We start from the raw sequence: 72089 nt of genomic DNA, 5'->3' as shown, positions 1-72089 counted from the left end.
CGAGGTTGTAGCCTCCCCGACTCAGGGTTTTTCCTGAATGTTGCCGAGGGTGATCCCTGGCTTCGGATGGTTAAATTGGGTGTGTACTGGTTAGACGTGTTCCTTCCAGAACACCGTAGACGGAACTAGTCCCCATGACTACTGAAATCCGTTGGCTGTGGTTAAGTACAAACTCTGCAGAGTCAATTCCTTCCAAATCATCGTATCCATGATCAGTAATGTAGACTTTACATCCAAATCTATCTGTGTGAAAAACTTGCTCCGGTGAACAAGCTCAAGTGGTAAATTCAATTTCATTGTTATCCCTGTGGATGGACTAACATTATATTTGTCTCGTGCTTGTGATAATTTATGTCTCCGAACTATTGTATTGTTGTGTTACAACATAAGCCCTTTATGAGACGTCGCGCAGACGTCCGACTGTGGCGTGTACTCGTTTCTCACTTTCGATATAAGCCCTTTATGTGATGTCGCTCAGACGTCCGACTGCGGCATGCACTGTCTTTACTTTCTGTTATAAGCCCTTTATGTGGTGTCGCCCCGACGCCCGACTGCGGCATTATTATTCCGCATTTTCCGCTCGAGGAGTCTTTCAGACACTCGTTTGGCACCAGTATTATTATTCCGCATTTTCCGCTCGAGGAGTCTTTCAGACACTCGTTTGGCACCAGTATTTTTATTCCGCATTTTCCGCTCGAGGAGTCTTTCAGACACTCGTTTGGCACCTGTATTATTATTCCGCATTTTCCGCTCGAGGAGTCTTTCAGACACTCGTTTGGCACCCGCATTACTATTCTGCAGTTTCCGCTCGAGGCGTCATTCAGACCCTCGCTTGGCACCCAGTATTTATTATCTCTATGTCTGATCGCATTGGTTAACTTATTCATGTGCTTCATGTTTGCATTTGTTATACCTTATGTCCGAACTGTCTTGCGAGTACTTTCATAGTACTCACCTGGCTTGTTGATTTGGCCAGATGTTGACGAAGGCGATCTCTTGGATGAAGAGTTTGATAGCGCGTCCGACGCCTAGAGGAGTCCCAGTCAGTCCTGCGCGATCCCGGATATTGGTCACTTGTATCGTTTACGCTTCCGCCACCCGCAATAAGTCTTCTCGAGCCTCACTCCGACGCTCGAAGAGTTGTAGTATTCTGGAATCATATCACTCGCCTCGCAGTGATATTTCCACCACCGTTATTATCGGGAGTTAGTAGTTTGCCACCCTATCCGCCGTGTTGTTTTATCGGCGTGCATGTAATAAATTGTTGGGCAGCCTCTGCTCAACTTTGTATTATATTTAGTACTCCTGGTATTTTTCTTCTGTGACCAATGTATTGTCTATCAGTGAGAAGGAATTCTTCCTCGCTGGTCCGTAACAGGGATTGGTTTCTCAATAATTATTTTATTGAAAAACCGGTCGTGACAAGCTTGGTATCAGAGCCAGGCTGACTGTAGGAAGCCACTAGGTGCGATCGCTAATCGGTTATTAGCGTCTTTAGTGCTTCTTCAGCATTTTGCAATTGTAGCTATTTTCTGTTGGTCGTCATAAAATTTATGACATGACTACTCAGAATTTTTGCCTACTTTTGTAGATGGCTGGCAGCGGCTGTGAGAATCGAGTGTTCACCAACGTGCCCGAGGGGTTTGTCAAGCTCCTCGTCTCCATCACCAAGCTCGCGATCGGGCCAGCAGCTCGCCCGGAGTTCACACTCTATCAGCACAAGCTCAGTGACGACGTGTCTATGCACCAGGCTGTGGTGCAGTTCAAGGGAGGACGTTCAGCTGCACGCCATTTCCGTTTTACGGGAAGGGCCATGCCTACGGAGAGGCATGCCATGCAGATGGCTGCCCGTGAGGCGATAGCTCGCCTTCGGGACATCCTTCCTACGATGAAGACTCGTCGCTACCGCTACCTCCCGTGCCATGTGCCTTACACCAGCCACTATGCGTTCGCCTGCCATCGGGGAGAGCGAGATGGAGCCATCGAGATGGTTGTGGAGTATCTCAAGGCTCTGGAGGAGTCTTTCGACAACCTCGTAGATGATCTTGTGGCTGCCTGCATGGACTTAGTCCGGGGCGGTCCTGCCAGCAGGAAGGAGCTTCTCCACACGGCGCTGCCTCTGACATTCGTCTCGTCTTCAACCTCGTATGCACCGGCCGTTTTGGCCACTGCTCGCCGTCTGCCTACCACTGAGGAGTTCGACCGAGTCATCGCTCCTACTCCAGTCAGAGCCGCACCGCCTGCCGCACGCGCTCTACCGCCAGTCGCCCCCGCACCATCACCGCAGCGCAGCGTCGCACGCCAGGAACCAGCTAGTGAGGAGGAGGTTGATTCTCCTGGACCGCTGAGCCTTGCCATCGGCAAGGGGAAGGAGATCTTCACCATCTCCGACTGAGAGCACCGAGTAGCCGCGTGTTATGCCTGCTTGTATGTGTGTTGTTTTATCTGTACGCTAGTTTGTATTGGTGTGTTTGCTGCCTTCCGGAGTAGTACGCTAGTTTTTAATAACATGTCAGGATTGTGTACGCACAACCTGAGTGCTGTATCTTGTGTTTGCTTTCGCATGTAAGATTTGTGTTAAGCACTTCTTCTCCGTGAAAATCATTTGTGTTTCTTGAAAACCTTGAAGCCTTTTTTGATTATTGCCTCTGCAAGGGTTTTCCTAGGCTACACGGTTTTTCTCATGGGTTTTGCAAATGATACCCCAGACTGGAAAAATGTCTCGCCCTTGGACTCGCTCTATGCCCAATCAGCCAGAAGAGGTTTACGGAACACAGACCAGCAACAACTTCACTCAGGGTCAGTCCAGCCAACAGGACAGCGAAGCGGCACTATCTCAAGTATGCCGTCTCTTCGAGCAAAGCCAGCAACAGCACCAGGAGATGATGAACCATGTCATCAATATGGGAAACCACCGGGAACCCTATCAACCACATTCCAAGTTATCTGAGTTGCAGAAGACTCGCCCCTCAACTTTTGCGCACACCGACAGGCCACTGGAAGCCGATGATTGGCTTCGCGAGATTGAAAGGAAACTGATTATCGCTCAATGCTCAGATCATGAGAAGGTGCTTTATGCACCACACTACCTTACTGGAGCAGCCGCAGCATGGTGGGAAAACTTCCTACACATGCACCCCAGGGAACACAACATCACCTGGGAAGAATTCAAGGAAGGCTTCCGTGGGGCACACATTCCCAGGAGCATCCTAAAGATCAAGAAGAGAGAGTTTGATGACCTGAAGCAAAGAGGCATGACCGTCACAGAATACAACGGCCAGTTTACCCAACTGTCTCGTTATGCCTACGACGAGCACATGACAGAAAACAAGAAGATGGAAAAATTCCTGGACGGCCTGGCACCAGCATTAAGATGCCAACTGATTGTACACACCTTTCCGGATTTTAAGACGCTGGTGGACAAGGCCATCACCCTGGAGAATGAGCGCCGTAGTCTGGAAGATATCCGCAAGCGGAAGAGGGACAAGACGACTCTTGCCCGCAGCAACCGAGGCAAGACTGAGGTCCCAAGGACAGACACGAGGAGATCCACGACTACTGAGCCAAGACCCGTCGGACAATTTCATGCCAGAGACAAGGAGTTCACATACCGTCCAGGGGTCACCTGCTATGCTTGTGGTCAACAAGGGCATTATGCTAAACAGTGCCCGAAGCCAAGAGACTCGGCACCCAAGCCGAACAATGGTGGAAACAATCCAGCCCCCAAGCGCAACAACTTCAATCCCAGCAACAACCACAGGAAGGGTCACTTGAACCATGTGACCAGGGAAGAAGCGCAGAATGCCCCAGACATCGTGCTCGGTACGTTCCCTGTCAACACAGTACCTGCCACGGTTTTGTTTGATTCTGGAGCTTCCCATTCGTTCATTTCGAAGAGTTTTGTTTCGCAACATGGTTTTCCGATACTCCCCTTGGAAAAATCTATGATCATCAAGTCCCCCGGAAATAAGCAAATTGCTCAGGGTTACTGCCAAGGAGTGGTCATTGAGTTCGAAGGACTACCATTCCACGCGAATCTCATCGTGTTGGAAAGTAAAGGACTGGATGTCATTTTAGGAATGGACTGGTTAACCACCAACAAAGGATTCATCGACTGTTTCAATCGGACGGTGATTCTCACTCACCATCACGGCAAGACAATAAGAGTCCCCGCTCAAGAAAGGCCACGATCACAGAAACCAAAACTGAACAAGATGGACATCGCAGAATTAAGAAAAGTGCCAGTGGTATGCGAGTTCCCTGATGTGTTCCCGGAAGAACTACCAGGTATGCCACCAGACCGAGAGATCGAATTCAGCATTGAATTAGCACCTGGCACCGCTCCCATTTATAAGAAGCCGTATAGAATGGCACCCTCAGAATTGGTGGAGTTGAAGAAGCAGATAAAGGAATTACTGGACAAGGGGTTTATACGAGCCAGCTCCTCACCATGGGGTTCGCCCGTATTGTTCGCCAAGAAAAAGGATGGGACTTTAAGGCTGTGCATAGACTATCGAGCCCTCAATATGGTCACCATCAAAAACAAATACCCGATGCCACGGATAAATGATTTGTTTGACCAGCTCGCACAAGCTAAAGTATTTTCAAAGATTGATTTGAGATCAGGATACCATCAACTGAAGGTACGAACAGAAGATATCCCCAAGACAGCATTCACTTCCAGATATGGGTTATACGAGTTTACGGTGATGCCGTTTGGACTGACAAACGCCCCCGCATATTTCGTCCACCTCATGAACAAAGTATTCATGAAATTCATGGACAAATTTGTGGTGGTATTCATTGACGACATTCTGGTTTACTCAAGGACACCAGAAGAACATGCTGAGCACCTCAAAATGGTTTTGGGAGAATTGAGGAAGCATCAGTTGTACGCCAAGTTTAGCAAATGCGAATTTTGGCTAAGACAAGTTGGTTTCTTAGGCCATATACTGAACCAAGAAGGCGTAGCCGTAGACCCAGAAAAAGTCAAGGCCATACTGGACTGGAAGCCACCCGCCAATGTTACAGATGTGCGGAGTTTCCTAGGAATGGCCGGATATTACAGGAGATTTATTGAAGGATTCTCCACTGTGGCAAAGCCTATGACCCAACTACTCAAGAAAGACAAGAAATTCGTATGGACGGAAGCATGTGAGCAGAGCTTCCAAGAACTCAAGAAAAAGCTGACAACCGCACCAGTCTTAACTGTGCCAGACATACACAAGAGTTTTGAAGTATATTGTGACGCGTCCCGAAAAGGTCTCGGATGTGTACTAATGCAGGATGGCAAAGTTGTCGCATATGCCTCCAGACAACTGCGAAAGCATGAGGAAAATTACCCAACACATGACTTGGAACTAGCAGCAGTTATACATGCACTCAAGGAGTGGAGGCACTTTCTCTTGGGAAATCGCTGTGAAATATATACGGACCATAAGAGCCTCAAATATATCTTCACACAGCCAGAGCTGAATTTACGCCAACGACGCTGGTTGGAACTGGTCAAGGACTATGACGTCGGCATCCACTACCACCCAGGAAAAGCAAATGTAGTGGCCGATGCCCTTAGCCGAAACCCCAGCCCGGACAGTGACAGTCAGCAAAGTTTGAGGCCTGAGTTTCAGCGAGAGTTCACTCGGCTCAACATGATGTTAGTCTCTGAGGGCACCATATCGAACCTGGAGATACAACCCACCCTAGTGGAACAAATCAAGAAGGCTCAACAGGGACATCCCAGTATCGAAGGCATAAAGAAGAAAATGAACCGTAGTAAGACTTCAGAATTCGTCACGGACAGTGAAGGAACATTATGGTACCGGGACAGACTTTGCGTACCTAACATTGAGGGACTCAAGCAACAGATCTTGACGGAGAGCCACACCGCTCCATACTCGATACATCCTGGAGGAACCAAAATGTACAAGGACATTCAGGAAAGATTTTGGTGGCACGGTATGAAAAGAGATATAGCCACATTCGTTGCTTGTTGCGATTCATGTCAGCGCATCAAGGCCGAGCACCAAAAGCCAGCAGGGCTACTCCAGCCTAACAGGATACCAGAGTGGAAATGGGATGAAATCGGAATGGACTTCATTGTCGGATTACCCCGATCACAGCGTGGAAATGACGCCATATGGGTCATCACAGACCGACTAACCAAGGTTGCTCACTTCATTCCCGTGAAGACTACCTACTCCACACAAAGACTGGCAAAACTCTATCTCTCCCGTATAGTTTGCTTGCACGGAGTCCCAAAGACTATAATATCAGACCGAGGCACCCAATTCGTCTCCAAATTTTGGGATCACCTACAACAAGCTCTGGGCACGCAACTAACTTTCAGTACAGCATACCACCCTCAGACAGATGGACAAACAGAACGTGTAAACCAAATCCTAGAGGATATGCTAAGAGCCTGTGTGCTCACCTATGGATCCAGTTGGGAAGAGAGTTTGCCGTATGCCGAATTTGCGTACAACAACAGTTACCAAGCCAGCTTCCAAATGGCACCCTTTGAAGCATTGTACGGACGGAGGTGTCGTACCCCATTGAATTGGTCAGAAACAGGTGACAGCCGTATCTTCAGCCCAGATATGCTTAAGGAGGCCGAGGAAAAAGTTAAACAAATCAGGGACAGACTCAAGACAGCACAGAGCCGACAAAAGAGCTACTATGATCAGAAGCATCGTGAGGTCAGCTTTGAACCTGGTGATTCCGTATACCTCCGAGTATCTCCTATGAGGGGTCTGCAATGGTTCAAAATTAAGGGGAAGCTAGCCCCAAGATTTATTGGACCATTTTGTGTGAAGGCACGAAGAGGCACGGTAGCCTACCAACTAGACCTACCCAAGGAGCTATCAGACGTCCATGACATATTCCACGTCTCGCAGTTGAGGAAATGTGTGAGTAACCCGGAGAAACATGTACCTCATGAGGACATTGATGTGCAACCAGATCTCACCTACAGAGAAAGGCCAGTAAAGATTTTAGAAGAGTCTGAACGGAGGACCCGTCAGAAGACGACAAAATTTTTCAGGGTCCAGTGGAGCAACCACACTGAGGATGAAGCCACATGGGAAAGGGAAGATTTCCTCCGAGCAGAGTATCCATATCTATTTGAGGATCAGCAGAAATCTCGAGGACGAGATTTTTCCTAAGGGGGTAGGTGTTGTGACACCCAAGTTTTTATTTGGATTTTTCAAAAAAGATTTTTATTTGACTTGAGGGGAGTGATTTAAATTATTTTTTTCAAGAGAACTCTCACTCTCAAATATTTTTCTTTATGGCAAAAGTTTTGTTTGGATCCACCCAAGATCTTCCTTTGGTCTTGGAGGTTCTTGCTTTTCATTGGACTCAAGACAAAATGTTTTTCATTTGAGAAAAATAACCTTTGAAATATTTTTGAGAATGCACTATGGCTTTTGGAAAGTCCTTTGCCACTTTCAACTATTCCTTCTTGCCATGGCACAAGTGTAAATCCTCTCCCCTAACCCTTCCCTCACCTTTGGATCATGAATTGCATCAAATCCAGCAAGTTGAACCTCCTCATGTGATCTTTTCCATTCAAATTTCATTCAAATATTTTTCTGCCTTCTATTCTACCTCTTGGAGATTTACAAAGGAACTCCTTTTTCTGTTTTGATTTTTGGCCCCAAACTTCTTTCCCCTCCTAGTCCTTTGAACCCTCAACCTAGAACCATGAAGATCCACTGGTCTCCAGTTCAAATATTTCAAACTACATCAACTACAAGTTTGGACCAGATTTGCCAAATTTGGTGAAATTCATTCAAAACTTTCTCCAAAAATTCCAAGTAAATTCATGCAGCCCCTGGGTGCTTTGAGTGATCATCTCACCAAGTTACAGCTCCAGAAAAATTTACCTCTCTACCAAAACCTACTGTCGAACACCTGCAGTGCATGGTCTTTGTCAAATTCAGTAAGTTCAGAGATTCAGTCAAGTGGCTGCTGTCGTTTTCTTCAGAAACGGGCATCGATCTCGCCAGTGCCATCGCGTCGCCTTGCTCCTCGTCCTCGCCCACTTGTTCCTGCACCGCACGAGTGCCTGGCATCTTGCGGGCGTCGGCGACGAGCAGCAGAAGGTGCGCCGCCCCGTGACCGACGCCGGCGGCGGCTTTGCGGGCGCCAGCGGGAGACACGGCGCCGCCGACTCCACCCAGCACCGCCCAAACCACCGGAGCCCGCCGCGTGGCCGTCCACTCCCCCGAATGCGCTGCCGCTCTCGTCGTGAACCCCAGGGCGCGGAGTGCGCTCTCTGCCGCCGTTGATCCCGTGCGGTCACCTCACCGTGGGCAGACGCCATTACGCCAAGACCAGCTCCGTTTAGCTGCAAAACGAGTCCCGTAACATCCACTGATGCTGCTCGACCGCTCAAACCCTCTGCCAACCCACTGCTCCGCCGTAATCGCTCGCCGGAGATTCTCCGTTCACGGCCACCCCGTCGATCTGCCTATAAATAGGGGCCCCGAGCTTCAACTCGAGCACCCACCAGCCCTACACTTCCCCTAGAACACGCCCAGCCACTGGAAGAGCCGCGAGGGGGTCTCCTTCCTCGACTCCGGCCGCCGCGACCCGCCATGGGATCCAGCCCGATTCGCCCCCGTGTGAGCTCCACAACCCCCATTCTCTTGCCAGTAGCTTCTCCTTGCATCACCCGTTCTGACCCGCGCCTCAATTCGTACTTTGCAGCCCTCCACCGGAGTTCCCCAACCTCACCCGAACCGCCGTCCGCCGGAGATAGTGTCGCCGTCGACGTGGTGCTCCCCGTTGGACGAGTCCACCACCCACCGACGCGGAAGAAGACACTGAAGCTCTTGGTACCCTCCGTTTCTCCTAACTCGCCGTGGTTCGACGCCGGCGTCCACCGCCGTCTTCGGGCGCCGGCGAGCTTTCAAACCTAACATGCGGGCCCCGCGTGTCAGCCTCTGTTTTATTTCCCCGAACCGTTTTCTGTTGGCGCCTTCGGGCAAAATACGTTTTCTCCTTGCGCTTGCGCATTCCCAGCCGAAGCGTTTTCTGTTTTCTCAGTTAAAACCCTGGAACTTTTCTGTTTCATTATAGAAAGGTCCCTGGACAGAAACCTTTATAACTTTTTAATGAAAAGGTATTTTTGAGTGATTCTTTTTCTGTCAATCTCCAAATTTTGTCTAGTTTTTTATGGGATTTATTTGAAAAATATTTGGCAAAGTTTCTGTGCATGTGTTGGTTTTCACGTTAGTACCCCCGTTTGTGATTGCCGTAGGTTCCGGGAGAGGGGACGGAGCCGCGAACTTCGCCGAGCTAGACTCCGACTTCTCCGAACCAGGCAAGCATGTTTGAACATTTGATATGGTAGATGTTTTGCATGTTCATGTGAAAGTTTGAGTGTGGCATATGAGTGTCGGTAAATATCTCGTTGCTCGTAAGGCAACGACCCAGTTGTTCCGAAGTTGCGATGACCTCTGATGAGAGGTGGCCTAATCATGTGGTGACATGAAGGGCAGCAAGGTGGTACTGTTGTAGCATGCCAGCCTTGCGTCATCCGACTTTCTTCAACGTTAACGTGGTTGGAGCCACGTTATCGATCTTTTCCCGCATGTTCCAAAGTTGCGATGACCTCTGATGAGAGGTGGCCTAATCATGTGGTGACATGAAGGGCAGCAAGGTGGTACTGTTGTAGCATGCCAGCCTTGTGTCATCCGACTTTTCCGACGTTAACATGGTTGGAGCCGTGTTATCGTCCCTTCCCCTTTCCGTGCTACCACATGTCTCATTGCCAGGATACGGTTTAGTAAGTTGGTAACCTCTTTCCGTGTACACACCAAACAGAGAGGCCGGGATGATGGTACATTGGCCCAGGATTAAAGCCAGTCATTCGGTCAGGGGGCATGGGTGTTTCCGGTTGGGACCGAGAGGGGGGCACCCCCTTATAGCGCGCGTATAGAAATTTGATCCCATGCTACGCGAGGTTGTAGCCTCCCCGACTCAGGGTTTTTCCTGAATGTTGCCGAGGGTGATCCCTGGCTTCGGATGGTTAAATTGGGTGTGTACTGGTTAGACGTGTTCCTTCCAGAACACCGTAGACGGAACTAGTCCCCGTGACTACTGAAATCCGTTGGCTGTGGTTAAGTACAAACTCTGCAGAGTCAATTCCTTCCAAATCATCGTATCCATGATCAGTAATGTAGACTTTACATCCAAATCTATCTGTGTGAAAAACTTGCTCCGGTGAACAAGCTCAAGTGGTAAATTCAATTTCATTGTTATCCCTGTGGATGGACTAACATTATATTTGTCTCGTGCTTGTGATAATTTATGTCTCCGAACTATTGTATTGTTGTGTTACAACATAAGCCCTTTATGAGACGTCACGCAGACGTCCGACTGTGGCGTGTACTCGTTTCTCACTTTCGATATAAGCCCTTTATGTGATGTCGCTCAGACGTCCGACTGCGGCATGCACTGTCTTTACTTTCTGTTATAAGCCCTTTATGTGGTGTCGCCCCGACGCCCGACTGTGGCATTATTATTCCGCATTTTCCGCTCGAGGAGTCTTTCAGACACTCGTTTGGCACCAGTATTATTATTCCGCATTTTCCGCTCGAGGAGTCTTTCAGACACTCGTTTGGCACCAGTATTTTTATTCCGCATTTTCCGCTCGAGGAGTCTTTCAGACACTCGTTTGGCACCTGTATTATTATTCCGCATTTTCCGCTCGAGGAGTCTTTCAGACACTCGTTTGGCACCCGCATTACTATTCTGCAGTTTCCGCTCGAGGCGTCATTCAGACCCTCGCTTGGCACCCAGTATTTATTATCTCTACGTCTGATCGCACTGGTTAACTTATTCATGTGCTTCATGCTTGCATTTGTTATACCTTATGTCCGAACTGTCTTGCGAGTACTTTCATAGTACTCACCTGGCTTGTTGATTTGGCCAGATGTTGACGAAGGCGATCTCTTGGATGAAGAGTTTGATAGCGCGTCCGATGCCTAGAGGAGTCCCAGTCAGTCCTGCGCGATCCCGGATATTGGTCACTTGTATCGTTTACGCTTCCGCCACCCGCAATAAGTCTTCTCGAGCCTCACTCCGACGCTCGAAGAGTTGTAGTATTCTGGAATCATATCACTCGCCTCGCAGTGATATTTCCACCACCGTTATTATCGGGAGTTAGTAGTTTGCCACCCTATCCGCCGTGTTGTTTTATCGGCGTGCATGTAATAAATTGTTGGGCAGACTCTGCTCAACTTTGTATTATATTTCGTACTCCTGGTATTTTTCTTCTGTGACCAATGTATTGTCTATCAGTGAGAAGGAATTCTTCCTCGCTCGTCCGTAACAGGGATTGGTTTCTCAATAATTATTTTATTGAAAAACCGGTCGTGACAGCTTCTTCCTGTCTTCGTCCTTTAGATCCTTCTCTCGTCCCAGGACTGTGGTGTACTCAACATCTAGCCCAGCGACCCACTCATCATCTGAGTCTTCGAACATGCATCTGAAGCGAGAAAGGCATCCTTTCACCGTCGCGGAAGAGCGGGTGTAGATGATGTCGAACTCATCGCCGGTGATGGTTCTAACCTTGTACTCACCGCCGATCGTGGAGATTTGGGACGCCATGGATTTGGGAGGAGGGTTAGGATTAGTGGAACTGCCGTAATGTGAATGGACGGGACGACTAGGAGTGAACCGCCATAGTATTAAAGGACGTGCGGGGACGAGTAGGAGCGAACTGCCAGCGTGCGAACGGCAGGGTAGTGGCTTTCCATTCTCCCATGATACGGGCTTCAGAGAGCCCTTGGATCCGAGATCGAACGGTTGCATGGCGTGATTCTAGACCTATGGGTGAATATCCTATCCTGGAGGGTTATTCTGCAAATTTTCAGCAACTTAGCATGAGACTGTTTGATCTCAGATCCAAGGGCTGCCAGCAGCCCGTATCATGGTCGCGCCTACCACGACCGTCGCATCGCTCGCGCGGTCGCGCCCTTGGAGATTTAACACGGTGCGTTAGGCTATCTGATGTTGGCATGTCATACATAGTCATCACTTAGGCACTCATACTACAACAAGGTTGGCTATAAGGTTGGCTATAAGTGTATTTTTTTACTCCTCTTTATCTCTTTCTTCGTACTCCCTCTGTCCCATAATATAAGAACGTTTTTGACACTAGTGTAGTGCCGAAAACGTTCTTATATTATGGGACACAGGGAGTACTAGTATTTATTGCATTTGCCAAGGAGTGACCTCTTCCAATGAAATGGTGTTGCTAAGTTTGCTTCATTTAATTAGCTATAGACTCAAAATTGTCTTTTCACCTAGGTACACGCGCTTAGCACCGTTTCTTCCTTGGGTCACCAAACTAGTCTCTCTCTTCTTGATTAACTTGCCACATCAGACTTTATGCCTATGTGGCAAGCTAAAGCAGCTGTAGGAGCAAGTAAAAGTAAGTATAATAGTGCGCTTTACATGGCATTTTTGCATATGTGGAGGAAAGAGAGGCAAGGAAAAAGTGGAGAAGTGGGCTCTCATTCAAGAGCCAGCCTCTACTACATGGTGGAGCATTGGGAGAGGCACCTGTATGGAGGTGGTCAGGAATCAGGAGACTCACGCCAGTCGTAGCGCCGCTGTTAAAATGATAATGGCAAGTCAAATCACGGCCCCCACCTGTCCAGCAGTAACTCGCTGTCAAATCACACAACCCTACGTTTGCAGCAGCCTACTCCCTCGTCTTCTCGCGTCTCTGTCGAACCGACTAGGCGGAACTGCCCCGCCGCCTACCGTGCAGGAAAAGCCCCGCCCTCGACTTTTAAATAGTATACAGTATACTAATTTTGTATCCATGGATTGCGCCCGCTCCATGGAGCAAAGCGTCTAGAAAACGGCGGTACACATGTACGGAGTATACAGCACGCCCGTCGCGTTCGCGTCGCACCCCAGACGGTCGGTCGGTCTGGCACGCTGCTCTCCGAATGGAACGCGCGTCATATTGCATTTGCACACACATGTGGGACGGCAATTGAGAACCGACCATAGGCACACTCCCCAGCCCCGCAAGTCGGGTGACTTCATAGAAGAGGGAGACGAGCGATAGTACTAGAGAAGTGTTGTACTACCTTGGTGCATGGACGATCCCTGCAAGACACAGAAGATCAGTTCGTCCATGCATGTGACCAGACTCCAGCAGACACGCCTAGATTGGCTATCGTGCAGGCTGTGTTGTACATGGCTGTAGTTGTGGTGAGAAATCTAAAAAAAGGTTTCTTGTCATCTCGCAAAATTAGGTGTCATGTGCTTCGGATCACAGCGAGGGTTAAACACCGACAACTGACTTGGGCTAGTCATTGGGGGCACATGCACGAACAGTGACCACTCGGCTGCCATCTAGGTCAAGCCGGCTATGTTAATTAGGACATCTATCGACGGACCCCTTCTCTACGAGTTTATCTTTAATTTGAGCATTGTTCCTCGTCTAGTTTGTCCGTCGGGATTCATGTTGTCTCCTTTGGGCAGTGAGGTTATGATTTCTTGTCATGTGGCATTTTTTCGTGTTATATGTTATAATCTGGCGCTTCAGATCAAAATGACGACAAGTGCGCCTCCGGGCCACGTGCATGAAGACTTCTCGACAGTCATTGACGAGGTCAAGCCGGCTCCGGTAGACAAAAACAAACGCGATAAGGCGGCGATACTCCCGGAGGGAGTCGCGCCGGAGTACATAGAGCTGCTCCTCTGGGCCATGGAGCAAACAGATTCACCGAGTCCGATCGTGAGGGAGCGGTGGTGGGAGTATCGATCCGAGATGGAGCATCCACCAAAGATTGAAGGATCGAGCATCTACAGGGTGTCGTTTGTGAGGGTGTCCTGCCAGAGCGAGCCGGTGGTGTCTTCGTCGACCGAACCCAACTGCAAGAGGAGAAAAGCAGTTGGCCCGACGACGCTTCCCCGCCATCGTCTCCCTCGCCGTTCACATCGTCTCACGGGGCGGCTGTCTGCCGCCGAGGAATAGGAGGGGGCTGCCCCCCAGCCCAATAGTCGGGCAGGTTGTGAATTGTCAGGAGGAGCTTAGGGTTGTCAGTATTTGCAGGTTGTGAATTGTGTTTTGTGTTGTGTATTTTGAGAGTACTTTCAGATATGAATGTCTTTTGAATTTCATATTTGCAGTATTGAGCATATGAAGTATTTTATGAATTCTAGAGATCTATTTTTAGCACTTAAAAAAATGTAGTTTCATAGGAGTATAAAAGTGCAGACAATGTGATTCTCAGAGAAGAAACTGCAAGTTTCAGTTTCAGATAAGAAACTGCAAGTTCAGTTTCAGATAAGAAACTGCAACTTTCAGAGGCAGAGCATTTATATTAACACGGCCTTTTCAAACAGGGTTAACATCATGTTGGAAGTTTTATTCATGGTCGAAAATGGAACTACCAGCCAGTTAACATCATGCTGATCAACATTCATGCATAGCACATTTTCATATGATGCACAGTCAAAATGCCCACACAGTGTCGAGTGTGCGAAACACAGAGAAAACGAGGGACAAAGTTTTGGCAAGTGTTGGACGTGGTTTTGGGCTGCCTCATCTAGGCTTTCATTTTTAACATGCGCAGCCCACGACCTCGGATGGGAGGTCCATAGGCCTGTTTGTATTTTCTTAGGGCCGTCATGTATCGACCGGCCTATGGACCTCCCATCCGAGGTTTTATTTTTGGCAGCCCAATTTATGTATTTTTTTGAAGAAAACGCAGAGGTCTGTTCTATTTTTGTATATAAGAATAGGAACGCCAGGTCCAACTTATGTTTCCCTTCTAACCATATTATATATATTTAAATTATTTTATATGTTATTATATGTTATTTTTATTGTCATCATATATTTAACAGATACTTACATATGTAAGAAAACAATATCCCACATCTTATTAACTTATAAAAATAATTTCTTAACAAATAAAATCCTGGATTGTTTTGGCACGAAAATCCTAGTGATTGTGTACAAAAGCTTGGTAAGATTTAAGGACGAATGTAATAATATCACTTATTATTTAAATATATTTATAACAAAATGCTCAGCCCCTTTTTCTTTTTTGATAACATTGCTGGCCCAACCCAACATTATAATTAGAATCAGCCCAGCAAAATCGTGTATTTCGAGAAAGTGCAAATGGCCTGTAATTTTTTAGGAAATAAAATAAATGGGCCGCATGGACGCTACATTATTTGTTCACCTAGCCCAGCTAATGGTTGTAATTCAAAAAAAGATCAAATTGACTATAAATTCTACCGCGCAAAAAAAAGACTGTAAATTTTGAAAAAATGGGTTGAATACGTGCCACATTTTTGGAGGCTGAAATGTGGGCCAATAGGTCGAAGCCAACGCAAGTCGTTGTCAATTTAGTCAACAAATGATTCTGACATGTTAGCCGTTGGATTTACATCCAACGACCGGCATCCATCTTCAATCTCTCGTCTTCTTCCTCCAGCGCCGTCGGGACCACCTCCCGCCTCCTGCTGCTAGCAGCTCTGCTTAGCACGCTTCGCTATGAAGCGCTACTCCACCGTTGGCCAAGCCATCCCTCCACCCCTCCACACCTCTTGTTCTTCTCCACCGACTGCCGAACCACACCGCACTAGAACCAGTTAACCCTCGTACACCTCTCCGTCTACGACTCTACTCCCGCGTCTTCCCATCTCCGGCTCGTTGCTGTCCGGGGCCTCCGTCGTCCACCACCTTGGATGCGCTCGGCGCGGCGTGGTCAACGTGGTCAACGAATGACACCATCGGAAGTAGACTGTGCGTGGAGAGGCTGACAGCTGGGTCCACGGCCGCACACAAGGAAATGCCTCCTTATTACGCGCAAAATAATGATTCCTCCACCTGACATCTGGGACCCACCGGAAGGGCCTCTGTATTTCGCGAAAATAACGTGCCCCCCGTTGACATGTCGGACCCACCAGCTATCTTCGCACGCAAGGAAGTGCCTCCTTATTACGCACAAAAAATGAATACTCCCCCTGCCAGCTGGAACCCAGCATAGTGGGAGGCTGACTTGTGGGCCTACCAAGTTGACGGGGACGGAGGGCTTTGTCAACTTAGTCAATATGAACGATTCTAGCTCCTGTTACCGTACAATGTTCATCCAACGGCCGTAGTGCTTCTTCAACCTCTGGTCTTCTTGCTCCAGCCGCCCAAACCAGCACCGGTCGTGTCGCGTGCTCCTGCCTCCCATGGCCGGTTGGGATGCCGCGGAGGCCTCACCGCCCCCTACTACTCCCACCGCTGGCCAGGCCATCCCTCTACTCACCCACACCCCCTGTTATTCTGCGGCGACAACAGCCTCACACCGCAGCCGAACCAGTGAACCCTCGTACTCCTCTTCGCGCGGGCATCCACTGCTGCGTCTTCCCCGGCTCCGAGTCGTCCCCTTCCTAGTCCTCGCCGTCGTCCACCGCCGTGGTGCTCTCGGCGCGGCATGGTCAACGTGGTCAAGGAACGACTTCCATCGGACGTGGATTGTACGTGGAGAGGCTGACAGCTGGGTCCACGACCGCAGCAAGGAAGTGCCTCCTTATTACGCGCAAAATAATGATTCCTCCACCTGACAGCGGGGACCCACCGGACGGGCCACCGTATTTCGCGAAAAAAACATTTCCCCCTGACTGCTGGGACCCACCAGCTACATCATCGCACGCAAGGAAGTGCGTCCGGAAAAAAACGATTCGCCCCCTGACTGCTGGGACCCACCGGCTACATCTTCGCACGCAAGGAAGTGCGTCCGGGCAAAAAAAACAATTCGCCCCCCTAACTGATGGGACCCACCAGCTACATCTTCGCACGCAAGGAAGTGCCTGACAGTCGGGACCCACCTGGTCGAAGCGTACGTAGCGTTGTCATTCTGGTCGCGAACGTGTACGTACATATATACTGGTGGATGTAGAGGTGCGCACGTGTCGTAGTAGAGGCGTGTACGTGTCGTAGTAGAGGCGCGCACGTAGCATGTACACGTACGTACAGCGGCCAGGGTGCAAGAAAGAAAATACGGTCACGTATGTGTACATACGGGCGGGGTCTCGAACGCCTACTCGCGCATACGTACGACCAGGGCTCGTGTACATGGCTGGGTCGGAATAGAGAAACAACGTCGTCGTCGTGTTCATGGGGAGGCAACGGAATGCGTCATGTTCATGGGGAGGCAACGGAATGCGTCGTGTTCATGGGGAGGCAACGGAATGCGTCGTGTTCTTCGGGAGGCAACAGAACGCGTGGGAGCCAACCGCTGGGTCGGAACGGAATGCGTGGTCGTGTTCATCGGGAGGGCTTGGACGGAACAGGCGATGGAAACGAGGCCTGGCGTACCGCAAAACCGAGGAAACGGACCTCCTATGTTCGGAACGGGGTCCTGTTGATCGGGAGGGGTGTGGCGTACCGCAAAACAGAGGAAACGGACCTCCTACGGTCGCAACAGGGGTCCTGTTGATCGGGAGGGGTGTGGCGTACCGCAAAGGAGGAAACGGACCTCCTACGGTCGAAACGGGGGTCCTGTTGATCGGGAGGGGTGTGGCGTACCGCAAAACAGACGAAACGGACCTCCTACGGTCGAAACAGGGGTCCTGTTGATCGGGAGGGGTGTGGCATACCGCAAAACGGACGAAACGGACCTCCTACGGTCGAAACGGGGGTCCTGTTCATCAGGAGTGGTGTGGCGTACCGCAAAACGGGACTCCACGAGATACTGTTCATCTCCACCATCGACCTCCTCCAGCCTCCACGGGCTCCTGTTAATCCAGCCTCCACCGCGCGCTACTCCACCGGCTACTGTTCAACCACCCCTCCACGGGCACCCCTCCACCATCTACTGTTCATCCAGCCCTCCACACCACGGGGTCCTGTTCAACCACCCCTCCACGGGCACCCCTCCACCGTCTACTGTTCATCCAGGCCTCCACACCACGGGGTCCTGTTCATCCAGAGGCAACGCCACCGCTCACTGTACATCCAACCCCCCCCCCCACGCAACGCTCACTGTTCATCCAATCGATCGGCTTCAGTTAGCAGCAGTAGCGAAGGAATCGCTCGATCGGGTTCAGTTAACATCCATCGATTGATCGCTCGGGTTCAGTAACGCGTAGCCTGCGGTGCAATCGCTCGGGATCAGTTAGAGCCCAACGCCTCACTCGGGTTCAGTTAGAGCCAACGCCTCGCACACACGCGCGTACGTGTACGAGAGAAACGCGCATCCCTCGGCCCCCGACCTCCCACCGTAACCGGGAACTCCCCAAAATTTTCCTCCCCCTTGCTTCTACCACGGTTTTTCCGTCATGGATGGCCCAAAGAATGTCATGCAGCTGCGTCTCCGGCCCGCCCAGGACGAAAAGCCCATTTTCTGTCATGATTTTTTGTCATAGAAGTAGGAGCCCACCACATCTATGATGATACCGGGTTTTGTCACAATTATCGTCATAGAAGTGTCATATGTATGACAGAAAAAAATTCGTTCAGCCAAATATGTCACGGATGTGTCTTTTTTTGTAGTGAAAGCTAATTTTATGAGAAAGATCTGGGCGAAAGATTCAGCCCAATTGGAGTTACGGATCTCCGGATATAAAAGAAACGGTGAAAGGGCGGTAGAACGAGAACGCAGAAACAGAGAGAGACAGAGAGACAGATCCAATCTCGGAGGGGCTCTCGCCCCTCCCACGCCATGGAGACCAAGGACCAGAGGGGAAACCCTTCTCCCATCTAGGGAGGAGGTCAAGGAAGAAGAAGAAGAAGAAGGGGGGCCCTCTTCCCCTTCTCTTCCGGTGGCGCCGGAACACCGCCGGGGCCATCATCATCACCGCCATCTTCACCAACAACTTCACCGCCATCATCACCAACTCTTCCCCCCTCTATACAGCGGTGTAACCTCTCTCTTACCCACTGTAATCTCTACCTAAACATGGTGCTCAACGCTATATATTATTTCCCAATGATGTATGGCTATCCTATGATGTTTGAGTAGATCTGTTTTGTCCTATGGGTTATTTGTTGATCAAGATTGGTTTGAGTTGCATGTTTTATTATTGGTGCTGTCCTATGGTGCTCTCCGTGTCACGCAAGCGTGAGGGATTCCCGCTGTAGGGTGTTGCAATATGTTCATGATTCGCTTATAGTGGGTTGCGTGAGTGACTGAAACACAAACCCGAGTAAGGGGGTTGTTGCGTATGTGATAAAGAGGACTTGATGCTTTAATGCTATGGTTGGGTTTTACCTTAATGATCTTTAGTAGTTGCGGATGCTTGCTAGAGTTCCAATCATAAGTGCATATGAACCAAGTAGAGAAAGTATGTTAGCTTATGCCTCTCCCTCAAATAAAATTGCAATAATGATTACCGGTCTAGTTATCGATTGCCTGGGGACAAATAACTTTCTCGTAACAAAAAGCTCTCTACTAAAACTAATTTAGTTGTGTCTTTATCTAAACAGCCCCTACTTTTTATTTACGTGCTCTTTATTATCTTGCAAACCTACCCAACTACACGTACAAAGTACTTCTAGTTTCATACTTGTTCTAGGTAAAGCAAACGTCAAGCGTGCATAGAGTTGTATCGGTGGTCGATAGAACTTGAGGGAATATTTGTTCTACCTTTAGCTCCTCGTTGGGTTCGACACTCTTACTTATTGAAAGAGGCTACAATTGATCCCCTATACTTGTGGGTTATCAGTTTAGTACCAGATTGTCTGGTAGGTCGCACAGCACAAAGGTGGCGGTGTGGAGAGAGGAGGAAAACCGCGAGATGGACATCGGTGCTAAGGGCACAGGTAGATGGCGTTCGGTATCTGGTAGGTGATTTCCAGGGGAATAGTAGAACTCAAGCAGCTGTAGTTCTGTGAATTCAGGGGATTTCAGCCAGGCGTCCACCGTGCAGGGCATGGTATGCTTGCTTAGGTAGCATGACGGGATGCAGAGGCTTTGAACGGAGCCCTGGTGGGAGGAGATGATGGCTCTGGGGATTTCAAAATCATTGAAGAGAGATAGCTGATGACAGTCGAGATTAAGGGGCACGTCACGCCATAGAGGGCGCCACCAAATTGAGACGACTTGGGTGCGGCAGCAATCCTTGGTGGGGAGAAGCGAGATGATCTCCCCAAGGACGGTGTCCGGGAGATCGCTGATGCGGTCCACCCGAGATTCTACGGGTTCCTGGGATCCTGTGGGGGTGGGGTCGCCGCTTCTCCCCGCACTGCCGGGTGCGGGATGTACAACAGGCATCGCCGCTGGTAGGAGCCTCATCTTCTTGGCGCTGGGGGCCAGCCGACTCCATTTTCCTCGAGGGCGTCGCGTCGCGCTCACGGATTTGAGCAGAGTAACGAATGACGAGCCTAGTTGTAGTGCGAGTGAAGAAGAAGGGGAGCTGGGGTTTTTCTATAGTAGTGAGGAAGAAGGGGAGCTGGGGTTTTTTGTAGGAGTGAGGTGAGGAATTTGGGGGTACAAGTGGAGCGAGCTGACGTGAGGTGGGTGGGAGTGAGGAGGAAGAAGAACACCCAGGTTTTCTGGGGGGTGGTGTGCTGGGTGTGGGTAGCGCCTCTCGTTCAGTAAATATATGGACTTTTGAATTGATTTTACTATTTACTAGGGTGGATGGGCTGTTTTGTCTTGGGCCCAGAGAAACAATTACTACTAGTACAGTGGAGACACTCTACAGCTACCCAGAAAAACAATTACTACTAGTACAGTGGATGCAATACCGCTTCTGGCTCCTCCTAGGTCATCGAAACGTCTCCCTCTACTGAATGTTGTTATACTTTTGTTCACCGACATGCGGGCCATGCAGCGCGCGGGCCCAAATGCCATCGACCAAATTAGAAGGCAGTATGCAGGCGGAGAGTCACCCCGGTCGTAGCGTGGCAATAACGAGCAGTCGTATCACAAAACCCCACCTCCCCGTAGTCTAAGTTTGACGGACGAAGCAACCATCATTTCACTCTTCGTTGAATCCCCTTCTCCCTCACCGTCTTCAAGAAAGGCAACACTCGCATCTGCCACTGTTCTTCTCTCCCAACGAAGGGAAGGTAAGCGGATCTGTGATGTTGGTATATTTTTGTTCAGAGAAAAAAAAGAAATTTTGCAAAGCAGTAACCGATCCTCACTCTCTTTTTTGTTTCATTGTCATCGCGATTGTGTTTTCCTTTCAGTGGTCTCCTAGTATTCGTCAATTTCATGATGGACCAAGGAGAACCAGGCAAAGATCTGCTGATATTGGAGCAGACGTGGGAGGCTGATCCCCACGAGACAGAGAGCTCCAAGAAGATGGAGGCAGCCACCGAGCCGACCCCAGATACGCTCACGGCCACTACTGAGATGGTCAACGCCCCGTTTGAGGTTACAGCCCCCGTGGCACTCACTACAGGAATCGGCTACTTTGTCGCCTGCCACGGCAGACGGCAAAGGCAAGGATGGCGGATGGCAAAGGCCTTTGCCGTCTGCCGTGGACAGCAAAAGGCTCCGGCAAAGTAGGCTACGGTAAAGAGCTTCTTTGCCGTCTGCTTTCTGAAGCGGACGGCAAAGGGGCCTTTGCCACCAGCGGCTGACGGCAAAGAAAGCCGACGGCAATAAATGTGTTGTTAGTCCCTTAGGCGGCTAATGGCAGCCTTTGCCGTCCGCCGCTGACGGCAAAGAGCATCCGGCCTTTGCCGTCCGCCGAATGACGTCAGCTGGACGTCACTGCGGGACAAGCCTTTGCCGTCTTCCACTATAGGCAAAGTGCTCAAACATGCCAGTCCCAGGAAGCACAGGTAGCCGCCACGTGGCATGTTTGCCTGACGGCAAAGAGCCTGTACAGCCTTGTTTTTAATTTAATTCATTCAATTTGACAGCAATTCATAGATATACAGAGATATACAGAGCAATTCACATATATACACAACAAACATATCCAACACACAACTTTCATCATATATGTACATACATAACCAACACATATATAGTTCCATCCTTACATATTACAAAAGTTTCACATTGTTCATCCTACACCGTTATCCATCCATCCATATAACAAGTTCCAACCATGCAAGTTCATTGATACAAAATAAAAGCACAAATGGAAAAGAAGCACTCCATCCATGCAAGCTTCCGTGAATTAAATCAAATCTGCAAAATGATAAACAAGATGTTAGAAAAAGAAGAAGAAAATGAAGGAGAAGAAGAAGAAGACTATAAGAAATAAGCATACTTAAGTAAAATGGAGCTAACCTAGAAGAAAATGAAGAAGAAGAAGAAGAAGACTAGAAGAATACTAGAAGAAGACTAGAATAATAATAATAATAATAATAATAATAATAATAATAATAATAAGACTATAATTAAGCTTATTATGTAAACTTTGTCATTTTGTGCTAACATAAGTAATTTTGGAGTTAACCTATAGGAAACTAAGCATATTAGAGATAACTTAGCATATTAGAGCCAACTTAGGTAAAATGGAGCCAACCTAGCTAATTATGCCATCTTTGAGTGAACTAAGCATATTAGAGCTAACTTATGACCTAGAAGAAGAAGAAGAAGACTATAAGCTTATTATGTAAACTTGGTCATTTTGTGCTAACATAAGTAATTTTGGAGCTAACCTATAGGAAACTAAGCATAGTAGAGATAACTTAGCATATTGGAGCTAACATATGTAACTAAGCATATTAGAGCTAACATAGGTAACTAAGCATATTAGAGCTAACTATATATAGATCATTTTGGAGATCTGACATACCTGACATAGTTGAGTTCTCATTGTTCTTCTCCTTCTCCTTCCTCAGTCTGATGCGCCAAGAGCGGCGAGGCGGTGGAGGCAGTGGGATGTAGTCTTCTACCACAATTGGCGTGGTCATGTCGCCCAGCTGTGGGATCGCCGGCGCCACCACCGGCACGAGGTCATTGTCAGGCACCACCACCATCGCGAGGCCATCTCAGGCAGGACAGGCATGACCATCGCTAGGTCATCCTCAGCCACCACCATCTCTTGCCCATGGTGCGCCACCACCATCTCCTGCCCTTGGTCGGCCACCACCATCGCTAGGTCATCCTCAGCCTGATGCCCACTCTGCTCCTCTTCTTCCCCACTCCAGTCCGGATCATCCTCCTTGATGTCTTTGCTGCAGCCCGAATCGCTGCTGCTTTTGCTACAGCCAGAATCGATGTTGCTTTTGCTACAGCCAGAATCGCTGCTGCTTTGGCTGTAGCCAGTGTCACTGCTGCTGCTCCCATTGCCTGTCCAAATGCAACAATTAATGACCGTTAACAATCGATGCGAGACAAAGCCAAATGCAGAGGAATAAGAAGAGGCGGAACGTACCGGCATCATCGTCGTCAGCGTAGCGCATGCGACACATAGTTGCGTTGAACACCTTCACGATGAGCATGGTGGCGTCATCGTCGTACCTGAAGAGAAGGAAGTACCCCAGCCGCAGGTCGTAGGCACGGTAGAACTTCTCCCAGCCATGACACAGGTACATGTGGCCCTCCTTGATCACCAACTCCACGTCCCACAGCCTGCGAAACCCGCTGCCGGCCTGTCGCAGCTTCACATTATTTGGCGGATCTTCACCCAGCATGTTCATAAAAGTGTCAGGCAGCCTCTGCAGTTTGGGACAAGGAGTGATGTAGCAAACAACAGAGTTATCATAATGAGATGGGTGAAGGGGAGATCTCTCCTTTTATATACCTGCCTCTTGGAGGAAGTCCCAAGTATGATACTGAAGAACTCGAAAGCATCCAACTCGTACTTCGGTGTGGCAGAGCGGAGCCTGTGGTGACGGCCTCCCCCCATCTCTAATAAGCAGCAGAAGAGACCAATTAGTATCTAGCTAGAAGCATATCTATAAACATAGAGCCAAGTTTCTAGACATGGAGAAAAAAAGCAATGCACTTGTGCTCAACAACATCAACAACACTTAGTTAATTTGGTAGGTTAGTTGGCAATGGCAATTGGCACCCTTCAAAACTAGGGATTTCTTTAGACGTGAAAGAAAACTGAAAATGTTGAAAAAAAGAGCATAGTAATCTAAAAATAGGGGAAAATACACTTCTTCTTTCTCCTCTTTATCTTCTTCTTTTTTTCATCTTTCTTCTTTCTTCTTAACCAAAACTAAACCTAAAGTTCCTTCTGGTGTGATCACATTGGAATACTTGTGGCAACAAATCATGGTTGCACCATATTTTAGGTGGCTCTAGGTGCCACACACCAAGCAAACAAACAAACCTCAAATCAGAAACTAAGGGTGTAGTGTCGTAAAATCAATTTACTTTGTATGCAAATCAGAATGTATAGTTTGCCTTTCCGCAAAAAAGAAAAGGAAAAGACGGGTATAGTTTGCCTCTTATGACAGATTCCATAAGCAATATGCATGCCTTGTTGTTTTCTCAAATTAAACTAATTCGAGTGTTGCTGATTGATGAATTTGAATATATGCAAAGGAATTTGAGGAAAGCTTTTGCTCTTCTCACTATTAGTTTCATAATCTTTTATACAACCCCTTCAAGGAGTCTGTGGATAACTTTTGTTTACAGTTCACTAGATATGTGTATTACATTTTCTATTGGAAATGCATTTGAATTCATTTATCACAAATACTAATTCTAAAGTTTAACTCTGATGATACGGTTGCCACTACACCCAAGACAATGCCAATTTTTTTCTTGTATATAAAAGAACTCGTGCACTAATATTTACTTCACTGAAAGATTTTTCACTCTTAAGGGAAATAGTTTTTGTTCCATCATCTATTAATAATATAACAATAATAATTCATTATATGCCAATGAGTTGAGAAATCTGGCACTGCATTATTTAAATGACACATAAAAAGCATAATGTACAAAAAATTGATCATGCATAACTAAACACTGTGGATCAATAATAGTATAGAAGATGATCTAACTAATAAGACTACTAGTGAGAATTGAGATTATACACAATTATAGTAGAGAAGATGCTATCTATGCTCTAAACCTGAACTAAAGTAAACCTAAACTAAACCAAACCTAAACTAAACTTAAAATACATAAACAAAAACAGAAAAAAAACAAGAGGTCTCACTGGGTGGAGGAGGGGGCACCGGAGGGGTGGGGCGGCCGCAGTGGTGGAGGAGAGGGGCGCCGGGGCGGCCGGGTGGAGGAGGGGGCGCCGGACTGGCGGGAAGGCCGCGGTGGTGGAGCAGAGGGGCGCCGGGGCCGCCGGGTGGAGGAGGGAGCGCCGGAGCGGCGGGGCGGCCGCGGTGGTGGAGCAGAGGGGCGCCGGGGCCGCCGGGGTGGCGGAGGGGGTGCCGCGGCGACGTGGGTGGCGCGGGGCGGCGGCGGTACGGGGGCGGGATGGTGCGGGGCGGCGGTGGCTTGGGCGCGGGCGGAGAGAGAGAGGGGACAGATGTGGGGCGCGGGCGGGCGTCGATATGGGTTTTAGTTAGGGCACGGTTCTTTGCCGTCCGCCAGCAGACGGCAAAGATCCTAGCTAACGGGCGTTAGCTTGGCCACTTTCTTTGCCGTCTGCTAGCGGACGGCAAAGACAGTGTCCATTAGGTGGTTCTCGGTAGTGGGCCTCCCTCATTCTTTGCCGTCAGCTAGCGGACGGCAAAGACTATATGTCGTCTGGTGGCGGATGGCAAAGACTTGGCTGACGGCAAATATGGTCTTTGTTGTCAGCTAAATCTTTGCCGTCAGCTTCTATTGAGCTGACGGCAAAGAAGGTCTTTGTCGTCAGCTAGCGGACGGCAAAGACATGGCTGACGGCAAAGATCCTGATTCCAGTAGTGACTGCAGGAGCAGTTTTCCCCCTTCGAGGATGTGCCCCCCCCCCCCCCGCTGAGCTGCCCAAGGTGATTTTCTTCTTTGCCGATCTCGATTGTGGTTTTTCATCTAAGTATGTGGTGATGAATAATGTAAAATTTTATTAGCTTCGATGCCATGCTATACATAGTGGTTTAAATAACTTGTGTTTCTTATACTAGAAAGTAATTCAGAATTTGTTTTTGTTTCAATTAGAGCCCTGATGCAGACAAGGATTGTGTGGTTGTACATGTCACTCGCGATGAGGCGGATGACCTGAATATACGCACTGGGAAAACAGAGTTTTTAGGCTGTTGGATCATGGAAGCCATTTGCGCTTATACCAATGAAGAGTTGTATTCCAGCCTCACTGTTGTCAGGCGTGTTGTCCAGGGTGTACTGAAGCACAAGAAGTTCAAAGCTACTCCTTGGTTTGTGAGGCATACTGTTCTAGTCAAGCTTACGCAGGAAGATGACGTGGCATGCCTCCACAAACAAGTTTATGAGTGGCAAGGCCACAAGGTTGTCTTCATGAAGGTTCACAGGATTGATCTGCTGCCGGACGTCCTCGATGATGTTCATGGCAAGGTCCGTCTTGTGTCCAGCCCAAATTAGATCGAGGCATGAAATACTTGCCCCAGCTAGTGTTTAATAGTAGTCTGGATTCTGTCTAATTATCCGAACCTTGCCTGTTTCGAGCCCTCTAGGGCTAGTACTCTATTCGAATCCGTCAATGGGAACTGCTGCTACTTTTGTGTGCCCGTGAATCATCGTAATTGTTGCCGAAACAGATGTGTCCTCACTAGTTTTATCATACGAGCAGTGTGTGTTTTCATGAAATAGAGTACTCGTTTGAGAACTGTGCGCCGACGTATACATAAGTACTTGTAAACACTGTTGGTGCTACCCCACTTGTAAGTAGTTGTGCAAAACACGGCACATTGGCTCAGCTCGCTTCAACACTAGGCTATCGACCAGCTAACAATCAACAATCTGTTGTCTGACATATAAGCAACTATGTATCTTGTTACAGTGGTTCATGCAGTTAACTGAGGCCACAATGTAAATTCCAAATGTTCACACGCTAGTCCAGCGTTCATGTGGAACACTCACATTAAACTCGGCTTCATAAAAAACTTGAAAAACATAAGTTAAGCAATTTTATACATCTCAATGATTCATAGAACATAACAAACATATACTAGTTCAAAGCAAAAGACAAAGTTGTGAGAAGGTTTACAAATCAGGAAAAAACAAGCAAGGCTTCTCTGAGCAAAGGGCCTCCCGGCGGGTTTAAATTTCCTGGAGTTCACTCTGGTTTTTTCTTGTTGCCACCATCCAGGGTTAGGTTCTCTAATTCCAGAATAACCAATTATAATTGTGTTCTCAGTTGGAATGCTGAACTGAACCATGTAGTGTACTGACCAGCTGAAATTCTTGTGCATTCCACTAAATTTAAGCACCGCTATTTGCAGAAATAAGCAGACCACAATGCCTCTTGTCCGCGCACCTGTCCAAAAAACCGCCGTGCAGCCGTGCCAGCTAGTCCTCGGTCCATGGATGAACTGGTAGAAAGTGCATTCCGGACTAGGATGCAGTTGTTTTCGCTCGTCCCTACATTGCAATTAGGAAGTAAAACGTACGAATCAACTTCTTTTATATTGTGTTGGTCATTCTACCTAGTAACTACCAATGTAGGAATACCTGGAAGACGGGTGGTTAGACGACGGAAACGAGGGATAGCCATCTCATTTTGCGCAGTTCTACTAAAACTGAGGTGTGTGCTTTTGATTGCGCGGATAGAAACGATACGGAGACAGACATCCCGAAATGATATGGAGACATACATCCCTGTTTGCGCAAATACAAAATACATTTATTTAAACAGTGACAGATATTTGCAGTGGCGTATGATTAACAACAACATCTATTGTGTTATAATTGGCACTAGATTGACAGTATGAAAGTGTCCTTAAGTAAGTAGCATCACATCACATCAACACTGCCACTAGATTAACATGCAGAACAATAGCATTAGTATTACTGTCATGAGAGTAGCACATGGTCAGTACATGTGCAATCAAATTTGTGCAGTTCCACTGGGATGAAGCAATGTTAGCGGTGTGAGATTTAAGTGTAACTGCAAAAACACAATTCATGGGAAATAAAGCAAGACGGAAGCACTTCATAAAATGGTGGTGGCATTGCTTCAATTTATCGACGGCACTAGACCATTACTTATAGTGACATTAGGTGGCATTGCTTAATGCTTCATGTGATTTTACATTAACGGTAGAGATATGGGCGTAGGGACAGCAGAGGCATAAAGTGGTGAGGCAGATGTGGTTGCCGAGAGCGGCAAACACTCAGGAAGCATGTCTGCATTTGTCCCATTTTTTATCTCCTCGGTGACATTTTCCTATGTGAGCACATGAAATCTAGACCTGCTCATTCTCATTTGCGTTGTCCCCCAACACCCGTCACTTTCTTTCCTTTTCAACCAAGAGATAGGTCCACTTCCCCCCACCCTTCGCCATCCACCATGCTTTCTTCGTCTTTTCAACCAAGTGACCAGTTGGGTAGCCAGTATCTACTACTTTCCCCCATTTCCTCTTAGAACCATGTCCTAGATTCATGCTACAGCTTTCCCACTTTCTTCATTGTTTGAACCAACTCTTAGAGTCGACTGTATGAACTAGCTTTACCTCTAATAATAGTAAAAGTCTAGGTGGCTTTGGAACAGCGGACGGAAGTAGAAAAATATCCACACGAAGCCAAGTGGGGAGCTGGGGCAGTAGAGCAAGGCAGGTTTCGAAGGAATATATACCTGAGGGTCTTCGGCATGTGGCAAAGACGGCATCGGGAGGCCGCATCTTGGCAACAATACCGCAGGGAGGAAGAAGGGGTCGGAGGCCCTCCGGAGCCGGCGCTCTCTCGGAGAGAACGACACGGCCGCTGATCGGGATGCGCGGGCAGCCGTTGGTCTCCTCCCTCGCCGCAGATGACAGCGTGAACGATGCACCTACACCCCTGCCCCGGTCGAGGTTGTCCGGCCGGATTTGTGACCAGCCGTGAGCTGAGAGAGAGAGTGTGGCCACCTATGTCTTGCTTAGATCTGGAGAGCATGAGAGAGTGAACGAGAGGAACCCTAGTAAAGCAAGCGCTAAGGCTCCTGGTTATATATATATAGTGGAGTGATTTTGTTGTACCAGCTTCAAAAAAATGCGCTCCTATGTGTACCCACGAGTGGGTGTGAGAGAACTAGTGCGTGCGTGCACCGCTTCTCTTCGTGAGAGTACAATATACTATGCCCAAAGAACGTTCGCCACAAGAGTAATAGTATAAGTGTGTGACGTGTGAGCTAAAATAAAATGTGCGCGACGTCTTTTGTTTTTTAGAAGTTGTGAGGGTAGGGTGTGAAGAGCACATATGTGTGTGACGTCTACCTGCAGATAGACGGTGGGTGCGAGAGGACTCGGGAGGGTGCGTGCGCGTGAGAGAGAGGGGGGCACGTATCAATGCAATGCATGTGTCCATAAATCATTATCCGACAAACGTTTGCCACAAGCCTTTTCCTGACGAACGCCGTAAGAACCGTTAGATCGTCATCCGACAGTGTTAGTTTTGCCATGTCATTTAACAGAACAGCCATTCCTCCTACACACAAATCTCCCACGTGAGTGTTAGAAACTGTCGTATGCTCCCTCCGTTCCAAAATGCAGTGCATATAGCTTTATTGAAAATTCGAACCTCGCAAACTTTTACCGAGTTTTCGTGTACCAAATTGCACATGTAGAATACCCTGTATATATCATTTCATTCATCTTCGAGAGGTAACTATAAAGATGGGGGAGGAGTCTACAAAGAAAGACCATCGTATCACCTACAACAATTTCAACCATCCTTTAGTGTGGAGGAATATCATAGGAACTCTATATGATATGATTTTTATAGGATTTTTTCCTTTAGAGCCAATTGGTTCATAGGAATAGATTCATATACTCCACATTTCAAAGGAAATAAACATGATATCATTTCTATAGCTTTAAGCCAGTTGGTTCATATGAATGGATTCCTATACTCCCATAATTTCAAAGGAAAATAAACATTAGCGTATATTCAATAGAAAAGTTCCTATATATGAACCAAATTACATCTCTTTTCTAATCCCTCCTCATAGGAATTGAGATACATGTCATCTCTAGATTCAATAGAAAAGTTCCTATGATGTCAACCAAATGACATCTCTTTTCCAATCCCTACTCATAGGAATTGAGATACTCCATGTCATGTCTTTCCCTATAACTTCCATGTATACATCTTCTATTCCTAAATAGCTAGTACAACCCACTAGTAGCTTTTTTCCAAGACATGCAACTATGGCACAAGAACTATATAGTGTGCGAATAACTTGAAAGATGGTCGTTGGATGCAGCTAATCCGATAGTGCAGAGATGGCAAATCCGAGCACTACTGGCCGTTGGATATCATCAACATTCCACCAGATATGCCACATGTACAATTAGAAGACTCCATGGTTGAACTTAAGCATAATGCACAAACCTCAAAACACAAGCACTTCTCCTTTGTTCTAGAATCTTCCGTATCATAATTGATTTTTTTTCTAAATGAATTGCCATTATTTGTTTTTTATTTTATGCTTTACAATGCGCAACCCCATGAATCTTAACATTTTTTAAAACTAATTGATTTTGAATGAGATGAACTATAAGAACTAAACGAACATCTACATCATGCATATATGACTCAAAGCTTTACATGCTATAGTGTGTATTTATTCATAATTTGGTTTCGAAATCTCGTGCGTTCAATGCATGTGTACCTTACTACTTTTGAGTAGAGTAGCAAATTTCACGCGGCCCCGGGTATATCAAAATGCAGGGCCCATGCATCATTGCCTTTCGGTCGAACCTACGTCCACAATTGTTTGTACGTACTATATATCCACTGGTCCCCGAACCCAAAATGTTGCCTCGTTCCCCTAAAACCAAGCGGCCCACACATATTTAAGGCGTCGACTCGAACTCAATCCCTCTCCTGTTTACTACGACGTGGCCCTGCACGCCCTAGTAGTACTCCTACAAACCCTACCGCCGCACGCATTGTCGGTTTTCTTCAAGAGGATGAGGGAGAAGCCGATTTGTAGTGGAGGCGCTTTCAAAAAAATGATCTGTAGTGGAGTCCCCTACCCTAGGTAGCTGCCGCACGCATCATTGGTTTTCTCTTTTCTTTATGCTCTTGCGCCCTAGAGTGAAATGATGATTGCTTCGTCCGTCCAGCTTAATGCGGGAAAGGTGGGGCTTTGTGATTTGACCCCTCATCGCTCATTTTCTACTACTACGGCGCTACGACCGGAGTGCCTCCAATTCCAACCGCTGCCCCAAACTGTAATTTGGTGCATCGCACGTGGAACAAGACGGTAGATGAGCCACATGTTGGCCAAAGGGGTCCTGTTAAGTGTGTCGCCATTTCGTGTGTGGACTGACCCTGCTTGAGTCGCTACGCCAACACGACAGGTGCAGCCTACCACTTGGTTTTGCTCCTTGGTGAATTCCAACTATATTGATCTAAAAAGATACAGACTGAACTACCCTCTCTGTCTCGTTTTTTAGACGTCTCGGTTTATAAGGCGTGCACGTAGTTCTAGGTCATCCATTTGACTAACTAAATCTGAGTTACTATGTCACAAAAAGTATATCATTGGATTATTAAGCAGATGTAGTTTCTAAACATATACTGTTCATCACATATATATAGCCAGTTAAATTCTCAACCTAGAACGACGTACATGCCATGTAAACCGATGCGGAGGAAGTATAGTAGTAAAAATGAGGTGATTTTACCGAGCGATCGGCGGGGGAGCATGGCCTGTCATGTGGTCCCACATGTCATGATGTACCAAGGCGATGCGCGTGTCCCTCTTGAGGCAGAAGCAATACTACGTGGTTTGAGATGATGGCGAACCGAAGTGTGAAATAATGGTTGCTTCGTCCGTCTGGGAAGGTGCGGCATTGTGATTTGACGTCTCATTGCTCATTACTACTACTACTGGGGCGGTACGACTGGGGTGCGTCCCCCTGCTGTTCTGCACTGTTATTTGGTGCTTGACACGTCGACCCGGTTGCTATATGTCCCACATGTCGGCGACAGGAAGTACAGAATTCATGAAAGCGAGCGTCGACGGAGGAGTACAAGACACGGCTTGGGTTTTTGCTGCTTCGCGCGATCCATCAATACAAACCCGGACTAAAAAAAGGCAAGGGTGGGTCTTTTCCCACGTGGCAAGAAGGGGAGTTTGGCATAGTCTGTTCGAGGCAAGGAGGCAGGAAGGGAAACAAGCAAATAAAGGTTGAGTGACTTAGTTTTGGGAAAATCTGATTTTACGGAGTACGTACCCACTAGGGTTTATAGGGCTCATCTAAAAAACATTCGTTTTTCCGTTTTATAAGTCTCAATTCTACTACTAGTAGTAGTACCATCACATGTTGGATTTCGAGGTGCGTTAGATCACCCGATGCAAGCAGTGTCAAGAGAAAACTCACCAATGCATGTAGAAGTTCATGGAAATTTAGTGGTCATTCATGCATTCACTCTAATTAATGCCTCGGTAAACATAACTTCTTGAGAAAAACAAGCGTACTAATTACTTGTGCAAACTAGGAGTATGAAATTAATTCGACCACTCACTGTCTACCTTGGTTGGAGAGATTTTGAAATTGAGCCATAAACTGGAAAGGAGGGAGTAGTAACTTTTGTCTCGATTACTATTTGTGGCCTTGTATAGATGCAAAATGTATTTTTTTTATAGTGGCCTTGTATAAGTAAATGCAGGGAGTACTAAAGGACATATATATTCCAAACAATATGATAATCTCTCTAACCAAGGTAGTAGGGACGAGGAGTAAACGGAGGGAGTAGTAAAATTTTCTCCTCGTCCTGCGAGCCACCGCGCGCGTGGGCGAGGGAGCGGGCGTAAGGCATAGTAAGCAAGCTTCACCTCATCCTGCGAGCCACCGCGCCCATGGGCGGGGGAGACGGCGTACTAAGCAAGCTTCTCCTCGTTCTGCGAGTTGACGGGACACACACTACTACAAAAACAGCTATAGCCAATATGGACACTAATGGCGCACTATGCATGTGGTGCGCCATTACTAAATAGTAATGGCGCACCATGTGTTGGTGCGCCATTTGTGTGCAAATACTAATGGCGCACCACATCAACAGTCGCCATTAGTAAAAAATTTATTTTTTCAAAACTACTAATGGCGCACCAGGGGATAGTGCGCCATTACTAGTTCAACTAGTAATGGCGCACCACTCCCACGGTGCGCCATTAGTAAATATGTTACAAAAAAAATTCAAATTTTTATTTTATTTTATTTTTTAAACTACTAATGGCGCATCGTGGGTGTGGTGCACCATTACTAGTTGAACTAGTAATGGCGCACCACTCCCACGGTGCGCCATTAGTAGTTTGGCCCAAACATTCCCCCGAATGCACCCCCCCCCCCCGTGGACCGCCTTTTCAGTTTCAAAAAAATAAAAGAAAATGATAGAAATGTCAAAAAAATAAAATAAAATAAGATTCCCATGTGATATGTGGTCTAGTTGTTAGCAACAAACATGAATTTTCGACTTTTTGCAAAATCTCTCGAGAATTTGTAAAATGGGCATAACTTTTGCATACGAACTCGGATGAAAAAGTTTTTTATATGAAAAATCATCTACTCAAAAAGTTACATCCGAATTTAATCGGGGGGACCCCGTTAAACATTTTCAAAATCCTCAAAAACCTAACAGAAAAAAAGATACGGGGCTTTTAAGATCTGGAGAGGCAAAAAAATTCAAAAAAATTCAAACTTACTAATGGCGCACCTGCCCATGGTGCGCCATTACTATCTTCCCGCCTTCAAAATTCAAAATAAATCAAAAAAAAGTTAGTAATGGCGCACCTGCCCACAGTGCGCCATTACTATGCCGTATATATGGCTGGGCGTGGTCCTCTCCCCCTTACCTCTTCATTCTTCTCCTCCACTCCACCTCTCCTCCACTCCATATCCTCCTCTCCTCCACTCCATCTCCCCTTCTCTCCTCCACCATACTACCCTCCTCCTCTCCGGCGACCTCCTCCTCTCCGGCGACCTCCTCCTCTCCGGCGACCTCCTCCTCCCTCCTCTCCTCCCCTCCCCTCACGGTTTCTCCTCCCTCCTCTCCGGTGATCTCCTCCTCCCTCCTCTCCGGTGATCTCCTCCTCCCTCCTCTCCGGTGATTTCCTCCTCCCTCCTCTCCGATGAGCTCCTCCTCCCTCCTCTCCTCCCCTCACCTCACGGTTTCTCCTTCCTCCTCTCCGGTGCTCCGGTGAACTCCTCTCCGGCGACCTCCTCCTCCTCTCCGGCGATGTAGGCGAGCGCCTCTCCGGTGACCTCCTACTCCTACTCTCCGGTGACCTCGGCCCTCCTCTCCGGCGAACCCCTCTCCGGCAAAAGAACACGGCAAAAGAACGTACAAGATACAAAAACGAGAACAAATTTTGAAAAATATCATGCAAAAAAATGAGCAAAAAAACGAGCAAAAAATGGGCAAAAAAATCGCGATCCAGATCCAAATTCAAAATTCAAAAATAGCAATGGCGCACGGTGGGGGTTAGACGGTGCGCCACTACTATTTTCCCGCCTTCAAAATTCAAAAATACTAATGGCGCACCGTGGCCTATAGTAATGGCGCACCAGTGGCCTATACTAATGGCGCACCGTGGCCTATACTAATGGCGCACCAGCGGTGCGCCATTAGTATACCAGATACTAATGGCGCACCAGTGGTGCGCCATTAGTATTTAATACTAGTGGCGTGGTACTAGTGGCGCACCACTAGTGCGCCATTAGTAGGCAAAACTGGTGCGCCACTAGTAGGCCTTTTCCTAGTAGTGACATCAAAAGTACTCCAGTGTATAGAGCCTTGCCTCTAAGGTAGGCCTCACATGGTTTGCCTCTTTTTTAACATGGCAGCAACGACGCCCGGGCGCCGCTCCTCGTCGAGCTGGCCTGGAGCGGCGATTTGCTGAACCGCGCGCCGGCTTGGGGCGGCAACTGGCTCCGTCGGGCGAGGGGAGGGAGGTGGATCAGCGAGCTGCATAGCTCGTATCCGGCGGGCTCGGCGGGCCACCCAGCCGGCTTGGATGCAGAATAACTACTCTTCGTAAGCCATTGTAAGAGTGGACAAAATGGTGAAGGAGGAGATAGGGGAGCGGTGGAGGTGTGTGATTCTTGGCCGGCGTTTGGCCTCGTTTAAATAGGAGATTAAATAGATGGCGGACGGGAGGAGCTCGGCCGGCGTTGCGTTTAATGCCGGTCCGGTCATGAACGGACGTGTGTCCAGAGTGGATTTCTCGGCTTCCACACGGGTGGGTTTCATGGAGGCGTTTGAATGCGGCAAGGAGGCGTGTTCAGTAGGGCATGCAGTGAGTGGCGCCCTTGACTCTGACGTAGGACAGCGCGCCGTTCTTCCACTGACGTGTGGGCTCTTTGGGTACATGGCCTGCATGTCAGTGACCCAACGCAGGCAGCGCACAGCAGAGGAACCTTTGGTGGGCCAGGGCGGTCAGAAGCGGGCATTTCATAAACCGATGATTGTTCATTGAGTGTGACATCATCCTTTTCATGTAGATAAGCCTACTATGTTGATAGCCTGTTCGATACATTGTGATTCATAAAGACCGCTACAAACATCAATGTTCTGCTTATCACAGATAAGATTGATTAATACCCGTAACAATCCATGTCCTTAACAAAGGGTGCATGCACGTATAGGTTGAGCGTGTGTCTTGCGTCGTGTGTTGTGTGCATGCAGGCATGCGAGTGTTGCGTGCGTGCAAGGGTACGTTTTAGTGTTGCATGCATGTGTGCGTACGTGCATGTGTACGCGTCAGTGTTGCACGCCTGCATGCGTGCGTGTGTTCGTTATGTGTACGTGTCAGTGTTGCACGCCTGCATGAGTGCGTGTCTTGCGTGCATGCATGTGTACGTGCGGGGTGAGGCTACACGTTAGTCGACTGACTTTTTCATCTCTGGTCATTAGATTTTCCACCCGTTGGATACGAAATCAAGGGCCTGCAGTTTATCATCAAACTCCACCCCCCTGAGCCGCCAGCCACCACCGGCCGAACCGCCGGCCCCCGTCGCCCGCGGCCAACCCCCGCCGCCCCGCCCGCCCTGAAACCACTCCTCACCGCCGGTCCACCGCTGCACCGGCCATCCCTCTAGGCCCCCCCCCCCCGCGCCGAGCTTTTTCTCCAGCGATCCCCACCCCACCGCCCAATCAACGCGCCCCCCACCACCGGCAACTGCCAACTAGAGGTCTCACGACTTTGAGTACCCACCGGCCACAAATTTATTACCATTTCTGTCCTTCATATACGCGCTGACGGGTGGGCCCTATGGTAATGTGAGCTGCTGAATGTGGACCGTTTGACTAGTCAATTGATCGTGTCATCAACAAATTACGGAGCTGTATGGTGAGCCAGTGACCGTATGATCACCCTAAAATGTATTTTATTAACACAGTACGGACTCAAACGACCATTTCTTTCTTTCATATACGGGCTGATAGGCGGGCCCCACGGTTACGCGCCCCGATGGTGCAACACTAGTTGCGCCACGTGGAACGTTTGACTGGTCAATTGATTGTGTCATCAACAAAATACGGAGTTGTACGGGTGAGCCAGTGACCGTATAATCATGGCATGTATTTTTTTAACACGGTACAGACGCAAGGGCTCATATATACGCGCAAGCACTCACCGCTATAAGCGCACACACGCAGACCCTACCCCTATGAGCACCTTCGAGAGAGTGGGCCAGCATATGATCTTGAGATTTTACGAAGTCACCATAGGTGCCTCGTAGTCGAGTGGAACGTCTCCTCCCACTGAACGCACATCGCCGGAAAATACTAAAATTAACCCAGGATAAATGCGAGCACTGGGACTTTAACCCTGGTGGGCTCGAGAAACCACTGTCCTCCTAACCATCCAACCACATGTTGGTTAGCACGACAAAATGTATGTGGTGACCGTGATGAGCTTATTCTGAAGTCCAGTGACCATATCGTGCTTTCGCTTCAAATACAATGACCGTAAGTGTCATCAACAAAATACGGAGCACGCATCAAATGCAAAGTCCGTCAGTGTCATCAAGAAAATACGGAGACGTATCGTGAGCTAGATACCGTATGATCACCACGAGAATGTATACGGTGACCGTAATGAGCATATTCTGAACTCCAGTGACCGTATAGTGCTTTAGCTTGAAATACAGTGACCGTCATGCGTGAATGTGTCGTGGGCATGCATACTTTTAGAGGGCCGAGAGATAGTTTGTGTGCGTACGTGAAAGTGGTGTAGAAAGAGGGGATGTCCGGTGGAGACAAGGAGAGATATGCCCTTCGTTTCTCTTTCCCGTGACTAATATTTTAGGAGAATATATAAACATTCACAATGCAGAACAAATATTTTTGGATGCACCATGCAATTAACTTTCATGTATAACATTGTACTATTGTATATGCTTATTTTCTTAGTGGCCGATTGCGTGTGTGGTGTGGTGGGCACATCATTTCTAGTTGTGGTGGGTCAACATGAGGACTCATGGGTCGGTTCCATCCTGCGCCACATAGGTTGGATCGAGACGCGTTATACGAAGACCCATGTGGAGGACTCGGCGTACAACACGAAGCTAGCTACCAGAGTCGCGGAGGACTCTATCCCCACTGGTGATAAGCCGACGATATATGATTTGTAACCCTAGGCCCCTAGTATGTTATAGAAGCTTGGGGGCTAGTTCGTCGATAGTATACACACACACGCAATGCCTGGTATTCACGTGTACTTTGTACACACCCCTATCACTAATATACAGTACCAGGAGTAGGCTTTTTCCTCAACTGCAAGGGTCCGAACTAGGGTAAAACTTTGCCTCGTATTACCATCCAGCCTAACAGTCAGGGATATCCTACCGAATGATATGATGGAATCATATCTGCCAACTACTAAGTGAGAGGTGTGTCTGGGGGGGCGGGGGCAATGTGTGCGAGAGAGGCCTAAAGATAATGTGCGTGCGGGAGACACGTAGGCACATATATGTGCGTATAGAGGGCTAGTAGAGACCGTGCGTGTGTATATATGCATGTGAGAGAAATAGTGTTTACCAACTGAGATTAGTGAAAAGAGTGGTACATAGTAGTCAGAAAGAGAAAGAGAGAGATACAGAGAGAGCATGTGTGTGAGACTCCCCGACACCCCGAGAGATTGTGAGCATGTGTGAAAGAGAAATGCCGATGCATATAAAGTGTGTGCACTTATGCGGTAGATAGAGAGATATATAGCGCGTTTGTGAGAACGGGCCGAGGCATAGTGCATCTACGTGTAAAAGGCAGTTCTACGCATTAAATTAAAATATAAATGGCATTATTATTTTTGGATGAGATCATGAATTTTGCAAATTGTGTATGGACGAAAATCGGTCTATCAGACACCCATACTCTATTGAATTCTAGCATGTGCATGTGTTTATTTCATATTATCGATCCATAGAGTGAGAGCGGTTTGAAATACAGGCAATGGATGTTTTTGCAATTCATATATAAACATTAATTAGTGCACTCCATGTTGTTAGTGTGAAGCACTTTATACATTTGTCACTTGCATGGATACATTCCAAATTGCTAGCTACGAAATAGAATACATGTCGAATTCAACATAAAGGGGGTTTCGAAGATTCGAATTCATAGGAAGTGCATTCATCTATTTGAACCCGAGATAATGGCATTTGTAAATCAGATGTAAAAGGGGGCATCAATCTTTGTTGTGCGTTTGAACATGCTATATATATTCATACGCATGTCTAACTTTTTTTTGCAACCAAGGAGATTATATCTGGAACCATGCATGAACTGAGGTAAGTTGCATATTTTTTAATATATACTCGTGTACAATGTATATTCAAATGTACCACCTCCATTCCAAAATAATCGTAGCTTTAGGATTTTCAAGAGTAAAGATTTGTGAAGTTTGACAAATCCTGAATGTTCAATTCAAGAGAACCGAAAACGTTAATGCTTCTGCTCCCAAATATTGAACGAAGCGCCAAATAGGCCTCTGGTCACCCGAAACCGCGCGAGACTAATGTTTGGTGGTAGGAAATTACTGTCCTGACTCTGGCCCGTGTAGCCTATCGGCCCGATGTCCAAAGGTCTAAACCGGGGTAGGTTTGTAACTTCACCAAGACGCCAGTCTCAACCGCCTCCGAGAAGCATTCATACGCCGTGGGCGCCTAAACACCCATGCGCTCGGCCGAAATCTATCCCGCCCACATTTGGGACACCTGAGATTACTGTCCTACCCCCAACCCGCAATATGTCCGAAATTTTAGATGGGGGCAAAGTTTGTAACTTTCCCCAAATTTCAAACAAGCGCGTCCCAAACCGAAACATTGTTCCCCCTTAGTTCCCCGCCTCCCTCCGTTTCCCCATTCATACTCCGTGGGCGCCAAAACGCCCTCTCCACCAGCCGCGAAACCCCAGCCTCCTCCGTCCTCCACCCCATAGCGCCCAATCCACCGCCGCCCTCCTCCATCACGCCGGAGCCGGTACCCCGACGTCGTCGTCCAACGCAACCGCAACCGCAACGCCCTCAAGGACTTAGCAGCTGAAGCCGAGGTAGAGCTGCCTCCACGACGCCGACGCCGACGTGCGCCGTACCAGAACTACTCCGACCACGCCGTCCTGCGCCTCACTGCTGCCGCTCCACTGTCGCAACCGTCCACCGCACCGGAGCTGTTCCCGCTACGCCGTCGTTCGCCGCCTCGGATCTGCTTCCCCGCCGCCGACAGACGGCCACCGCACCACACTCAACAACTTGGCCATGGGTTCGTCCAAGGCTGCACCGTCCTCCACAACTTCTCGTTTCCAGCGAACCACAAGAAGATCGTTGGAAAAACAGAAGGAGGACACAGCACTGCCAGCAGAAAGAGGTACTCCTCTTCCCTTATTCGTGCAAACCTTACGTCTCTGCTCACACCGTATTCATCCCACGAAAGAAACTAGTTGAGCGCTTCTTACTGCATCTTCTTCGTGATACTAAATGCACAAGGTTTCCTCCCTTTACTATTTCACCTTTGCTAGAGGTCAGTAGCCCGCCTGGATTTCAATTCAGGGTCAGTCGAACCGCAATTAAAAGAAGCAGCACCCGCTTAGGCGCGCGGAGCACCTAGTCCGCCTGTTCGCCGGGGAAGCGGCGCATCGGTGTCTATCATAGGGGTGTGGGGCGCAGGAGCTGCTTGCGCCCGATCTGGAGGTCGGCGGGGCTTGAATGGATTGCCGGGGGGCGGTGCCAAGCACGGCGGTGCGGTGAGGTCGAGGGGAGGGCGCAGGCAGGGGACTGGGCCGGTGGTCGCTGCCGTTTCGAGGAAGATCGTCAACACTGACTGGCTGGAGGTAGATGAAGGCGATCTGCCCGTTCTTTGTACATCGGACGGTGCAGAAAAAATGGACTGACCTATTTGTTTTCAGTCGAATGTTATTTTCATAGAATCCTGTAGTAATTTAGTGTGCCATGCATGTTGTAGAGCTATCATATGTCTCCCGTCATTTATTTCTCACCGACCTGCTATCTGCTACCTTTACACTGTACTAATTGTGCACACACTTCACCCATACTCACACTATTGTTTTTTATGCATGGGTATTTCAGACTCTGACGCAGTGTTGATGAATGCTGAAAAGAAAAGACAGAAGTCGCTCCAGTGTAATTCGAAGATAAGCACTAAGCGTTTCAGCGCTCTAAAGGATGCAGTGTCAGCAGTTGGAGACAGTAAACGTAGCTCTGCAGTTGATGATCTCAATTGCCACACACAACCATCCCAGGTGCTTGCTTTAACTTCGCGCTGTCAAATGTGGTTGCATGTTGCATATGGTGTCTAGCTTGTATTGCTTCCAATTTGGTTAAATTGCATCTGCTTACTTTACACATTATACCTTTGATAATGACATGCCTTCCTGTTTTTGATACATACTACATATGTCTATTAACCATGTTCGTACATCAAACTAATGCTCTTTTGTATCCCTCGTCAATCACTTATGATGAGACAGTCACCCGGGTGGGTTACTGTGAGACGCCATACTCGTTTAAAGAGTGCAGTGTCATCCTCCCCACATGATTCTCAAGAAACAGCAAGGCTAAATGAAGATAGTCAACGTAGCTCTCTAGTTGATGACCGCAATTCCCCCACACCACCATCACAGGTGCTTGCTCTAACTTCGCAGTGTGATATGTGGTTGCATGTTGCATACGGTGTCTAGCTTGTAATGCTTCTAATTAGGGTAAATTGCATCTGCTTAGTTTACACATTATACCTGTGAATATGACATGCCTTCCTATTTTTGGTACACACTACATCTATGTGTTAACCTTGTTCTTACATGAAACTACCTCTCTTCTGTATCCTGCATCAATCACTTACGATGAGTCACCTTTATTCGTTGCATATTGCATATTATTTCTAGCCTGTTGCCATGTATTGCTTCTAATTTGGTCAAATACATTTGTTAGGGCACCCTTTTAATTTGGCAGAGTGATATTGGTTTCATCTTTCATATGGTTTCTAGCTTGCATTGATTCTAACAAGTTCAAGCACCTTGTGCTTAGTTTACACTTTATACATCATACATGTCAATATGTCACGCCGTCCTGTTTTTCATACATATTCCATCCTCCTATCATGCGGCTGCCTTACATGAAAGTAGTGTTCGTCAGTATCATGCATCAATGAGTTCTGAAGAGCAAATTTTATTCCTTTTTCTTGTGGGTTTGACTTGACAAGGCAAAATCAAGAAAGAGGAAGGAAAAGAGTAAGGAAGGCGATGATGGTGGTCCTCTGCAGCAACGTAAACGGAGCATCTGTACCGATTCTCCTTGTACTGATAGTGCATTACAAGGTCCAAGTCTCCGCTCCCCTACTCCACCATCCAAGGTGCTTGCTCTAACTTGGCAGTGTGATATCTGGTTGCATGTTGCATATGGTGTCTAGCTTGTATTGCTCCTAATTAGTGTAAACTGCATCTGCTTAGCTTACACATGATACGTGTGAATATGACACGCTTTCCTGTTTTTGGTACATACTATATCTGTCTATCACACCATGTTCTTACATGAAACTACTCTTCTTGTGTATCCTGCATCAGTCACTTATGATGGAACACCTTTAAGTTGGCAGTGTGATATTGGTTTGCGTCTTGAATATGATTTCTAGCATGTATTGCTTCTAGTTTGATGAACGCCACCTATGACGAGACAGTTTTAACTTGGCAGAGTGATATTGATTGCACCTTTCATATGGTGTCTAGTTTGCAGTGCTTCTAATTTGTTGAAGTGCCTTCTGCTTAGTTACCACATCATAGGTGTGAATATGTCAAGCCGTCCATTTTTTCGTACATATTCCATCCTCGTATCATGACTTTGCCTTTCATCAGAGTAGTGTTCGTCAGTATCATGCATCAATGAGTTCTGAAGAGCAAATTTTATTCCTTTTTCTTGTGGGTTTGACTTGACAAGGCAAAATCAAGAAAGAGGAAGGAAAAGAGTAAGGAAGGCGATGATGGTGGTCCTCTGCAGCAACGTAAACGGAGCATCTGTACCGATTCTCCTTGTACTGATAGTGCATTACAAGGTCCAAGTCTCCGCTCCCCTACTCCACCATCCAAGGTGCTTGCTCTAACTTGGCAGTGTGATATCTGGTTGCATGTTGCATATGGTGTCTAGCTTGTATTGCTCCTAATTAGTGTAAACTGCATCTGCTTAGCTTACACATGATACGTGTGAATATGACACGCTTTCCTGTTTTTGGTACATACTATATCTGTCTATCACACCATGTTCTTACATGAAACTACTCTTCTTGTGTATCCTGCATCAGTCACTTATGATGGAACACCTTTAAGTTGGCAGTGTGATATTGGTTTGCGTCTTGAATATGATTTCTAGCATGTATTGCTTCTAGTTTGATGAACGCCACCTATGACGAGACAGTTTTAACTTGGCAGAGTGATATTGATTGCACCTTTCATATGGTGTCTAGTTTGCAGTGCTTCTAATTTGTTGAAGTGCCTTCTGCTTAGTTACCACATCATAGGTGTGAATATGTCAAGCCGTCCATTTTTTCGTACATATTCCATCCTCGTATCATGACTTTGCCTTTCATCAGAGTAGTGTTCGTCAGTATCATGCATGAATGAGTTCTGAAGAGCGAATTATATTCCTTTTTCTTGTCGGTTTGACCTCACAATGCAAAATCAATAAAGCTGAAGGAAATTGGCAAGGCATTGGATGATGGTGGTCCTTCCGAGCAACTGAAACGGAGGTTCTCTACAGATTCTACTCCGCCATCCTCCCAACAAGATTCGCAAGACAACGCAAGGCTAGACAGTCAACGTAGCTGTGTAGATGATGAGCACATCTCCCCTACTCCACCATCACAGGTGCTTGCTCTAACTTGGCACTATTATATGTGGTTGCATGTTGCGTATGATGTCTAGCTTGTATTGCTTCTAACTTTGTTGAATTGCATCTGCTTACTTTACACATAATGCCTGTGAATATGACACGTGTTCCTGTTTCTAGAACATACGTGTACATGATGAGCACATCTCCCCTACTCCACCATCACAGGTGCTTGCTCTAACTTGGAACTGTTATATGTGGTTGCGTTTTCCGTATGATGTCTAGTTTGTATTGCTTCTGATTATGTTGAATTGCATCTGCGTAGCTTACAACTTATACCTGCAACGATCACTTACCCATAAGACACATTTAACTTGGGACTGTGATGTAGGTTGCATCTTGCATTGTCTTCTAGCTTGTACTGCTTCTAATTTCTTGAAATGGCACTTACGACGAGACACTTTTTACCTGATAGAGTGATATTGGTTGCATGTTCATATGGTGCCTAGCTTTCATTTCTTCTAATTTTGTTGAAATGCCTTCCGCTTACTGTTTTTTCATACATATTCCATCCTCCTATCGTACGTGTGAATATGAAACGCTGTCTTTTTTGTATATATTCCATCCTCCTATCCTGCGCTTGCCTTACATCAAAGTAGTGTTCGTCTGTATCATGCATCAACCAGTTATGCAGAGCTAATTTTATTCATCTTCTTGTGGTTTTGACTTCATAAGGCAATATCAGAAAATAGGAAGGAAAAGAGTAAGTTAGGGGATGTTGGTGGTCCTCCGCACCGACGCAAACAGAGACTCTCTAGATTTGCCACTGCTACTGCTAATGAAGTTGAAGTCCCAAGTCTACATGATGAGTTCATCTCCCGTACTCCACCATCGCAGGTGCTTGCTCTAAGTTGACAGTGTGATAATTGGTTTCATGTTGCATATGTTGTCTAGCCTGTATTTCTTCTATTTTGATTAAATTGCACCTGCTGAGTTCATACGTTATACATGTGCATATGACATGGCGTTCTGTGTCTAGAATACACTGCATCTATCTATCATACCATGTTCTTACATCAAAGTACTGCTGTTGTGTATCCCGCATCAGTCACTCATGATTGGACACTTTTAACATGGCAGTTTGATAGTGGTTGCATCTTGCATTGATTTCTACGTTGTACTGCTTCTAATTTTTCGAATTGCCACTTATGACAAGACACTTTTAACTTGGCAGAGTAATATTGGTTGCATCTTTCATATGGTGTCTAGCTTGCATCACTTCTATTTTCTTGAAAATCCTTCTGCTTAGTTTACACATCGTAGCTGTGAATATGTCATGCCGTCCTGTTTTCTTACATATTCCATCCTCATACGGTTGTCTTACATCAAAGTATTGCTTGTCTGTATCATGCATCAATGAGTTCTGAAGAGCGATTTTATTCTTTTGTGTTGTGGGTACGGCTTGACATGGCAAAGTCAAAAAAGAGCAAGGAAAATAATATAGTAGGGAGTGGTGTTACTCGTCGGGTGAAACGGAAAAGGATCGGCCGTCCAGATTCTGCTGGTACTTATAGTGCAGTAGAAGGTCCAAGTCCACCGGCTAAATCTACAAACACAGTATCACCTGCTCCACCAGCTGCAGCATCCGCTTCAACTGTACCAGCATCTCAACGAGTTACTCGTTCGTTTGCTCCGGAACTGGCCAGTTCCCAAGCTGCCTTCACACCTAACACTACTTCCGAAGCACTGCTGACACAACAGGACTTGGCAAGATCAGATGAACCTCATGAGCATCAACACCAAGACGGTACCTGACCGAGTCAAGTTGCAGTTGCATGCTCCTTTATATGTACTCTCACAGTTTGATGTACACTAACACTTTCCATATTCGTTGTTGAACTAGCACCACGACGCAAGCGGAAACAGACATCAGGGATAATGCTTGACAGATTAACAAAATCTAAAGGAGGAAGAATGGAGATCCATTTTGAGGCAGGTTTAAAAAGGCCACGTGATGCTACAGAGTCAGCCAAGTTAGTATCAGAGGCAGCCGTTGCCGTTAGGTGTCATGCACGTATCCTCCCAACGTGGATCCAGTACAGGAATGAGAAAGACAATACCCAGTTTAACACCTTCCTTGACCATTTATCCGTAAGTAATGTTATTCATCGCAATTAGTAATATTGTCTTGCTCTGTCCCATACTTTCTAGCTTCCTCCTAATAAGACTCACATTCTTTTTTCAACAGATGAGGTTCAAGTTGGATCCGAAAGATGATGCAACTAAACAAGCATGCACTCATGTTTTTCAGTCTGCTCTGCGACAGTATCGGTACCACCTTAGAAAATCTCACTTTGAAGGCAAGGCTAACAATGAAATCGCCCAAACATCTCCAGTGGAATATATTACAGATGAAGACTGGACAGCCCTCGTTAAACACTGGTCTGATCCAAAGTATCAGGTAGGCTATATGTATTTGATCAGACCACATATTGAACTTGTATTTATGTATGTGCCTTACAAGTGTATCTTCTTCTAGGCTAACTGTTTGAAGAACAAGACCAACCGTTCTAAAGTGAAATTCCAACAGACAACAGGATCTCGTAGCTATATTGCACACTGCGAGGCTCTTGTAAATAGCTGCTACTTCCTTCTTTTTTCTGTGCCATATTATCGTATCTATATTGACTTGTTCCAAATACAGAGGAAAGCCTGTGCGGACCAAAAAGAACCTGAACCGAATGCAGTGCAAATCTTCAAGGATTGCCACACCAGCAAGATGAAGGGCATGAGCACACCAGTTCAAGCCGCTGTTGTAAGTCCTTACTCCTCCTGCCTTTGAACTGATTGGTACTGTGATGTGTTCATTTAACTACTTGGTTTGCAGCCAATGTCAGTTACTCTGTTCACTTTTATACACAGTTGTCTTAACGTATCATTTCACCTTACATGGTTTAAAAGAGATGAAGGATATTCTTTTGGTCTTGATCTGTATTCTAGTTGTTATGTTCACGTGCGCACACAATGATAAAATAGCCTGTTTGTTTTATATCTGTTTGCCCATGATATGAATGATGTCATACTATGTTCATCCTACTTTAAACCATGTCTCTTTATCCTTAGATGTCAACGAATGTGAGGAAATAGACAATACAGTAGGCATGCTACATGGACATATGTTCCGAAAGTGATTTTATTATGTAGTTGGCACTACAATACATGCTAATGTATTACAGTAGTTCACCAAAATAAGTTATGTATAAACGTGTAACCTACTTTGTTTGTTTTTGTCTCATTAGTAACTTATCTGGTACACTAATCTACAAGTTCAAACTTTCAGGAAGCTATGGAAAAAATGATTGAACAGCCACAACCACCTGAAGGTGACGAGGCTACCACAGGCACAATGTCACCTCTTGCTGCAGTGCGTCAGTATCTCTCCACTAACAGTGCAAAAAGCACCTTCCTGCGTAATTCTGGGTTGGTTGTCAAGGTAACCTCGTCCAAATCGCCTACTGAACAAAATCTTCCTGCTAGACAGAGTGATATATCTGTGCTCCAGACACAAGTCCAATCCCTAATGGACGTCGTTTTGGAAACAAGAATAGTGGTTGACAAATGTCGTCAAGATATGAATGGTTTTGAAACCAGACTATCAGACATTCGCTTCGTTGTTCAAGAGCAATGGCGGAAAAAAGGTGAAGATCGTGCTGCTCCATCAGATTCTACAGCCTGAAACATTAGCACTCAGGTCAAATGATCTGTGCTTCTATACATCTGATGGTGCTTTTATCTGCAAGGACTGTAAACTTTATGCCAACAGGCCTTTTGTTGTGATACAGCATTTATGCTGCTGCCAAAGGCTGCAATAATTACGACGCTATTTTTGTATAGTGTAGGTTTATCTTAGTAATGTATTCGGCCGAAAGCTTCGTAGGAGCCCAACATGCCAACATTCGTCGGGCCCATTCCAATTGGGCTAAAAACGATTATGGGCCGAAATTTGCATGTAGCCCACTAAAAATATCTGGGCCTAAATCAGCATAAGATTTCATATTTTTCTGGTAGGCCTGTGCCCATAGTGGGCCTTTAACAGGCCTAAACATAATTTGGGCCCTCAGTAACAATAGGCCGTTTACAGGTGTAAATATCTCGAGCCCATAAAAAACATGGGCCTTTAAAAGACCGAAAGTGAGATTGGGCCCATTTACGATGCGGATCTTTCACAGGCCGAAATTCGGACGGGCCGTAAATGCGCCGACCTAATACACGGGCCTTTAACAGGCCGGAAGTTCGGTCGGGCTAGATTATCGTCATTTTTATATGGGCCGTTAATGGGCCCGATGTGACGTTGGGCCACATATGGCCCATGGATTTCGTCCGACGTTAACAGGCCGAAAATCACAACAGGCCGAAAGTGGCCCAAATCTATGGTGGGCCGCTAACAGGCCGAATGTCAGACATGGCCGAATATGACCCAAATCCTTCACGGTCGTTTATGGGCCGAAAGTTTCAATGGCCTGTAAATGGGCCCAAATGAAGCAGGACCTTTAACAGGCCGGAAATACACCGGGCCGTAATTCGGCCCATATACTTAGCGGACTGTTAACGGGCCAGAAGTGATCATGGGCCGCGATGATGACAAGTTTAGGACAGGCCGTTGACGGGCCGATTTGACACTAGCCGTACGGGCCTTAACTGAGAATGTTGGGCCTTTATCTGGGCCGGCCCATTATGGTCCGCAAAATCTCGCGGGCCTTTAGCTGGGCCGGCCCATTATGGCCCGCAAAATCTCGTGGGCCTTTAGCTGGGCCGGCCCATTATGATACGAAAAATCTCGTGGGCCTTTTGCTGGGCTGGCCCATTATGGACCGCAAAATCTTGTGGGCCTTTAGTTGGGCCGGCCCATTTAAACTTTATGGGCCACTTTTGGGCCGGTCCACGTGTCAGCATATCATAGGCGCATCTCGCCCATTGGATGAGTGACACCTGTGCCAACGCGGAGCTGACACGTGTTTCCGTCAGCCAATCAGAATTTTACACGTGGAAAATCCCCATTGGTCCGGGCTGTTAACGGGTTATCGGATCCAAAACCGGACCCAATAGCTTAACGGCGTTCCGTTACGGTGGATGCCACGTGTCGGTCACCCTTGACGAAAGCACTTATGTGACGCGCGATTTATCGTCATGGAAGTGGACACTTCTGTGATGATAATTTTGGTGATGTCACGGAACACTTCTACGACAGCACAGGTATGACTATCTTCATTCTGTCATAAATTTGTCATGGATGTACATGCATGACAGAAAACGTGACCTACTGTGACAAACACGTATCATCACGGAAGTGTATTTTTTTGTAGTGCTTGGTTTCATATCTAAGGGAAATACCTACCGCTGTTGTGCTACATCATCCCTTCCTCTTTGGGGAAATACCGACGTAGCTTCAAGCGACATCAAATACCTTATGAGCAGTTCTGTCTCCCGCATGATGCCCTCCATAAGCTTCGGAGTGACATTTCTGTAGGATTTGTCCCTGTTCATGCTCAGGTACACAATGTCTAATAATACCATCTACCCCTTCTTTATAAAGATGTGGGTCATCCCAAAAGTAATGTCTTAAATCATAAAAGAAAATGTTCTTTTGTTGGTATGTGAAGCTAGGTGGTATATATTTAGCAACAATGTAATTAGCATAGTCAGCATACCAAGGAGTGTTATGAGAAAAATTTATTGCAACTAATTGTTCATCAGGAAAACTATCATTAATAGGTTGTGGGTCATCAAGAATATTTTCTAACCTAGACAAGTTATCAGCTACGGGGTTCTCAGCTCCCTTTTCTATCAGTGATATGTAAGTCAAATTCTTGTAGTAAGAGAACCCACCTAATGAGTCTAGGTTTAGCATCTTTCTTTTTGAGAAGATATTTTATAGCAGCATGATCAGTGTGAACAATCACTTTAGAATCAACGATGTAAGATATAACTTTGTTACAAGCAAACACAACTGCCAAAAATTCCTTTTCAGTAGTAGCATAATTGCGTTGGGCACTGTCTAGAGTTTTACTAACATAATGAATAACATTTAAATTATTATCAACTCTTTGGCCTAGAACAGCACCAACAACATAATCACTAGCATCACATATAATTTCAAAAGGCAAGTTCCAATCAGGTGGTTGAACAATAGGTGCAGAAATTAAGGCTTTCTTAAGTGTTTCAAAGGCTTCTACACAATCATCATCAAAAACAAATGGAACAACCTTTTGTAAAAGATTTGTAAGAGGCCTAGAAATTTTAGAGAAGTCTTTAATAAACCTCCTATAGAAACCAGCATGACCGAGGAAACTACGAATACCTTTGATATCTTTAGGACATGGCATTTTCTGAATTGCATCAACTTTAGCTTTATCCACCTCAATACCTCGTTAAAAAAATTTATGTCCCAAGACAATACCTTCGTTAACCATAAAGTGGCACTTCTCCCAATTCAAGACAAGATTAGTTTGCTCGCATCTCTGCAAAACTTGATCAAGGTTGCTCAGGCAATCATCAAAAGAAGTTCCGTAAACGGAAAAATCATCCATGAAAACCTCAACAACCTTTTCACAAAAGTTAGAGAATATAGCAGTCATACATCTTTGAAAGGTAGCAGGTGCATTGCATAAACCAAAAGGCATACGTCTATAAGCATAAGTTCCAAAAGGACAAGTGAAGGTGGTTTTCTCTTGATCAGGTTGTGAAATAGGTATCTGAGAAAAACCAGAATATCCGTCTAGGAAACAAAAGTGTGTGTTCTTAGATAGTCTTTCTAGCATTTGATCAATAAAAGGTAAAGGGTAATGATCTTTTCTAGTAGCTTTATTTAATTTTCTAAAATCAATTACCATTCTATAACCAGTGACAATTCTTTGTGGAATAAGTTCACTCTATCATTAGGAACAACAGTAATACCTCCCTTTTTAGGGACACAATGAAAAGGACTTACCCATCTACTATCAACTATGGGATAGATTATACCTGCTCCCAGAAGCTTTAGTATTTCAGTTCTTACCACTTCTTTCATTTTGGGATTTCAACCGTCCTGGTGATCAACAACGGGTTTAGCATCAGGTTCCATATTAATCTTGTGCTGACTAGAGTGGGATAATGCCCTTAAGATCATCAAGAGTATATCCAATAGCTGCACTGGTGCTTCTTCAGATATTCAATAATTTCTTTCTTCATGCTCTGAAAGGTTAGCACTAATAATAACAGGATATATCTTTTTCTCATCAAGATAAGCATATTTCAAAGTGTCTGGAAATTGTTTTAATTCAAACACAGGATCACCTTTAGGTGGAGGAGGACCTCCTAGAGTTTCAATAGGCAAATTGTGTTTAAGCAGAGGTCGTTGTTCAAAGAAAATTTCATCTATCTCATTTCTTTCATGCATATGCATGTCATTTTCATGGTCTAGCAAATATTGTTCTAGTGGATCAGTAGGAGGCACGACAATAGAAGCAAGACCAATTATTTCATCCTTACTAGGCAATTCTTTCTTATGATGATTTCTACTAAACTTAGAAAAATTAAACTCATGAGACTCATCACCAAAACTAACACCGACAGTTTGTTTCTTACAATCTATTTTAGCATTAACGGTGTTCAAGAAAGGTCTACCAAATATAATGAGACAAAAGTCATCTTGTGGGGAACCAAGAACAAGAAAATCAGTAGGATATTTTATTTTCCCACACAAGACTTCAACATCTCTAACAATCCCAAGTGGTGTGATGGTGTCTCTATTAGCAAGTTTAATAGTAACATCAGTGTCTTCTATTTCAACGGGTGCTATATCATTCATAATTTCTTGATATAAGGTAAAAGGAATAGCACTCATGCTAGCACCTAAATCACATAAACCATGATAACAGTGATCTCCTATTTTGACTGAGACAACAGGCATGCCAACAATAGGTCTATCTTTATCTTTTTCATCGGGTTTGGCAATTCTAGCAGCTTCATCACAGAAGTAAATAGCATGCCCATCTATATTTTCTACCAAGAGATCTTTAACCATACCAACACTAGGTTCTACTTTGATTTGTTCAGCAGGGTTAGGTGCTCTTATATAACTTTTATTGACCATAGTTGAAACTTTAGCATGTTCCTTTATCCTAACAGGGAAAGGTGGTTTTTCAATATAAGTAGTAGGAACAACTGGGTCAACATTATAAATAATAGTTTCATCTTTAGCTAGTATCGGTTCTTTAATTTCTTCTTTAATAGGTGGGTGATATTTAAACCACTTCTCCTTAGGGAGAACAACATGAGTAGCAAATGATTCACAAAAGGACGCTACTATCTCAGAGTCAAGTCCATATTTAGCGCTAAACTTTTGAAAAGCATAGGTATTTATAAAAGATTTAATACAATCATACTTAAGCTTAATACCTCACTCTTTACCTTCGTCGAGTTCCCAATCTTCAGAGTTGCGTTTAATTCATTCTAAAATATCTCACCTGAATTCAATAGTCTTCTTCATAAAGGAACCAGTACAAGAAGTATCAAGCATGGAGTGATCATCACGAGAAAGCCGAGCATAAAAATTCCGAATAATAATTTCTCTCAAGAGCTCATGATTGGTGCATGAATATAACATTGACTTAAGCCTCCCCCAAGCTAGAGCGATACTTTCTCCTTCACGAGGCCAAAAATTATATATATAATTCCGATCACGATGAACTAGATGCATATGATAATTTTTTTGGTGAAATTCCAATTTCAATCGATTCCAATTCCAAGATCCAATATCATCGCATAGCCTATACCATGCCAATGCTTTTCCCTTCAAAGATAAAGGGAAAACCTTCTTCTTAGCTTCATCTCCAGGTAAGCCTGCAAGCTTAAATAATCCACAAATTTCATCCACATATATCAAGTGCATATCAGGATGTTCGGTTCCATCTCCTGCATACAGATTAGCTAAAGAATCTCATAACCAATATTTTTAGTAGGTGCAATAGGTTGAGGGGTAACTAATTGTGGTTCCGGTCGAGGTGAAGATACCCCGAACAAACCCCTTAGAGGATTGTTCTCCATGGTAACAAGTGACAATAAATTTTAGCACGTAGTAATAATTTTTCCTTGTCGTTTTCCACTTACCAAGAGCACTTCACTCCCCGGCAACGGCGCCAGAAAAGAGCCCTGATGATCCACAAGTATAGGGGATCAATCGTAGTCCTTTCAATAAGTAAGAGTGTCAAACCCAACAAGGAGCAGAAGGAAATGACAAGTAGTTTTCAGCAAGGTATTCTCTGCAAGCACTGAAATTATAAGTAACGAGTAGTTTAATAGCAAGATAACTTGTAACGAGCAAGTAACGGTAACAAAAGTGTAGCAAGGTAGCCCAATCCTTTTGAGGCAAAGGACTGGCCAAAACGGTCTCTTATGATAAGCAAGGCGTTCTTGAGGGTACACGGTAATTTCATCTAGTCACTTTCATCATGTTGGTTTGATTTGTGTTCACTACTTAGATAATTTGATATGCGGGTGGACCGGTGCTTAGGTGTCGTTCTTACTTGAACAAACCTCCTACTTATGATTAACCCCCTTGCAAGCATCCGCAACTACGAGAAAAGTATTAAGATAAAATCTAACCATAGCATTAAACTTTTGGATCAAAATCAGTCCCTTATGAAGTAGCGCATAAACTAGGGTTTAAGCTTCTGTCACTCTCGCAACCCATCATCTAATAACTACTCCACAATGCATTCCCTTAGGCCCAAATATGGTGAAGTGCCATGTAGTCGACGTTCACATGACACCACTAAGGGAATCACAACATACATACCATCAAAATATCAAACACATATGAAGTTCACATGATTACTTGCAACAAGATTTCTCCCGTGACCTCAAGAAAAAAATTAACTACTCACAAATGATAATCATACTCAAGATCATAGGGGTATTAAATAGCATAATGGATCTGAACATATAATATTCCACCAAATAAACCATATAGTAATCAACTACAAGATGTAATCAACACTACTAGTCACCCACAAGCACCAATCTAAGGTTCCAGTACAAAGATTGAACACAAGAGATGAACTAGGGTTTGAGAGGAGATGGTGTTGTCGAAGATGTTGATGGAGATTGGACTCCCAAAGATAAGAGGGTTGTTGGTGATGACGATGACGATGATTTCCCCCTCCGGGAGGGAAGTTCCCCTGGCGGAATTGCTCCGCCGGAGGGCAAAAGTGCTCCTGCCCAAGTTCCGCCTCGAGACGGCGGCGCTTCGTCCCGAAAGTCCTCTCCTTATTTTTTTTTCTAGGTCAAAATGACTTATATACCAGAAGAGGGGCACCAGAGGTGGGCCGAGGAGGGCACAACCCACCAGGGGCCGCCTGGGATCCCTGGCGCGCCCAGGTGGGTTGTGCCCACCTGGTGGGCCCCCTCTGGTAGTTATTTGCTCCAATAATTATTATATATTCCATAAAAAATCTCTGTGAAGTTTCAGCTCATTTGGAGTTGTGCAGAATAGGTAGCCTGACCTAGCTTTTTCAGGTCCAGAATTTCAGCTGCCGGTATTCTCCCTCCTTGTGTGAACCTTGCATATTATGAGAGAAAAGGCATTATAATTACTCCAAAAAGCATTATTATGCATAAATAACAATATAAATAACAGTAGGAAAACATGATGCAAAATGGACGTATCAGCCCCCAGGTCTATTTCATGTCATATTAAAACCAAAAATACCTTGCTGCAATTTCCTTCTATTTTGTGTTTTAGTTAGATCTATTTATCAAATCTCATACAATTTAATCTATCTCAATACCGTTGAGGGATTGACAACCCCTTCACGTGTTGGGTTGCAAGTATTTGTTGTTTGTGTGCAGGTGTTGTTTACATAGTGTTGCTTGGTTCTCCTACTGGATTGATAACCTTGGCTTCATAACTGAGGGAAATACTTACCTTTGCCGTGCTGCATCATCCTCTCCTCTTCGGGTAAATACCAACGCAGATTACAAGCAATCAAGGCACCTCAAACCCCGCAACTATGTTGTCACTTCACGCAACCACGTACGCACCCAAACCGGAGTTTGGAAATAGTCTACCCTATAAGTTGCTAGGGAAACAAGACAAAAAGGTAATTAACTAAACTACTAACAAGAAGATAAAAACAGGAAACAAAAGATACTCAGTTAGTAAGGACAGTGCTTGGGTAATAAGGTGAGGGTTCCGGAATCACTACCACATATATGAACTATCATATCCTCTAGTCACTAGTCAAATGCATAAGTGGGCGGAGCCAGGTTAGAATACACGTTCTACTCGAGGTAGACTTCATGCCAAGCACGCCACCATCATAGTCTCCCCATAGGGTTTCAACTCATGATAATTAAAGGGGTTACCCCGTGGATGCGACCTCTCTAAGGGTTCTCCGTAACCCCCCTATCAATTGCAATGGCGAGGAATCGAGGCTTTTACTGTGACCTCAAATTACCCTAATATCCCAACCCTTCACAACAACAGTAATATACTTCACGACAACAAGGCATAAATGTGAGTGAGCGCTCCTCTCAACATTCGCAAAGGCTACTAACTCAAATAAAGGGTTAGTAGTTTAGTTAATTACCTTTTTGATGGTGGATGGAGCAGCGATGGAGATCGATATGGATGTGTTCTTGGTGAATGAGATGGTGTCTTGCGGTGGCTAAGTTTGTATAAGATATATAGGGAGCCTCCCTAGCCTCCTCTCTCACTAGGCTGCATCCAAGGGCTCTAGATGAGGCAAATCCTCTCCCAATCTCTTCTTTACGAGCCAAGGATCTTGTGGGGTCGAACAAGGATGAAATTGGTGAAGAATCACGTCTGGAAGGGAAACTTTTGACCTGTCTGACAGTTATAGTCATACGACCAGTCAAACGACCGACTGCAGTCACATGAAAGGTCGTATATCATTTTCTCCTCCTCTGATAAAACAACCGCCATTTCTTCATACTAACTCGGAATTTGACGTTCTTGGCCTCGTTGGATTCGTATGAACGACGCCGACCTGTTTATAGTCTTAGATCTTGATTTGGAGCACTTTGAAAAAATGGCTTTTTCGGACCTCCGAAATGGCTTAGTCTGGCTCTTGGGTGTCTCCGTATTGAACCCATCCTTGGTCCTTTCATCGTGTTTGGTCCTAGGTTGCTCCAAAACACCTGTAGACACAGGAAAAAAAAGAAAAATAATAAAAATACTAAATGTGCAATGCTCACACGTAAAAATGTAAATACTGGTAATCATGTATAATGGACAACTATTTGGTTTAATGGGGCATAATACATGAAGAGAACATGCAACAAATGAGCTCTAAAAATGCGTAAAATATGGAGCCATCAGAAGTGTGGGTCCAGCTTCTAAAATCTCTAAATATGTGATTTTCTCGTGGTCATGGGAAGGATATGCTCTCATGTGGCATAGTGTACTCATTAATTTTTATTTGACAAGCCAACTTCCGGGACCTTCCGCTCCCTCCACACCAACGCACCTGCCGACTTCACGCAGCCTAAATGGACGCTCAGTGACTGACACCCAGGACTTGATGTGTCGTGTCCCACCTGCCATCAACAGCCATCGAATTTCACCGGTACAAAACAACACTCAATGTTTCGCTTTGAGCTAGCCAGTAGAGCACACCCATCGGCCATTATTCTCGTGTATCGTCCCTCTTGTCCAGGCTGTCCAACCCGACATAGAGGGAGGAGGTGTGGGGCCGGTTTCTAGAAGCTCTAAATACTTTATTTTCTCATGCTCGTGGGAAGGATGTGCTTTCGAGAGCCCTACTCATTAATTTTGATTTAACAAGTCAACTTTCGAAACCTTATGTGGCTGCCACACCAATGCACATGCCAATTTCACGCAACCCAAACATTGTCCATCGTTGGCCTTGTGCAACCTCCCTCCTGTTCGGGCTGTCTCACCGGACATATAAGAAGGAAGTGTGGATCCAACTTCTAGAAGCTCTAAATATGTGATTTTCTCATGCTCATGGGAAAGATATGCTCTGGTGGGGCATATAATACTCATTAATTTTGATTTAATTAACGAGCCAGTTTCCGGGACCTTTCGTTCTTGCCACACCAACGCACCTGCCAACTACACGCAACAAAACTGGCGCTCAGTGGCTGACACCCAGGACCCGATGTGTCGTGTCCCACCTGCCATCGACAACCCACTGAATTCCACCGTATAGAACAACACGCTGCGTTTTGCTTCACGCCAGCCAGTAGAGCACACTCGTCGGCTGTTGTCCTCGTGCGGCATCCCTCCTGTCCGGGCTGTCCGACCGGACATAGAGCGAGAAGGTGTGGGGCCGGTTTCTAGAAGCTCTAAATATGTATTTTTCTCGTGCTCTAGGAAAAGATATACTCTGAAGTGTCATACTCATTATCTTGATTTAACGAGTCAACTTTTGGGACCTTCCGGAACCTTCCGTTATTGCCACACCAACGCACCTGCCAACTTCACGCAGCCCGAATGGACGCTGAGTGGCTGACACCTAGACTGTGCCGTGCCCCACCTGTCATCGACAGCCCACCGAATTCCACCGGTAGAGAACAACACGCAGCGTTTTGCTTTGAGCCTGCCAGTAGAGCACACTCCTCCGCCCTTTTAAGTCCTCCTGTGCGACACACACCCACGACGACCAGGCGAGAGAGAGAGGGGGGGAGAACCGGACCCTGGAAGGCTGGAGGTGGGAGAGTGTCTGTCAGCCCTCCTCGAGCCCCGGCGATTCCTCCTGCCGCCGCCAGAACTCGATCGTGAGCTCTTCTCCTACCCTTTTCCTTTTCGCAGCAGGGTGATTATTTCCTGTTTGGGGGAAGAAGAAAAATCCCCGCCCATTTCTGTACTTGTTTCTCAGTCCAATACGTTGTCCGTGGTGCCGCCGTGTAGCTAAAAATCCTGGATGAATCAGCAGCTACGTTTAATCTGCCCCTTTGCCCCGGAAGGAGCGAGACCTGTGCTGGATCTTGCGGCGCAGGTGTGATTTGTGATGTTCCAAGCGATGTAATTTTGGCCCGGAGATTTATGCCCTGCACGGCAATCCTGGGCGCCTGCTCGTCCGTGCGAATTGGATGCTTGGTGTGTTGGGTAAATGGGTACTATTCGGTAGTTATTTGATTGGGTGGTGTCGGTCAGTGCTTCTTCTGAGCATCACCAACAGTTCCTGTAAAAAACTCCCCCTAAATACGGTTTTACTGGGTGTCCATATAATCTAGGGGAGGTTGGCAGGTGAGCTGCTTTTGCAGTTCCCGTAAAAATCTTCCCCTAAAAATGGTATTTGGCGGTGGCGCGGCGGCGACGGCGGGCTCCGGAGGCGGCGGACAGCGGATCGGGTGGTTGGCAGTGCGACGGCGATGGTCGTCGGCGGTAGTCTGGGGTGGCGGATTCCGGTTGCGGTGCGCTGACGTGGCAGTTTTATGGGAATGTTTAGGGGAAGGGAAAAAATTATATGAGACCAGGTCTCACGGTTAGCAGGTGAGACCCGTCCTGATGGATGACACGTGGCATTCACAAATCTCAAAGCATCTAATCTCTCCCCCCTGATTTCAAGTGGGGGGTGGGGTGGATGCTTTGTGATTTGTGAATGCCACGTGTCATCCATCAGGACGGGTCTCGCGTGAGACCTGGTCTCATAGAATTCTTTTCCGGGAGTTGGGCTGATTATACGGGGTCCCTTAAAAACCCGCTTTTACGGGAACTGTTGGAGCACTTTTTTTGGCCCAACTCCCCCCAAAACAGAATTTTTTACAGGAAAAGGGAACTGTTGGTGATGCTCGACGATTACCCACTTAAGCATTGAGTTCCAATTTGCTGTCAATAAGTGTGTAGCTCCCTTACCTGAAGCGCGAAATACCATGACACTTGCTAGCACCAGTGATTAGTTGTTAGTTACTACCGCAGTGACAAATCCCTGCAAATTTGACTGTTTGTCCTGATTGCCTAATTTGGTGCAGTTCAGAGTACTGTATTTTAAGTGTTCCAGCCGTTCCAGCCTGGAGACCGGAGTTACATTTGCACAATGCTAGTATATTCAATATCACATGATGTGCCAGTCGAGTGTGTTCAAGAGTACCTTATCAGATTTTTATTTAGGTGTTCCTGATGACATGTGCAAATATACATTGAGAAATATACAGCTGTGCAAATATACATTTCCGGCCGGGGCTTTAATAATTTCTCCAAATTTACTATGCAGGATGATATTGAAGCGAAGACATGTGACACCTCCTCTACCTTTTGTATGGTATTGACAAGAGGTACAACCACCTGGGTGATCTTTTTGAGAAAATGGAAGGCAGCAACCTACCTACTGGAAACATGATGCAAGGAATTCCTTATAGTGGTTTGAATGTGCACGGTAACTCCATGCAAATGCATTCTTCAAGCTCAGGAAAACAGCTGTTCAACCAATCTCAGATGCTAGGGAGTTTCGCAATGCCTATCAACAGGGCTACAGCGCCTGATAACCCTGGATTTCAATTTGGAGAACATGAAAAAAAGGATCGCCACCACCACCACCAGCAGCAGCAGCAGCACAGTCATTACTCTAAGAACTCCATCAGTGATGAGGAGGAGCACGATATGACCGAGGATGTTACTGATACCCAGAATGACAAAGGCAAGAAGGGTTCAGCATGGCATCGGATGAAGTGGACAGGTTCCATGGTTAAACTTTTGATTACCGCAGCATCCTACACGGGGGAGGATCCTGGGGCGGATCAAGGCAGAAGGAGGAACATTGCAATAGTGCAGAAGAAGGGCAAATGGAAAGCAATATCAAAGGTCATGGGCGAAAGAGGCTGCAGTGTGTCACCACAGCAGTGCGAGGATAAGTTCAATGATCTCAACAAGAGATATAAAAGGCTTACAGATATCCTTGGTCGTGGTACTGCTTGCAGTGTTGTGGAAAATCCAGCTCTTCTTGATAGCATGCATCATCTTTCTGATAAGATGAAAGAAGATGCAAGGAAGATATTGAACTCTAAGCACTTATTCTATGAGCAGATGTGTTCCTATCATAACAACAACCGTGTCAATTTACCTGAAGATCTCGCACTTCAGCACTCACTACAGGTTGCTCTTAGATGTAAAGAGGAGCATGATCTGAGGAGGGATGCAAGTGCAGATCCTGAAGAGGGTGAGCAGAGTGCAGATTCTGATTACGAGGAGCATGACAAAGAGCATCAAACAGTTCATACCAACTTGAGGGATTCTTCCATGAATAAAAGAATGTGTCATGCGGTGGATCATGGTGATGTGGGTTTTGTCACCTCAAGCTCAAACGGTGTTAGTGGGAGGTTCAATCCGCATGACATCACATTGGATATCAACAATGCTATTCCAGGTGGAGCCAACTTGTCTTTTGTGCGGAAGGACTTGACTTCACAACAAGTAGAGCTTCAGAAACATCGCTTGCAGGCCCAAGAACAAAAACTGGAAGTGGCAAAACAACGTCTCAAGTGGGAGAGATTTAGGATGAAGAAGGACAGGGAAATTGAAAGGATGACATTGGAGAATGAACAAATGATGCTTCAGCATAAGCGTTTGGAACTTCAGCTAAGACACAATGAGCTAGAGCTTGAGCTAAAAGGCAATGCAAATCATGCATGATAGTTGTTTGATCAGAGTTTTAGTTTGCAATATGGTAAGTATGAAAGTTCTTGATATTCATTACTTTTGAATAGCTTCTGCTTGGTGCTACTGGCACTGTTTCATATTGATAAAATCTGCACTTCGTATTTATGTTTCAAAGTACTGTCAGTATTTCACATTTTGTGGAGTATTACATGCACTGTTCTCATGTTTTAGTTCATGTGATATTCGTGATGCGTGAGGAGGATGTTCATTAAGGGTTTTTGATAAATAAGAAAAGTGTCAATTAGATCATCAACTTGTGAATGATTTGCACTAACAATATTCAAATGATTGCTGTCATGCACATGGTGTTACTGGGTGATACACAGTTGGTGTTTTTTTTTAAGAAAATAGAAGCTTTCATTACCCTTGGCCTCGGCATCAAAGACGCATGTAGCCCAAACCTTATTACAACATTTATTCGAAGATATAGCCAAATCAATGAAGTGTACTGACAGGCCACACTGAGAATTTATTCACTAAGAAGCCTAGTAGGAGCACACGGCCACCTATAGTGATAGTGTCCGGATTCAGTGTTCTTGTGCTATGTGGTGTCAGTTTGCCACTTGCATAGGGTTTCACTATCCAAATATTGTGGTGCAGCTTCTGTATGAAATGGATGACTGTTCTTACATCTGTCTGCAGTGGTTAGCTTCACACGGTTAGTAAGCGTACAAACTCTCTGGGCTGCCATTGTTTGTTCCATTGCAAGCCACATGGTTTTGATTTATTAGGGTGTAAAGAATATAATTATTACATAGAGCTTACTCTAAGTTTAGTTTTGAACGCATGGCACTCCCAAGTCCCAATAAGTGAATTGGTCTGTTATTGCTTAGTTTTGCTTGGGCTGGGTTGGTTGACATGTGCGTTGGCGATTGGTAGGCTATGAAGAGATGCTACAGAACTACACAGGCAATGTTCTCGCATAACCAGTCTACTTTTTTGTATCAAATGATAGACCGGCTGGGTTTTCTTTTTTCTTTTTTCTTTTTCTTTTTTGCGGGGGAGGTAGACCGGCTGTCTGATCGTGGCTAACCACTAAACAGAACACATTTTTGGTATGGCAGTCTAATTGTTAAATTTAAAGTGCTGTCTACATTCCTTTAGGGCTTTCAGCAAATAAAGTTTGTTATATTTACCTGATATCACTTCTTCTGATTGTTTCAGGTCGAAGGTGGTTTTTGACAAGAGCATGATTGTCCAAGAAGGAACCCTCAAGACCGATTCGATGCATTAGACTTGTTTTAGTGATCTTCTGATTGCCTGTCGTCGTTGTAACATCCTTTGTACTTCTGGGCTTGGTCTGTTCTGTGAACCTGAAAAGATTTTCTTTTTCTTTTTCTTGGAAGTCTTTTCTTCTTCCTAGCCAATGGGTGAACTTGTGTTGACTATAGATTAGTGCTAGAAGTCATGTCAGAAGGGCATCCTACTCAGCGTTGGTTGCCGTCGCAACTCTGTGCACATTGTTTGCCTTATATGCAATTCGAGGTTATATTTGAACCAGTCGATTTTGTGGTGTTTGTCGCAGCATGGTTTGGTGTTCGGCTCAAGCGTGCTCGCAGGTCTCTGGGCTTTGTTTCGGAATGGCAATATCCAGCGACAGTTTGCTGCTAGAGATGGCATTTGCGAACGAAGCGGATGGCATTTTTAGTGTTAGTGGGGGTGGTATTTTAGTGTTAGGGCATGCCAGTTTGTTTATTTTGGGGCAAATTTCTTCAGAAACTGCCATCCGTGAGATCTAAATCATGTGGCTGTGGGGGCGTTCGTTGCGGAATGGTTTCTAGCGAACGTTCGTCGGATATCTTTCCTCTTGTTTCGTTTCGAAGTCGGAGCTGATGTACCGTGGTCCGAGTGGCACTGATGGGTGTCCGGTTTGGGACGGGATCCTCCACGGGTGCAATCCTTGCATTTTTCTTCTTCCTTGCTTGTCTTTGAAATCGGAGCCGCCTTGCCACTGATGCATATGGTCGGTAGGTTGGCGTGGTCTTTGAGAGGTTGTTTTGGCCATAACCTAGTGGGTGCTTAAATGCGGCGAAGTCGAAGCCGCTTGGTTGGAGAGATGACGACGACTCTTGCGTACAATCTCGACGGTGGTCTTCCTTTCGATTGTGTGCGTGGAGTGCTCGTGGGTAGCTAGATTAATCGGTGTGGCTCTGTCAGTTTGGAGAATTTTGACAATTCTTTCTTTATCCATCGAGCTTTAAGGGCAACTCCAACGCGGGAACGCATTTCGTCCGCTCGCATCATTTTGGTTCAGCGTGAGCAGAAACCATGGCCCAACACGGCGACATATTTGGTTGTTCTGTTTGTTTCGTGCCCGTGGTACACAAATCTGCCCCCAATTTGGATTGGGTTTGCGTCCACATGGACAACATATAGATGCGTCATGCGTCCGTTCGGTGTTCGCCCCGGGCCCACGCGACAGTCATCCAACAAGCATAAGCTGGTCCTTCTAAAATGATATGTGTTCGGTGGGCGCCCATCCGTGCCCACTCCCCCTCCCTCGCATCCCGACAATCAAACCCTAGCTACCGCCTACCCCGCCGCCGCAAGTGTCGTGGAAGTGGATGGTCAGGACGCACGACCATGAGAGACGAGACTGGCTCCTCCTCGGGGCAGCGTCACGCGACACCCTCGCCATGACGTTGCCGATGGCTGCAACACTAGTGCGCAACGACAGGTATCTGCCCACCACACCTCCGCCACAACCTGAAATTCGTCGAGGACTCGCCCCACTGGGATACGTGGTTCTATGGCGAACACGACCAACACCGTCGGTCGTGCTCCGTCTCTCGTGTGCGCGCGGTTGCTCAACACATGAGCTGCCCGTGGTGAAGGAGGAGGAGGAGGACGACGAGGCCGTCAAGCAGGCCCTCTAGGCCTCCTAGCTGCCCGATCTCGCTGTTGGCAATATGCCCTAGAGGCAATAATATTGTATCATTATATTTCCGTGTTCATAATTAAGAGTTTATATTTCATGATATAACTGCTATGATCCTGGAATATGTGATCAAGTGAAAAACTCATATGCACGTGTGGAATGATAAATGGTAAAGAATAGGTTCCTTGTCTTGCCTCAAAGACTGGCTCAAGTGTTGTTTGTGATCATGTTTTCCGGATCTTATGATATCGTTAAGTGTAATGATAATACTAAAACAACATTGAGAGTATGATGTTAGAAGAACGATCATATTGCATCGACCCGAACTTATATGTTATACTTTGAGATAATATCGTCTGAAATCAGTTGTTATAACACAGAGTGTTAACATGTGTTATTAGTTCCTCGGACCATGAGAGTATCGTAGTCACTTTCTACCGTAGAGTGGATTTTGGGGTTGCTCAAACGTCATCTGTAACTAGGTGATCATAACGACACCTGACGGGTTCATCGGAAAGTTAGACAAGGGACTAGATAGCTCGAGAGTGGGATTTGCTCCTCCGACGATTGAGAGATATTCTTAGACCCCTCTCGGTGTGATGGCATCCATCATCGTCTAGCCAAACGCAGGTGATTACGTCACGGGGATGCCGGAACACTTCATCGAGAAAGAAGAACAAAATCGGCAACAAGCATGACGGTATAGTGGGCATGTGTATGACTCAAGAGGATACCGACACACCTCGGGTTTTGTAAAGTATCGCAAAGCAAAGGTAACATCATATGATAACCAAAGGTTCACTCAAATGTCATTCATATAATCATAGGGATCGATATGGACTTCAACGGTTTCGCTATTGGTCATTGAACGAAGGGGTTTTATTCATGTCTATGTTTTTACCGAACCTATGGGGTTACAAGCTTAAGGTAATCATGATCTGCTGAGTGTTAGTAGGACAAGGGTATAGAGGATTTATTTGTGGAATTGTTTCATTAATATTCAGAATAGTTCCGAAAGGAGTCAGAAGCGTTTTGGGGTCACCGGAAGTGTTTCGGAGTTTATTAGGCAATACCGGGTATTCCCGATAAATAATATATAGGTGAAAAATGTTTTCGGTGATGATAAATTATATATAAAAGTCTAGTAATTGTCAAGAGGCTTTTATATTTAATTTAATATCCAAAGGAGCTATGAAATAGTTTTGTCACAAGGAACATATCCGACTTGATCTTGCTTCAGTGGCACCCCTGTAGTCCAATGGGCTGGCGGAACGCGCTAACTAGGAGCTGCTTTAGGGAATACACCTAGACTCATGGTTCCTCTTGAACACACCCTCAGCTGCTGGGTGGAAGAACTTCCTGCGGTGTTATGAAGCATACGGACTACTCCCAACAGTTCAACAGGATATATGCTGTTTTTCCTGGTCTATGATTTGGAAGCCATATTGGCAAGCGATATCCGCCATGACTCTCCACGGGTTACTGCATATGTTGAGGCAGACAATGGGATAGCTCGTCAAGACCCTCTTGATGCCTTGGAAGAAAAATGCGATCTTGCAGCTTCAAGATCAGCGATGTATCAGCAAGACCTACGTTCTTATCATAGCCGGGTGACTTAGTGCTCCGTCTGATACAAGAATAGACTGGCATGCATAAGCTACCCCCTCCCTGGGAAGGACCCTTCGTCATCAGCAAGAATCTGAACAACCAGTCATATTACCTCGTTGACATACGCGAAGCAAACAAATCACGTACTTCTGAAGAAGAGAGAAGCAGACCCTAGAACATCGCACATCCTTGTCCTTATTATACATTGTTTACTATATTTTCATTGTATTTCCCATTGTTGCATAATTTGCCTCTTATGATCAATGAAATAAAGCCGGCATCCCTAGACTCTAGAGTTTTGTCGTTTCACCTCAAATAGTTGTGCGTTGGTTACTTGGGGGCTTGCAACTCACCGAATTCAGCTAAACTACCCCTGAACCAAGCGTATGCCACCATATCATTGGTTACACTTGCCTGTACGCTTGATGCCACTCGCAATTATGTGACCCGGTTGTACGCTTGATAAGCCAATCACTCTGATGCCTATCATGGTCTTTGTTAACCCTGAACTTATGAAAGTTAAAACATCGGTTTATGTCATGGGAAAGCCAACTTTATAGTATTGCAAGGATAAACCACAAAGGCTTTGAAAGCCTGCTTCAACATGAAGCACATATCAAGTGTCTGGCATCGAAAGCCGGCTTTTATCTTTTGTTTATTTTATTAACCGGTTTATGTTAAATCTACCGGGTAGTGTTTAGTTTATTATAACCCGTCCATCGGTTGATTATATCCAGTTTAATATTTAGTCTTTTGTTATGCAAGTATTATGCAAGAATCTATTTGCTATTTTTTTGCAGGAGCCAGTTTTCATCTAAAATGCCGGGTTTTCTAGTTACTCAAGCATGGATTCAACCTTGCTTGTGGTAATTGAAGTATTATCCAACAAGGCTATTCGCCAGGTTTCATGTCATAAACAAGAACATGACTCGTGTTAAACATAGCAACAACTATCATGGATAATCTTTGCAAAATATTCAAAGTGCACGATGACACAGCAAGGCGAACAAGACTTCAAATAAGTTTTCTATGCAACAGTTATTACAAGCCCCCTGGGATGAATCATAACTGTTTTTCTAAGGCCTCATGCTCAGCAAATGGTATTGGTTGAGACCCGACGGCCTGATCCGCCGGGTTAACTTCAGCCTGGATCTCCGCTTCTGCGCCAGTGGTTGCCGGTTTGTTTTTCTCCGACTCTGAAGGCTTCTCCGTGGCTTGGCCTTGTGAAGCATCACCCGTGCTGGTCAGGGGGCTAGCACTTATCCATTGCATTAAGGATAAGGATTCAAATTCCATCTCTTCGGCGAGATTTTTTTATGTACTACTTGAGTCGGGCTGTGTAGAAGTAGCAGTTACTTGCTTACACGGAGGAATCAACTCAAAGGGCTTCGGGTGTGGCATATCCATATGCTAGTTATCATTATCATATCCGACTTGAAAGCCAGTTAGATTCAAACCATGTGCTATTATTGTGCCAACAGGGCGGGTCTCCTTGATCATAAGATGGAAGTCGACCTTGGTGAAGGGAGTGTTCTCAACATTGAACTCCGGGAATCCACCTGCAAGCAGATCCGGATCCATCTATGGATGATAGGCTTTTGCCAGAGCAAGGGCACTCATGGCTCCTCTCCTGCAAGCTGACAGTTTCAACTCCTTAATCCACTCAGGCACTGTTGACAACTCAATAAGCATATCAATAATTTTCCGTGGGGGACCCGACACATTCTTGGTCGCGTTGAGGTAGTTGACTCTTGCAACACACAATTGTTCTGTAAAATTTATTGATAGCTTACAGTTTTACCCTTGTCATTTCAACATTGTTAGAGTACTTTCGCCTTGTTTGCAAAAAACAAGTCAACTATCAGTAACCCGGATTGCTTCAATCATTACTGAATTTTATTAAAGATGGGGTCGCCAAATACATCAACACAGAGCCGACTCACGTAGCCTGTGTCACGGGCCCGAGTTTAGCCTCTGCCTCCTTAGCACACTGGGTCAAAGTTTATTTTTCATTGGCAAAGTCAATCTTAGCTTTCTCCAAGCTATCAATTACATTGAGCAGGTATTCCTGGAAGTCGCATGACAACTTCTCGGCACTTTCACATTTCCCCTTTTCTGCTTACACTTCTTCTTTCAACTCGGCAATTTCTTGGCCGGCTTGAGAGAGCATGGCCTGCAAATAACCAAGGGTCAAATACATTGTGCTAAGTCCAACGTCGCCGTAGGCACGTGACTCGGCACTTGGGGGCTATAGCACATCAAACTTATGATGAGATTATTGAAAGGTGGTAATTGATGGTTGAAGTCCCAAGTCGCTGCAAGCATGCAACCCGACACTTGGAGGCTACACTATTTGATGTTATTTACCAAGAAAAGTCCAAGTAAGTCCCGAGTCGCTGCAGGCATACGACCCGGCACTTGGGGGCCACAATACTCAGTTTGAATTGTATATGCAAACTACAAAGACCCGGCACACAACCCGACACTTGGGGGCTACATGGTTTGGGGTACAAAGCAATGCCCCTAATCATAGGTTATGACCCAAATGTGAAACCCGGTGTTTCAGGAGTTACACTATCAATAGTCATACAACAAGCCTTAATTTATCATTATATTCTACACTTAAGGCTTGGGGGCTACACAAGTATATATGGTGATGAAGAGACATAGGTACCTCATATTTTTTCTTCAAAAGTGCCACTAGTGCACTCTCAGCTTCCAAGTCTTGAGAAATCTAGGTTAGATATCGTTGATGAAGAGTGTTTGCATCCACGGCCTCAAACGCCCAAAGATGAGAGTCGGCATTCCACCCTTCACGGTGAGGCAACTCATCGCTATTAATTTTTTCCAAAGTGGTGGATGTTTTCGGCACCGAGTTCTGTCGTTCAGCAGTAACCACCACATCCTCATGAGTAGTAGTGACATCAGTTGGCTTCTCCATAGCCGGGTTACCTTGTATTTCTTCCACCACGGTGGAGTATGGAAGAACTTGAGCATTATCGCCCAGGTCACCACGACCAGGTTCTTCAGCTGTAGCATCTTGAGTGGGTATCTCCATCTCAGAATCTCCTTCGGCAATAGAAGAAGTGCCGAAAACATCGCCTGCAAATAACCAAGGGTCAAATACATTGTGCTAAGTCCAACGTCGCCGTAGGCACGCGACTCGGCACTTGGGGGCTATAGCACATCAAACTTATGATGAGATTATTGAAAGGTGGTAATTGATGGTTGAAGTCCCAAGTCGCTGCAAGCATGCAACCCGACACTTGGAGGCTACACTATTTGATGTTATTTACCAAGAAAAGTCCAAGTAAGTCCCGAGTCGCTGCAGGCATACGACCCGGCACTTGGGGGCCACAATACTCAGTTTGAATTGTATATGCAAACTACAAAGACCCGGCACACAACCCGACACTTGGGGGCTACATGGTTTGGGGTACAAAGCAATGCCCCTAATCATAGGTTATGACCCAAATGTGAAACCCGGTGTTTCAGGAGTTACACTATCAATAGTCATACAACAAGCCTTAATTTATCATTATATTCTACACTTAAGGCTTGGGGGCTACACAAGTATATATGGTGATGAAGAGACATAGGTACCTCATATTTTTTCTTCAAAAGTGCCACTAGTGCACTCTCAGCTTCCAAGTCTTGAGAAATCTAGGTTAGATATCGTTGATGAAGAGTGTTTGCATCCACGGCCTCAAACGCCCAAAGATGAGAGTCGGCATTCCACCCTTCACGGTGAGGCAACTCATCTTTAGCTATTAATTTTTTCCAAAGTGGTGGATGTTTTCGGCGCCGAGTTCTGTCGTTCAGCAGTAACCACCACATCCTCATGAGTAGTAGTGACATCAGTTGGCTTCTCCATAGCCGGGTTACCTTGTATTTCTTCCACCACGGTGGAGTATGGAAGAACTTGAGCATTATCGCCCAGGTCACCACGACCAGGTTCTTCAGCTGTAGCATCTTGAGTGGGTATCTCCATCTCAGAATCTGCTTCGGCAATAGAAGAAGTGCCGGCTTTCTCCTTCAAAATTGCTTTCACTCTGTATCAACAAAGGCATAGTGATGAACAAGGAAAGGAAAAAGAGATAATATGATAAATTCTACAAAAGCTTACCCAATGTTTATGGAGAAAGTTGGTAGCTGGTTGGTGCTTGATTCACCAGATGAAGGTGAACTCATTTGGTAATCCGGGTCTGAAGGATCCAATGGGGTCTTCAGTTGGTCGGCTCTGGGGTAAGGAGTCAAACTCGGTTGTTCTTGCCTGCACGCTCGACAAGAAACTAGCTCATGAGAAAGGCCTTCAGAAGGGTCATCTGAACCAAAGCTCCGGGTCTTCCTCTTTAAACTCTCTGCATGTTGCGTTTTCCTCAAAGATAAGTTTTTGTCCAAGTAAGTAGATGGATGGTAAAATGGTACCTTTCGAACAGCAAGCCGAGTTTTCCTTCTAACAAGTGTTTCAGAGTTAGAGGCACTAGGAGTTACCTCTGTCTCTCCTGCCTTGCTGGTTCCTCTTTGTTCCTGTGAAGAGTCGGCATCAACAAGTTCATTATGAAGACGGCCAAGGGAGTTAAGTTCTTCTACCTCATCCTCCTCATCTTCTTCCTCCTCCTCATTCGACGTTTCATCCTCAGGAGGGTTGGGAGCTTGAGGTTCGGTCTTCCATTAGTGGGAGTTTGCCCGAGTAATGCTACTGCTGCGTTGGGATTTTCCTCGAACAGGAAGGGTGAAGCAATATAGTAGCTGATAAGTATTTCTGTAGGATCGAAAGTAGGTCTAGAGGGGGGTGATTAGACTACTTGACCAAATAAAAATCTAGCCTTTTCCCAATTTTGAGTCTTGGCAGATTTTAACAACTTAACACAAGTCAAGCAATCAACCTACACATGCAATTCTAAGAGTATAGCAGCGGAATGTAAAACATTGCATATGAAGGTAAAGGAAGGGGTTTGGAAAGGCAAACACAATGTAGACACGGAGATTTTTGGCGTGGTTCCGATAGGTGGTGCTATCGTACATCCATGTTGATGGAGACTTCAACCCACGAAGGGTAACGGTTGCGCGAGTCCACAGAAGGCTCCACCCACGAAGGGTCCACGAAGAAGCAACCTTGTCTATCCCACCATGGCCATCACCCACAAAGGACTTGCCTCACTTGGGTAGATATTCACAAAGTAGGCGATCTCCTTGCCCTTACAAACTCCTTGGTTCAACTCCACAATCTTGACGGAGGCTCCCAAGTGACACCTAAACAATCTAGGAGACACCACTCTCCAAAAGGTAATAGATGGTGTGTTGATGATGAACTCCTTGCTCTTGTGCTTCAAATGATAGTCTCCCCAAAACTCAACTCTCTCACACAGATTTGGCTATGGTGGAAAGATTATTTGAGTGGAAAGCAACTTGGGGAAGGCTAGAGATCAAGATTCTTGTGGTTGGATTGGAATGTATTGGTCTCAACACATGAGTAGGTGGTTCTCTCTCAGAAAATGAATGCTGGAAGTGTAGGCACGTTCTGATAGCTCTCTCACAAATGGAGAGGAGGGTGGAGGGGTATATATAGCCTCCACACAAAATCTAACCGTTACACACAAAAGAGCCAACTCGGTCAGACCGAATGTTTGAACTCGGTGAGACCTATTCAGTTCAAAATGTGAACGTTAGGATTTTTGGTGGGACCGACATGATCAACTTGGTGGGACCGATGAGCTAGGGTTAGGGCAAAACTTGATCTCAGTTTGATCGATTACTTCAACTCGGTGAGACCGATTTTAGTAACAAGCAAACAGAGAGTTGGTCAGGCAAACTCTGTGGGACCGATCGCTCCTTTGGTGATACCGAAACATTACGAAAGAGAAACAGAGAGTTTGCACTGCGAACTCGGTGGGACCGATCGCTCATTTCGGTGAGACCGAAATGTTACGAAGGGAAACAGAGAGTTTGCAGTCCCATCTCGGTGAGACCGAGATCCCTATCGGTGAGACCAAACTGATTAGGGTTTCTGGCTATGGCTATGTCAAGTGAACTCGGTGGCGCCGGATGAATCTAATCGGTGGGGCCGAGTTTGACTTTTAGGTTTAGGACATGTTTGGATTTGAGAAGATGGTTGAGGGCTTTGGAGCATATCACTAAGCATTTTGAGCAAGTAGACCATTAAGCAACACCTCATCCCCTTTTAATAGTATTGGCTTTCCTATGGACTCAATGTGATCTTGAATCACTAAAATAGAAATGAAGAGTCTTGAGCTTTTGCCAATATTTGTCCTTAGCATTTTGAGGGGTCCACATCTCTAGTCCATGCCATGCCAATCATTGAACTTTCTGAAATAATCATCTTGAAAGGATATTAGTTCAATGAGCTCTATATTGTTATGAATTACCAAAACCACCCAGGGATTAGTAGCACTTTCAATCTCCCCCTTTTTGGTAATTGATGACAACATATAGATCGAAGCTTCGACAAATGATAATAAGAATGAAATATATCATCGCTTTGAGAAGTATGTGATAAGCAAGAGCTCCCCCTAAATTTGTGCAATATTTATGATTTTCTTTTGAATGCAAATGCACAATCGATTAGGCTCATGGGTTACTCTTCCATGTCACATACATCTTGGTGGAGCACTCAAAATGATAGAATAAAAATAACATGCACTCATCACCATGACAAATATGATTGATCATACACAAATGATAAGATAGCATCATTCAAGCATATATAATAGAGCATAATATGATCAACCACATGATCATAAAAGAATCTCACAGACAAGCACACATATTGCAGCAAACACAAGCAAATAAGTAGCAAGAGAGACAAATAAGAAGCAGAACACTCTCTCTCGAAGCCTATGATCTATACACTTTCTCCCCCTTTGGCAACAAGTTACCAAAAAGCTCGAAAATGCATAGTGCTATACGACACTCTAAGCACGATCTCCGGGAGCTCCAGAGTGCGAAGATGGCATGGAGAGAACAGCATCTGCAAAGACTTCGATGATGTCTGAGGAACTGGAGGGGTTGCCACTGGAGGGGCAACTGAGGTTGTGGCTGTAGTAGCTGAAGTTGTGGCCCTAGTGTCACTGACTGGCACTGCTGCAGACCTTTGTGCTCTAGGCACCCTCTGATAAGCATCTGTAGTAGATCTTTCTCCCCTCTCCTCTGCTTCTTCTTGGAGTTGCTCAACTACAGTCTGTATCTCTGTGACCTTCAAGTCTAGATCATAAAACTTGGTTTCAATGATTCTCTCAAGACTCTCTTAGTTTTGAGTTAGGGTGGTTAGTCCTTTCTCAATTCTAACTGTGGCTTCAAGCAGATAGCTAAGCTGGTCCTGCTTGGTCTTGAGATTTGCAGCTGAGGGATCTGGAATCTTTGAAGCCTTTTCTGCCTTTGCCTTCTCTCTCTTCTCTTGATCCTCAACAGAAGTAGGATCCGAAGCATCCATAACAACTGTGTTATCCTCAAATTCTGTCCTCGAGGGAAGGTGCTCTCTGTCCAGCAAGTATGTGCCTGTGCCCATCTTGGAATTAATGAGCATTTGAATATGTGGAGCATAGCCACATGATCTCTTCTGATCAGCTGTAGTCCTCTTAACTGTCTCAATTATCAAGGTCA

General features: G+C 45.9%; 1 protein-coding gene across 1 annotated transcript; it reads left to right on the top strand.

Moving 5' to 3' along the window:
* The first annotated feature begins 56936 nt into the window (after positions 1 to 56936).
* On the top strand, positions 56937 to 61480 carry LOC123096419 (uncharacterized). Its single transcript, XM_044518166.1, has 3 exons — positions 56937 to 57099; positions 58539 to 59987; positions 61145 to 61480. Exon 2 carries the CDS (start codon positions 58631 to 58633, stop codon positions 59951 to 59953), a length of 1323 nt encoding a protein of 440 aa, XP_044374101.1. The 5' UTR covers positions 56937 to 57099; positions 58539 to 58630; the 3' UTR covers positions 59954 to 59987; positions 61145 to 61480.
* The last annotated feature ends 10609 nt before the right edge of the window (positions 61481 to 72089 follow it).

Source organism: Triticum aestivum, chromosome 4D (assembly GCF_018294505.1).
Source record: "Triticum aestivum cultivar Chinese Spring chromosome 4D, IWGSC CS RefSeq v2.1, whole genome shotgun sequence".
Classification (NCBI taxonomy): Eukaryota; Viridiplantae; Streptophyta; class Magnoliopsida; order Poales; family Poaceae; genus Triticum; species Triticum aestivum.
This window is presented reverse-complemented; position numbering and strand designations above follow the sequence as displayed.

Excerpts from the sequence above, each read along its gene's own strand:
- LOC123096419 (XM_044518166.1), top strand. The coding sequence starts at position 58,631 with ATGGAAGGCAGCAACCTACCTACTGGAAACATGATGCAAGGAATTCCT.